We start from the raw sequence: 72,089 nt of genomic DNA, 5'->3' as shown, positions 1-72,089 counted from the left end.
GACTGTATGTCAGTTTTCTTCATTCCAACAATGGCATGGGTGCAGCAGAGATGAGATGGGGAAGACGGAAGTGAGTGGCAGGTCTAGCCACATGACAGTGTAAAATATGGCTATAAGTGATTCGGTCATGTTGATTATAGTCACCAAACAGGCATAGGTATTTGCCGGTGATAAGTGAGTTGAGGACCCTGCCAATGCTTACAGTGGGAGTGAGTGCACATGCCCCTATTGGCCAATGTGTGATCGTCATAAAACCCAGCATCCCTGGGTCAATAAGCTACTGGCCAGCCAGTGCCTATTTGCCCAGCTTGGGTTACCTGGGATAGCTCTGTTGTGTGAAAGCAGCATGTAAAACCAATTAACCTGACAAATATAAACTAAGAATTGCTACCATCAATGTAGGTTCACTGACTGGACAGAGTTCGGAAGTGGATGACATGATATTATGGAGGGGGCTGTGAATCCTTTGTATCCAGGAGACAAGATGGAAGGGCAATGCAGCAAAGACATTTTGCTTGGGGTCCAGAATCTACTACTCAGGAGGAGGACAAGCTAGAAATGGTGAGAGAATTGTGGTGAGGGTGAGGCTTCAAAAGAGAGTGAGGGACGTAATTAGAATTAGTGACAGACTCATGGCAACCAGACTCCAGTGACAGGGCAGTATTCATAACCTCAGATTATGTATGATGGTGAGGAAAAGAGTGCATTCAGACAGCAGTTGCAGGACCTACTAGATAAAGCAGGACAAATTAATTAGTATTAATAATGAGTGACCTGAATTTTGGGAAAGACAGAACAGGATATGAGGACTGTTTGGGACCACATGGGTGTGGCAACAGAAATAAAGAAGTATAGGCCATTGTAGACATCTGTCTGGCAAATGGCTTGATGGCAGGCACCACATGATTCAGCAAGAGAGAGACACTCACAAGATCATATACAACAGTGGCTAACATGCAGCTCAGGTTGACTTCCTCCAAGTAAGAAAAGGGCAGTGGAGTAGAATCAGCAATTGCAAAGTCACCCCAGCGAAGCAGTTGGCCCACAGCATAAACAACTGCTTGCCATAATCAGCTTCAAGAAGAGGTCAGAGAAGGCTCTAATGTCAACAGAGACTAGGCTGAAGACCTGAAAGGTGATTGGAAAGAAAGCAAGGAAGTACTCAGGGCTCCAACACCTCAAGAAGAAGAGGAAATTATTGGAAATGAAGAAGAATGGCAGCGCTTCCAAATGACATCTGTGAGGATTACAGAACAGACATGTGGTCAAGCCAGGTATGGAAATAAGGTACATAAGGAAAGCTGGTTGTGGAATGCAGAAGCCCAGGAAGTTATCAAAAGAAAGAAGGAGTACAGAAAAAGTGGAGATGGAAAAGATGGACCAGACATAGGAAGGAATACTGATTAACTAATGTAAAGATGGACCAGACATAGGAAAGAATACTGGTTAGTTAAAGAAGAGGCTAAGAGAAGAGTTGCAATAGTAAAAAACAAGGAATTAAGGGCACTGTAGCAGTTTCTGGAAAGTCACTGTGACTCTGTAGATGGCATAGAGAAACTATATCAGGTTGCAAGGCAAATAAAGAAAGATAAAGGAGACAGTCCGACACTCTTCATAAAGGATGAGAGCAACAACCTGTTCACCAGTCCACAGGACATCAAAGGCAGATGGAAGGACTATTTTCAGCAGATTCTAAATGAAGAAAACCCCACAGAAGCTGTAGGGGGAGTCCCCTATAGGAGAAGTAAGAACAGCACTAAGGAAAATAAAGTCAGAGAAAGCAGCAGGCTTAGATGAGGTCGCAGCAGATATGATAAACATGCTGGGTGAGATAGAGGAGTAATGGCTCCTGAGGGTACTCAAAGCAGTATAGAGAAAAAAACATATCCCAGATGACTGGAGAATAAGCATACCAGGACCAGTGTTCAAGAATAAAGAGGACATTCACAACTGTGGGCAGTATAGAGGTATCAAACTCCTGTCACACTGCATGAAGGTTCTGGAGAGGTGATTGATAAATTAATACATGGGGTAGTAGAAAGTAAGATGGGAGATGAGCAGTCCAGATTCCACTCAGGATGAAGCACGACCGACCTGATATTTGTTGTGAAACAGATAGCTGAGAAGAAGCTAGAGATGAAGAAAGAGTCCGATTGGGCATTTCTAAACTTGGAGAAAGCATTTGATAAGGCCCTAAGAAAGCTGATTCAGCAGTCCTGCAGTAGTTCAGTGCTAGAAACATTAGTGCAGGCTATGTACAAGGATGAATGACTCAAGTATAAACACTGTCTCATCTGACAGAGGGTTTCCCAGTTGGACTGAGTGTGCATCAGAGTTCAGCTCTAAGACAACTGCTGCTCATACTGATGATGGACTACATTAGCAGACAAGTTGGAGAGGGCTGAGCAACAAATTTGGTGAATGCAGACAATATGGCATTACAGGCAGCATCTGAGCAAGAACTTCAGCAATAAAAAGGGGGAGTAGAATGCAAAACTGAAGGCACATGGGATGAAACTGAATACAGAAAAGATAGTTGTAATGGCAGCAAACAGAGTAATCAGAAGAAGCTGAGATCTGAGATAGAAGGGAAATAGTGGAACAGGTTAACAGCTTTATGTATCTGGGAGAGTTGGTTGAAAACAAAAGAAGTCTGAATGATGAGGTCAAAGCTAGAAGCTGAGGGGGCTGCAGACAACTGACACAGAATGTCAGGGGTAGTGTATGACAGAAGAATGCCCAAGAAACTGAAAAGTAATGTGTGCAAAGCAATTGTGTGACTAGACTACTTTATGGTACAGAAATGTGAGCAGTAAAGGTAGAACAACCGAGGAAGCTAGAGATGATGGAGATGAAGTGCCTAAACTAGCTGTTAGGATGCAGACTGTGGAACAGATGAAGAAATGACGACATAAGATCAGAAGACAAAATAGCTCCAATTTCAGAAAAGGTCAAAGAGAACAGGTTACAGTAGTTTGGGCACATGTGCCAAAAAGCAGAAGGCAATCTGTTGAAGAAGATTTGGGACAGACAGATGGTGACAGTTGACATGACACCACAACCACATGTAGAAAATGGGAAGAAGTGGGTTGGTGATGATGATAACGATGATGATGATGATAATTAGTACTGCCAGAGTAGCGAATGGATGACCACTGTGCTTTTTTAGCAGTCACGTTCCCCCCCCCAATAGTAAAATGTTACACTGCTATGTGATTTTCAGAATCACTCAGCAGTGCAAGCCAGGAGCCAATGACATTACTGTGGGAGATCACATGGCTAATTATCATTATGCCCTCCCCTGGACTATCGCTTTATCATGCAGCTCTGCCTGCGAACAGCCCTCCACATTGAGATCCCTACAACTGGAAAACCTTAGAAGTAGGATGGTCCATAGGTTCATAGGTAGGTACTAGGCTATCTGCTCGAAGGCATTTATAAGCCTAGCCAGAATGTGTTGGCTTTCACCACCCCCTTAGATTAGTTCCCTGTGCCTCTATCCAGCAGACCCACTGAAGTGATCCCCGGGGTGAACTTTCTGTTTCCCATCCACTCGTCAAGGTTTCTCTTGAAGAGTGTTAGCGAGGAAGACTCCAAAAAGCTTACCACAATGGGAAAAATGGCAATGTTAAGGCTTCCTCCTTGTAGTAAGCATTTCTGAATCTCAATAAGTTTTTTATATAACCAAAACATTGCAAATATTTATCAGAACAAACAATTTTAAAATAGCATACTATGTATTTTAAAGTATGTAATTCACATTTTTTGTACATGGCACTTTTAGGATTAGATTGAATGAAGGAAAAGCACTTTGAGATGAGTAAAACTTGAAATTTTGGAAACATTGTTTTTCAACAACGTGATATATTTGGTTGTTAAACCAGGCTTTAAGACAAGTCAAGCTGAGTGCAGTAAATTATAAAAAGGCTAGATGTAAGCTTTTCTATGAGCATATAACTTTCTTTTGTTCCATTTATTGAACAACTTCAGTCATGGAGGGATTGCTAAGGCATTATTGATACTTATGGGAAATAAAGGCTTGAGACTATATATCGTGTATTGTCGTTTTGCTGATCTATATATGTACTATCAAATATGCATACATTGATGACTGATTCATACATGATGTGGCAACCTTGATATAGCCAGATCGATATATGTCAGTTTTTGTCAGGCTGTTCTCTGATGGATTTAGAACTAACCTTACTATTACTGAATAAGACCTCTCCTCTTAAAGCTCCACTCTTTGCTCTAAAAGTTTGACACTAAAAAAAATAAAATTATTTAGAGAAACTTTTACAAGATTCTTGAAAGTCTTGATTCTCTGTTTTATTTATTTAGCTCATGAAGGTTTCCTGAAATATGTTTAAACAGGCTGCAAAGTTCTGATCCAGGTAAGCTGCTAAGAGTCACAAAGTACAGCTGCTGTCTGTTGTTCATCTTATTTGTTTTTGCAATACAGCTGTTGGGTAAATCACCTAATTATAACCAGTACTTTTCCAAAAAAGAAGTAATCAGATTGTTTTGTTCATATCCTTATATTCTGACTTTTGACTTTTGTTTCCCCCTCTTTAACAACCTTGGCCATTATATACTAAAACGTGACAAATGAAGAGCAGTACAATTAACAATTCCATATTTTTGACTTTAGACATTAACTATTTTCCTTCACATGAAATGCAAACTCAGCTTTCTTTTCAGCTAATAAAAATAGCCCAAAAATGACAGTTGCTATCACTCCTCTCTCAAGATTAGACTTGCATTCTGATCTGCAATGAGATAGACAATATTATGCATATTTTTAACATTTTTTTTGCCAATAGATATGGCCAGGGAGTAAAAGCTTACTACATTTGGAATTTTGCTTCTATGTTACATCCTCTTATCTTATAAAACTGTGGTCTTATGTAAGAAGGGACCAAAGCTGAAGTTCGATACCAGATGTTCACACTGAAAGGTGTAAGTCTCTAGTATCTTGCGTAATTTCCATTACTCCAAGGCAGAGTGATATCAGAGTTCATATATAAGTCACAGGCATAGCTGACTACACTGGGGGCTGCACACTTTAATCTTTATATCAGTTAGTGAGTGTGTGGACTTTCCGGTTTTAAGCAACTGTGTGTGTCATGCTTTAGTCATGCAGCTATGAAGGAAACTGCTTTACAAATGGAAAAAGTGGTTAAGATAGTTCATGTGGCATTCTGTGAACCTATCTTGGGCTATTCAGCACATTAATAGGTGTTACCTGTGTCAAATAAGTATAACTACAAAAGTGCATGAGGTGCAAAGTCCCCACATCATGGAAAACATCATATATAATTCCACTGCACAAAGGATGCAACTCCTTAGAGCTCACCAACTATCACCCAATAGCAATCCTATCACCTTTATCCAAAATATTAGAAAGAGTTGTTCATACTCAACTAATACAGTACCTCCAGAATAACAACCTACTCTCCATATCCCAGCATGGCTTTAGACCTTCCCATAGCACCACAACAGCACTATCATTCACCAACATAGTTAACCACCACAGAAACCCTATCCACCCTAAATATAAGTCCCCCCTCTATATCATGGTCCAACAGCTACTTATCTGCCCATCAGCAAGTAGCCCTATGGCAGGACCAATTGTCCCCCCTGTTACCAGTAACCATAGGAGTTCCTCAAGGATCCATCCTTGGCCCATTGCTGTTCTCTCTATTTACTAATCAGATCTCTTCATCCTCTCCCACTGACTCAATAGTACAATATGCAGATGACACTACCCTCATATGTGCTGCCCCTACCCTTAGTGAACTGTAAACCCTTACCCAAAATAACTTCACCCTAGCCGAAACTTGATTCACTAACATCAAACTTCTTCTTAATCCCAAAAAAAAAAAAAAAAATTCTTTGCAGCCCTGGCAGAGCTCCTCCCCTAAATAATAATTTCAAAATTAGCTCCAAACAAAACATTCAAATCAGTCCAACCACACACACTAAACTGCTAGGCGCAGAAATAGACAATAACCTGAGGTTCAACATCCACATAGCACAAACCATTAAGAAAGTTAATAAAAAACTTGATCTCCTCTACAGGAACAAACAGTTTATGACAAAACGCACCAAAGTAACCATTGCAAGGACTCATCTTCTATCCACCCTCCTCTACGCCTCTCCCATCTTGACCAATCTCTGCCAAACTGATCTAAATAAAATGGAATCTTGTTACAACAAGATTGCCAAGTTTGCTACTGAAGCCTCATATAGGTCCCACCACTGTCTATCCCTTAAGCAACTCAACTGGCTTGAGTTGCCTCATATACTTTTATTCAATCGACTCTTTATAGCTCACAAACTCTACTACCTTCCTGAGATAACTCCAGCACTTCAGCACCTAATTCAGCCCCACATTCCCTCTAGAGCCTTAAGATCTAGTAACCAGAACCTTAGAACTGTCATCAAATATAAAAACAAAGCTGGTAAGTCCCTCTTTGCCAGCACTATTGCCAAAATCTGGAACACACTACCAAGCCAAATAACTTCTACCACCTCCTTTAGTCAATTCAAAAAAACTCCTGAAAACCCACTATCTAAGTAACTGGCTATGCTCATGCCACTCACCAGGCTAATCCATACCTAGCGAATTTGTCAGGGTACAGCTATGTATAAACAGTTTCTCCCCTGAAAGCTTCCAAACCCGTGTACATTTGCCTTACAAAACTTATAACTGCAAAAGAAAAAAAAAAATTAGCTCTGATTGTCTACTGTAAGAAATGTTAATCACTAACATGATGTCCTGTTGTGTGTGTGTATATATATGCTATATGTATGTTAATCACCAGCATGTTGTCCTGATGTGTATATATGCCATATGTATGTATATTCTACTTCTTTTTACTCTCACGTAATGTATTGTAATGTGGAGCTTTTCTCCCCGGGCCTCCGCTGAAAATGGACCTGTGTCCAGTCTGACTTTCCCGGTAAACAAATGTAAAATAAAAATAAAAATAAATAAAAAATAAACTGAAGATGCTCCTACCTAATTTAGATATGACTGCAAACACTAAGAGTTCATAGGTTTATAGGTTCATAGGTTCATACTAGGCTATCTGCCCTAGGGCATTTATAAGCCTAGCCAGAGTGTGTTTGGCTTTCGCCACCCATTTTAAATTAATTTTGCTATGCCTATTTTTGAGGTTAGTATACTGTGCCTCTGTCTAACAGTGACACAAAAGTGATAGCCGGGGTAAACCTACGATCTCCCATCCACTTATCAAGATTCCTCTTGAAGAGAGTCAATGTGGAACTCTGCCTAACCTGGACTGGGATTTTATTCCAGAGTGAAGGGAGCCTCTGGGTTATGAATCTGTCCCTCCAGCATGTCCTATTTATTTCAGTGCTGAGGTTCAAGTCTCTCGAGCGCGTAGCTCGATGGGATTTGGATTTTCTGAGGTGCAGCATGTCCATTAATTCTGGGTTGGACATGGCTTTATACGTCAGGCACAGATCGCCTCTGAGCAGGCGGTATGCCACTGAGTAGAGCTGGAGTTTTTTTAACCGGGCAGCATATGGCATCTGTTTGAGCCCTTTGATCCTCTTGGTGAGGTACTTTTGGGGTCTTTCCAGTTGCTGCAGGTGTCTGGTAAGGTACATCCCAAAAGGGGCATTGTACTCAATTATGGGCCTGATGAGGGATGAGTAAAGAGGTATGATGACCTCCCCTGATCTAGATGTGAATCCCTTCATGATTAGGTGGGCTATATAAAATTTTTTCTAACCACTTTGGCCACGTGGTTGTCAAATGAGAGATTGCTATCAACTTGGGTCCCCAGGTCCCTAATTACTTCTTCTGTACTTAATGGATTACCACCTATGTGGTAATTTGTGGGCACTTTGTTTTTGCCAAAGGGGATGACTATACACTTTTTGGCATTTAGCTTGAGGCCATGGCTCTGGCACCAGTTGTGTGTTTCTATGAGGCCCTTTTGGAGGATGCTTGTGTTGGCTGGAGAGTTGATTATGGCGCCCAGTTTGCAGTCATCTGCGAACTTGGTCAGCCACAGTCCTTCCGTGTTGGCCTGTACTGCCGAGAAATATATACCAAACAAGAGAGGTCCCAGGACTGAGCCTTGTGGGCGCCACTTGTAACTGGTTTGGAGTCTGACATGGCTCCAGCAATTCTAACCATGTGGGTTCTGTCCTTGAGCCAGTTTGCAACCCATCTAGTGACATAGGGGTTTATATTTAAGCTGGTGAGCTTATCTATAATGCCCGAGTGGGGTATTGTATCGAAGGCTTTTGCAAGGTCCAGGTAGGCTGTGTGGACCACCTTCCCCTCGTCAATGGCCTTGGTGACTGTTTCAAAGAAATCGACCAGGTTTAAGAGGCAGGATCTGCCCTTAACAAAGCCAAACTGGGTAGGAACCAGTGTCTGTAGGTCCCCAATATCTTTATTTATGAGGTCCACGATGATCCTTTCCATAGCGTTGCAGACCAAGCTAGTCAGGCTTATGGGGCGATAGTTTCCAGGATCCGTTGAGGCACCACCTTTGTGGAGAGGGACCACTGTTGCTGTACGCCACTCTTTGGGTACATATCCTGTAGTAAGGCTAAGATTGAACAGTAGTTTTATGTTTGGGTTTAGCTCTTCTTGGAGTTCATGTAGGACACAGCCCGGGACACCATCTGGTCCCATTGATGCTGTGTTTTGTGCTTTGGAGAGGGTGGCTCTTACCTGAGCATCTGAGATGTCAGGGGGGTAGCACTCTGTTGGGATAGATATTTGCCCTTTTGGTGGGGAGAGGGGGGAGAAGTTTGCACTGAACCTGTCAGCTAGGATGTTGGCAATGTCTGTGGGCTCTGTGTATTTTTTGTCATTTTGGACTAATTCTGAGCATATCTGGGAATTCCCACCCAGGTTCCTAACATAACTAAAGAAAGCCTTGTGACTATCCTTAGTGTCCTGTGCAATTTTTCTTTCAAAGCTGGCCTTAGACGATTTTATGAGTGCCCGTAGTTTTTTGCTAATACTGATCAGAGATGCCTTCTCTTTTTGGGATTTTGCTCTATCATGTAGTAGCTTCCTCCTTCTATTGTATAGTTTGTTTATGGCTGGGGTCCACCAGACAGGACGTCTGCCTTTGGAGGATTGGGTCTTGGTTTTATTTGGGATTGCATGATCCATGCATTCCTGAAGGTGTTCATAGAATGCGTTTATAAAGGATTCTGCGGTCTGGGCCGTATTTTCCACAGGCCCGGGGGCTTTGAAGGATTTCGCCTCGGTTTTGAGGCATGTGAAATTTGCTTTAGAGAAGTTTTTCACTGTGGTTTTCTGGGCAGGGGTGGGGTCGGGATGTGAATATCCAGTGAGATTAGTTTATGGTCTGATCTTACCAGTGAGGGATATACTTCTGGTCTGAAGCATAGTGTCCCCATGTTGGTGATGATCAGGTCCAGTATGTTTTCCCCTCTTGTGGGAGTGGTAACAAGTTGTTCCATAGCATTTGAGTTTATAAATTCTAGGAACCTTTGGGCTAGGGTGTTGGAGCTAGAGTAATGCTCCCAGTCTATGTTTGGGTAGTTGAAGTCACCCAATATAATGGTGTTTGGAGAGACCTTCATATTTTCCAGTATTCTCAGGAAGGCCAAGTGGGGTTCCTGTGTTTGGGAGGGTGGTCTGTAGCAGGCTATAAACTGGAAGGCAGTTTTACCCACAGTTAGTTGCACATGGATAGTCTCTGATGCTTCGTGCTGTGCCACCAACCTGGAGGTGTGGGTATCTTTGATGAATATTGATACCCCCCCTCCTTTTGTGGTTCGATCCAAGTTTTGGGGCCGAAAAGCATGGTATGAGGTATAACCTGGTAGTGCTGGGGTGCTCTCAGGAGCCTTGAACCAGGTTTCTGTTACTGCACAGATATCGATGTTCTCCATGCTAAGGAGAGTTTCGAGTGCGTGCATCTTGAGGTTTAGACTTCTGGCATTGAGTAGCATTACTCTTAGTTTCTTATCCCTTGTGATACCTATGGAGGTGAGTTTGTCTTTTGAGCCTTGCCTAAAAAAGGCACTATGGGGGTAGCAAGAGCCTTTGCCAATATCCGAAAGCCCAGGGGTGACAGGTGCAAGCCGTTCCTAGCGAAGCATTGTGGCTTGTCGAGCATGTCATCCCAGGCTGACAGGCATTGGATCCCCTTTGAATGACACCAACACTTAAGCCAATTGTTGAAATTGATCATCTTGTCTTCATATTGTGGCATCATTCTTGGTGAGGGTAAGATGCTACTCAAGGTCAGGGTCATACTGGCCTGGGCTACATGCTCAGAGAGCTCCTCTATGTCTCTTTTCATGTAGTCCAGGGAGGTATGTCTCAGGTCATTCACACCAGCATGGACAATGACTGAGTCATATTTGTACTTGCCTTGGAGTGACCTGAGTGCTTGTGTTATGTGGCGGATCCTAGCACCCAACAGGCAGCTCACCGTAACCTTCTCCTTGTTCAGCCTGGTGAGCGGGACGTCAGTGTGCCTGACGATAGAGTCACTTATTACAAGTGTATCAGGTGTGTTGTTTAGCCTTAAGGGCTGTGACTGTTCGGCACACTGGCTTTGTGAGTTATGTGTTGCATGTGTTTTGTTTTGGGGTAGCTGTTGCTTGGGTGTCTGCTTTGGAGGTCTCTGCTGCTTAGGCAGATTTTTATTTAGAGCCTCCAAGTATGTTTTTGTGTGTTTATGTGTTTGGTTTGTTGTCGTGGTAGGTCTATGTGAGACTGGAATTTTAGTGAGTGTGGTTTCCTTCTCCTCCTGACTGGTTATGCCAGTACTGAGTTGAGAGAGCTTAGCCTCCAGTTTGGCTATATGGTTGCATCTCTCACATGTGTTGGAATTTGTTGGGAGGAGGAGAGGGTTGTCTGTGTACATGAGGCAGTTGTAACATTGCCTCAAGATTCCCAGATTCACCTGCTGGACCGGAGAGGAGATTGACAACTGACCTTTGGACATGCTAGAATAGTATTGGGAATTCCTTTACAATTGAAAAAAAGGGCTCATGTAACCTTTTCAGGAGTCTTAGAAACATGGTGATAGTCTCTTTCTGATGTTACTGAAGGGAACTGATGCTGTTTTATACTTATACTAATGCATAAAATTTCCTTCCATTATGGAAGCATCCGCTCAACAGAATGTCACCTCATGTAACTTATCTAAATAATTTCCTATAGATGGGACTGTTATTCTATTTGAAAGTGCTTTTACAGCACATTTTGTAGGAAGCATCTTAAAATATTTTGGCCATCATTATTCAAGCTGTTTATCATTAATGCAAAAGAGTACTTAAACCATGAAACACAGTTACATTGCTTAGGCTTGGTGTCCTGACGCTAATAAAAACATTGTCAAAAATTACAAACATTGGTTAAAGAAACTGTGCAAGTATAATTTTAAGACCTAGCAGGCACTGTTCATTGTTGTGACATTTCTAAAACCGCAGAGTAGAAACTACATAGCAAGCACCATTTTTAAAACTACAATCCACTCTGCTACAGGCCCCATGAGGAGCTCAGTGTCTCTCCAGTAAGTGTTTTTCAACAATATATGCTTATTTATGTTGAACTGTGTTAGACATTTTACAACTGTATATGTTTGTTTATGTTGAATTGTGTTAGACATCTAATATGATTTATGCTTTTTTATTGAAAGTTACTATGGCATGCTAGCATTTTGTCTCCACTAAGTTGTTTTTAGTATAATAGTATGGTCTGTTTGCATAGCTGCACCTTGTTCACTAATGTTATTCATGTAAATGTATTGTGTGTAAACAGCTCATACTGGTGTCTAATTATTTCTATATAATTGTGCTGTTACTGGTGAATTGAATCACATTAGAGACCCAGGACAGAATGTTGCTCGCTATATTTTTATCTGTGACTGCATAACTGTCTGATAAGGTTTCTTCTAACAGAGGTTTTTCCAATTGACTCAGTATCTGCATATACTAGTAGTTGGTTCAAGTCATATATTTTCCTGCATACAGTAGCTATTTGCTCAGTTTGTTTTTTGTAATCTGTATAATATATCTTTACCATCTCAAAGTGCTTACTCCTCTCTGTACTCTTCTTTTCTAGACCTAACACCACTCAAGTATTCAACTGCGGTACCACCTTTATCATTCTTATAAGAAAGCGCAGTCCGGGTCTGAACTGTCTGCAAACAGCTACAGTTAACTTTGAGTATGTGTCTACCTGTTTAAGCCAATATTATTTTTTCCCCTGGAGACCACTCTGCTTTGGCTTGTAAGCACCCCCCCCCCACACACACACACACACACTCATCTTCCACTTTCTCTCTTATTCCCTTTTGTTAGCAAATAGTATCCATAACTGTGTTTGTTAATTTAAACTGAGACCACAGTAGCCTACTGATACAAGGTTATCCTGTTTTTCCACCTGAAAAATGGTTAAGAAATGATTTACAGTTTCAGAGCAGTCCTTGGTCAATTCTGATTGTTTCTTAAACACTAACTTGTCTTTGCTTTGGCTCATTAGCAGCAGTACAAAAGAACTGCCTGCTCACACCCTTGTTCTCCCCCTCCCCCTTCCCTGTTTATTACCTTAAGCCAATCCCAAAGTTAATAAATATTACCTGTGGCAGGCACCACTTTTAAAACTACAACCAACCTTTGTCACTATCATATGTTCATTAACAGTTTACTCTGTTACCTGATTGTTTCCAGCCCCTCATAAGAGCTACTAACAGGGTCTCTACCTGCTACGCACCCCACCCTGCCCCCTATTGCCTCCCGCCCCTGTGGTCCTACCTTTATTGCAGTCACAAACCCCTCCCATCTTTCCAATAGCCAACTACAGTACTAACCCAAAACTATTTCCTCCATCTTCCCACTGCTATCACACCTCCTCAACTAACATGTACAAGCATACCTTACCTGTGCTCACTGCATGCACTCTCCTTGCATATCTTACATCCTACCAAAGCTCCATCATTCCCCCACTCAACCACTACCATTGTACTACTACTCACACCACCACACATGTCTCACCCTCACTCAGCTCCCCTCCCACCAACTCAAGAACTATCTCTATGCACCCCTCACATATTCTACCAACTATATTACTCAAACATAAAGCATCCCTACAACTTAGCATAGTAACCCTCCCACCATACCTATCACCCACAGAGCACAATCATAAAGTTTCCCTAATAATCAAACACATTCAAAAACTGAGAAAACTAATAACCTCATATATAGCCGGCCTTAGGCATAGGCCAACTAGGCAGCCACCTAGGGCGCCGCTCTAATAGGGGCACTTTTCCAGTATTTATTTGGTGTAGGTAGACCAGGATGGGGGCACCAGGTGGTGTTGTGGGGGGCACCATGATGCCCTTTTGATTAGGGCACCAGCTAACCTAAGGCTGCTCCTGACCTCATGCATATCAAAACTAGCCCTAAGTGGAGACATCCACCCCAACCCTGGCCCTACCATCTCCAACCCCAGTCCTCATAATCAGACTAGAAACCACAACTTCTCCCATATCACAGCCAATAGAAAGCCAAGTGACTTCCTTCTACTAAGCCTAAATATTAGAAGTATATCCAAGAAAGTCCATGAACTCCATGCCACCATAGACTTGTACTCCCCAGATATAGTCATCCTGACAGAAACCTGGCTAAAACCTCACATTACCAGTGAGCAAATACTCCTTACCGGTTATTGCATACTAAGAGTAGACTGACTAAACAAGAAAGGAGGCGGTGTAGCTATAATATTTAAACAGCATCTAAACATCCAGATCTTAAAGTCATCAGCTCCACAAATAGGCAATGAAGAAATAATATATACCAACCTCAAAATAAACCAAAACAAAACCATCAACATAATTGGATGCTACTTCCCACCTGGCCAGAACATCCCTCCACTAGAAAACCTCCTCAGCTGGTCTACCCACCATCTCCCCCAAGAAACTATAATTTTACGTGATTTCAATATTGACTGGCAATCCTGTTCTGGCAACCGTCCAACCCATCATGTTAAACCTTCATGGCTTCACCCAACTAGTCCAGTCGCCAACCAAGATAAATAAAAACTCCAGTAAGCACACTACCCTGGATTGGATACTAGTCAGTAAGAGCCCCCAGTCATATATAACAGGCTGCTTATCAGATAGCCTCAGTGATCACTCCCCAACATTCCTATTCAAAAAATACCTATACCAAGCTAAACTTGTCATCTACCGTCAAACACGTATAAAACTAAACTTTAACCCACTCTCATTCATCTCATCCCTCAAAGAATGTAACTGGCATCCTCTAAAGTACCTCAGTCTTGATGACGCAGTTGAATATTTTAATACTACCTTCCTGAGCATCCTTAATTACCATGCCCCCATAAGACTTTCTAGAACCAAAGCACAACCCTCCCCATGGCTACAGAAAACCACTAAGTCAGAAATGAAAAACAGGGATAAAGCCTGGGAGCACTGGCGCAAAACCAAAACCCCCTCAACTAGACAAAAATTCCTAGAACTATGCAATACAGTCAAAAAGCTAATAAAACAGAACAAATTCCAATATTACCAGTCTGCCCTAGACTCCTCCTAACACAGCCCCAAACAATTCTGGTCCTCCATAAACTGCAGCCTCCACCCAGGTAAAGTCAGTACACCTCCTCCTAACATCCATCACTCCACCGAAAATATTGCTACCTCATTCAGCACTCACTTTACACAAACCATACTATCACTAGCTAAAAACAACCCCACTCCCCTCCAACCCACACCTTCAACTAGTAATCTCCCCACTGCCTTCTCTTTTTCTCCTGTACCTACCTCCAACATAAAAAAAACTCTTAACTAAACTTAAGCCCACCAAATTAGCAGCAGACAACCTCCCAAGTGAACACCTACAAATCGCAGCTGATGCTCTGGCCTACCCAGTATCCATCTTGATTAACCGATCTCTGTCAGAAAGTTACGTTCCCACACTGTGGAAAGTATCACATATAATTCCCCTCTACAAAGGCGGCCCCTCCACAGAACTAACCAATTACTGCCCCATAGCTATTCTCTCTCCACTCTCCAAAATACTAGAGAGATGCATACACTCACAGTCTCAGACTACCTCCTTACTAACAGCCTCCTTTCCAATACTCAGCATGGTTTCCGACCAAACCATAGCACCACCACTGCCTTACTCTCCTTTACTAACACTATCCTTCAGCATAAAAACAATGGCTATCTCTCCTCTGCTACTTTCCTAGACCTATCTAAAGCATTTGACATAGTCCCACACAAACAACTCATCTTTGTCCTCGGTAACCTATCCTTCTCTCAATCAGTCACCGACTGGTTTCAGAGTTACCTGTCTGACCGCCAACAATCTGTTGCATGGCAGAATGACATATCTCCCCAACTACCTGTCTCCATATGGGTTCCCCAAGGATCCATCCTTGGACCCCTACTCTTCTCTGTTTTCACCAATAATCTAGCCTCTGCCACCAAACATGGCACTCTCATACAATATGCAGATGACTCAACGATCATCTACTCAGCCCAGTCCCTACCCAAACTGCAAAAATTCACACAGGAAGCCTTTTCCTCTGTTGAAACTTGGTTATACGATGCCCAATTAATACTCAACCCAAACAAAACTAAACTACTCATCTTCCAACCCACCAAACATACTCAAAACAACTCTCACTTTAACATCACAGCAAAAGACAACACCACTATATACCCAACTGAACACACCAAATTGCTAGGAGTGGAAATAGACAATAAACTAAAATTTGACATTCGCATATCCATGACCATAAAAAAAGTCCACAAAAAACTATGAGCGTTATACAGAAATAAGCAACTTCTCACCAAAGCAGCAAAGATTTCAACAGCAAATTCCCACCTTATATCCACCCTACTTTATGCCTCTCCAATATATACCAACCTAAGGCAATGTGATCTAAACAAGCTAGAGACCTGCTACAACAAAATCACCAAATTTGCCACAGGGACATCCTACCGTAGTCACCACTGTCTCTCACTTGCTGAACTGGGCTGGCTTGAACTCCTTCACCTCCTTCAATGGTATCAACTCTCACTAACCCACAAACTAGTAAACCATCCACTAAATGTCTCATCCCTCCAGAATCTACTCCAACCCTATCGCACCACCAGACCACTAAGATCCAGCATGCACCCACTTCAAAACTTTAATAAAAGCACACCTAAAAACATTCTGGCTATTCCCTTGCAACTCCCACTATAATATCACCCACCCCATCCAACCACTACCTTTCTTTCCACCCCACTAACTACCTTGATTATAGCAAGCTCAGATGCTCATAAGCATAGTACTTATTATACAGCAGGAACTTCTTATTGTAACATTTGTTAATGTCTGTTATGTACTTCGCAGATAAAGATTCTAGTTGTCTACTGATGTACTATGTTCTTCATCTATAAATATGTTTGTAATTAATTGCTATGTAAATTGTTAATCACTATGTAATCCAATGTAACTACTGTCTGTTTATTTTAACTGTGGAGCTTTTCTCCCCGGGCCTCCGCTGAAAATGGACCTACGTCCAGTCAGACACTCCCGGTCAACAAATGTAAATAAATAAATAAATAAAATACATGCACATAAACTAAATCTCAACAGCCTAAAGCTAAACTAAACTAAATTAAACTAACTAAACTAAACTAAACTAAACTAAACTAAATTAAATTAAAACTAAATTCCAAGAAATGTCTTATTGTGTACATTGACAAAAATGAGCATCCATGCACTTACCATATACATGATACCTTTCTGAAATTTGACTTTGTCATTAGAGACCTGGACACTTTCATTGACAGTGAACTATCCTTTGATTGCCATGTATCCACCACTGGTAGGTCATCTTTTTATCTAGCTAGACTAATCACAGGGGTATTTCTCCCAGATCTAAGGAAGTTATCAAACTTCTGTACTCATCCCTCATCACGCTCATAATAGAGTATAATGGCCCCTTTAGAATGTAATTGTCAAATCATATGACCCAGCTACAGAGACTGCAGTATTTATTCACTAAGATAATTAAGGATATGTCTTCCTTGAGCTACCCAGATCATCCTAAAACACTCTTTTCTGTTTCCTACAGACTCTTGAGAGGTGACCTCAGTCTGCAGAGTGTCAAACGATCCAGTCCTTTGCAATCTCATGTACATCCCCAAAATTAAAAGCACCGTAAACATCCACTCAGAAGATCTTACTTCCCTTAAAACATGAATAGGACCTAGGATAAAGGTGATATATATATATATATATATATATATATATATATATATATATATATATATATATATATATATATATATATATATATATATATAGTTCCCTATCAGAAGCTTGAAACACTATAAGCCTGAAAATCAAAATCCTGAAAACTATAGACTGAAAGTTCAAAATCCCGAAACTCAAAATCCTGAAAACACAAATAATGCTAATATGTCACTATAAAGACACTAATTTCTACCAACTGACCCTGACCCTAACCCTAACCCTAAGGTCCGTCACTATCGCACACTCACCTGACCCGCGCCCTAACCCTAACTCACTTAAACCGCCCCTAACCCCAATATTTGTCACTATTGCATACATGACTAACCTGCGCCCTAACCCTAACTCACTTAAACCGCCCTAACCTAACATAAAACCAAGCGCACACTTACCTGAACCCAACGCATGACCCAACACCACAGGGCTAACAATAGCAAAGCCACAATGACGTCAGTATGTCCATTTTGTGTTTTCAGGATTTTGAGTTTCAGGATTTTGGTCTTTCAGGATTTTGAACTTTCAGTCTATAGTTTTCAGGATTTTGATTTTCAGGCTTATAGTGTTTCAGGCTTCTGATAGGGAACCATATATATATATATATATATATATATATATATATATATATATATATATATATATATATATATATATAAGAGTATCCTACTTTTATGGAATAGACATCCATTGGATATAAAGCAAAGTAGCTCCCTGACCCTCTTTAAAAGAAACTTTTGTAACTGGATAGACAAGTGTAAATACACCCCGGCTCTGACCCCTAAGGACCTCATTGAAAGGAGTTGAAACTAAGTATAAATTAGCCCTGTCAATGGGCACCTACAATTCAGATATTTGGCCTGGGCTTCTAATGTTCCACTGGCTCGATAGCCTAGTATTAACCTATGAATCTATGAACACATACATGAGCCATTTACTGTCACCTGTTGCCGCTGCCTGTAAAATAACAGTGATGTTAACACTGATGATGGTGAAATATGTGAAATGTTCAATAAATGCTTATTCACAGTCATATAGTTAATTGGTATGGTCATGGCCCACACATTTCCGGCAAGATGTACTTTTGTGCAAACAAAACCTTTAAATGTTTCAAAGACATCCATGCACAACAATATCCACATCTCTCTAATGTAATACTTGAAAACAAGATATTCTGTTATTCCCAAAATGATACTTAAAAACTGAAGTTTCACAGCATGCACTGAAGCTTGGTCACTGAAGAAAACACAGCTACATTACATTAGTGTTTTTTTGAGGGGCAGATGTCATCATAGTCTCCACAAAAGGAATTGTGTAATCTACAGCCCTATTTAATATAATCAGTTCAAAGGTCATTGCATCTTGTAACAAAATATATTCTATCATGGCAGCATTCTAAGAACAATAAAAGCCTCACCTTTACATACTGTCATGCACACAAATATCCATGTTACATCTTGATGTAATACAGTGGAAAGCAATTTTCTTGCGGTGGTTTACATTCAGAAAGACTGTTTTGATGGTGTGGTGTATTTGCCTAAGTTAACGTTGGTGAGAACCTCTTTGTTATAATGATATTTTGGACAGAACAGCCTTCATTAATGCTTTAAAACCAAGATTATGCATATAAGTAAAGAAAACAGGAAAAGATGGCCATATACTTTACTGAAAAGCATTTGTCCATTTTCTTTGTTAGAAATGACAAACAAACCAATTAACAATCATTTTATTATGCAGATGTGTGAATCCTTATAATCAATGACAGAAAAATATAAACTATCTACAATGTAGACTACAGTAGAAATTTCACTTCATGTATTCCTATCCTTACTTGTGACCACAAGAAAATACTGTTTATTGGTTTTGCTGCATTTTTTAATAACATACTTTTTATCAAGAAAACAACATATATTTAACCAAGTTCATATGAAGAGGGAAGTTACATGCACCACATCACTTCACACACTGTTTATATGTTAATAGCGAAGTGTGAAAAGCAAATAAACTTTTTCAGCTGGATGTGGTCAGTCAGCTTTATATCACACTATCAGCTCTGTAAAATTTATTAACAGGATGTGGTCAGTCTAATTAATATTACACAATCAGCTCCATATGAGAGCTTTGCTACTGCTTTCATTTCATGTTGCTTTCCTCTTAATAATGATTTTTCCAGGTATAGAACAGTAATGTTAACCTTTTTTTTTAGCACAGAAATATCTGTCAGTCCAGCTTCCCATGAGGCATTAGGTTTTCATTGTAATAATGTTCTGATTATCACCAATTAATTGTCAATCATCTCTTTCCAGAATTGCTATTGTTCAAAAGTCTGCTAATTCCTAGGTCCAAAGATGAAGGCAAAGCATTAGAATATAAGTATAAAGCATTAATTACATGCACGTTGTCCAGCTCAGCAGTCTTAACACAGCAATGTAGTTTGTAGCAACAGGGGATGATCTGAATCATTTGTTTATTGATGAAACTTGGCAAGAGCGAAAGGGCAGGACAGTGTAACAAGACACTGCTAAAGGCGTAGGTACTGTGGGGGATATAACTGCAATGCAATTAGTGAGGGAAAGTGGATGATTTAACTAACTTCCAGGTTTATCTAATCAGACTACCTACTTATATGCTTTGATTAACATACTTCTGTTCTGACTAGGAAGAAATGGATAGAAGAAAGAAGTAGGAAGAGAGTGAGAGTGATGAGGACATGATGCTAGCAACTGCAAGCAGAGTTTGGAAAGGACTCCCCGTTGTGGGAGTGCCAGGTGATTAGGATCATATGGGAAATTATGATGAACAGCACTTTCTTTGCACTTTAAATCCCCTTGTTATTGCTTTTTGATTATATACTATAAAATATTAACACTGTTATATGCTTTCAGTAGCAGTGTTAAACACTCTTCTAACAATTTAGACAGCTTTATGCTAAAACGTGTCTCAGACATGCCAAACATTATAGTTAATAAGTTATAGTATACCAATATCCAGTGTCTTTCCACAAACATGATTTTTTTTCAACATACGGCTGCACCAGGATCCACTGTCTTCTCAGAACCTTATGATTTTCAGCAGCATACACCCAGTGTCACGACCCACCATCTGCTGACAACCATATGATTTTCCAAAATATCCAGCCACTGCCAGGACCCACAGTTTTTGACAACTCTATGCTTTCTGCACCATCTAGCCTATGACAGGGTCCATTGTTTTCTGACATGCAAAATCCTACATACAGTGATAACCAGGATAACTCTCTTCTGATAACCCTACAATTTTCTGAAAAAGAAAAAAAAAATAATAACCAGATCCAGGATCCAGTGTCTTCTGACAACCCTATGATTTTCTGAAATATCAGGCCACCCAAATGAAATTCAGCTTTTTGTTTTGTCTGATTATTAAAATCTCACCTTAGAATTAGATCAGCATAAGCAAGCAGTAGATCTCCAATATGCTGCAGTTAATAAGTTGCTGTAACAGTCAAAGCAGATGATATCTGAGCTACAAGTGGTGACTGCAGAGTCAACCGGTCACGTTCATGGGGACTAAATAAAAATACAGCATATATTTGCACAGAATAGCTAGTAGCAAGAGGTTCTCTGGTTCGATCCCTGGCTGGGGTGCCTTCTGTGCGGAGTCTACATGTCCTCCCTGCAGTTGCGTGGGTTTCCTCCGGGCGCTACGGAATCCTCGCACATCCCAAAGACATGCTGTAGGGGGACTGGACACTCTAAATTGGCCCTAGGTGTGAGTGTGTGCATGTGTGTGCCTTCTGTGGAAGGTTGGGTGTCGGGCTAGAAACTCAACACCGTAAAACTCCACTGCCAATCATGAGCGGACAGGTGATCCGCTGTGGTGACCCCTAACTGGGAAAAGCCGAAAGAAGAAGAAGAAGCTAGTTCATGCATAAAGTTGATTATCGAGATAGCCATGGCAGGATGAAGAGCATATGAATTTCTAGTTACCTGAGGTCCATGAAAAGAAAAGTTAACGCTCTTTCTTTATAGGCTGTACAAGCCGCTGTGATCTGCTGCTGCTGCTGTCACCAGTCTAAACAGAAAAGCTGTTATAGGCATTGGTGCTATGTCTGCCTGTATACAATATCATGCATAGCTGCCAGGGATTGCAAAACATGACTGATCCCAGTTACGAGTGTGTAAACATTGACACTTGCCATGGTTTGGTGAAATTTATGCTGTATTTTTACTGAATGTATTTCATGCTACAGCCTGCATGATAAAAGTTGGCAAGGAATTAAAACGAAAACACTGAGAAACAATTGAATTCACTGAAATGTTTGGTCATGGTTACTGACCTCATGGTAGTAAAGATGAGGTCACAAAATCTGCAGATATGTGCTGCAAAGGGTATTGCTGGTGACCATTGTTCAGTTAGTACCAAAGAGAGAATGTTACTGGGCTTCAAGGAAGCAAAAAGAGAGGCTGTATAATTGTATAGCATTTTTCAATAAAGAGGATGACGACATGATAGAAGCCATGAACTCGCATACAGCTGCCACTAAGGAGTTTCAGTCATGGGTACTGTGATCTTTGGGATCTAAGAGACTACAACAGCTCTACTCAGCCTCAGCTTGAAAGGTTAAGATATAATGTGTCAGACCATGAAAACAGATTGATTGAAAAATATAAAAATAACCAGAATTCACAAGTTTATAAAGTCATTGTAGCCTTTATCAATACGTGTGGCTACATGTAGTTGTTGTATAATGCTTTCTTTATATTAGCTAAATGAGCAGCTGCATTATACAGCACTGGGCATGTTGACGTCTGATATATTATGTGTGTGGGTATTGTAAAGAAGTTTGACTCTTGTCTGTCAGCAGTGTGTGTGTTTTTGTGTGTGCATGTGCGTGTGTGTGTGTGTGTGTGTGTGTGTGTGTGTGTGTGTGTGTGTGCGCGTGTGTGTGTCTATGCCTCTTTTTAATGAGGGTAATTTATAGGGAAATATAGGAGTTTCTGTTGTCTGGAGTGATTTTGGAGGCTCATTGTAATTTTGTCTTCTTGCCACTCCATGTTTACACTGCAGTTTATATATTTTGTCCTATGGCTCCTGTGTGTTTCCTCTTGGCATACTCTATTATGTACTTCAAGGTTTGACAGTAGACCATATTTGATATAGGTTTCAAAGCTATATATTCACACAGACCTGTTTAGTTTTAGTGATGGCAGCACAAATGTACACAGGCTGTACAGGTATTGGATGTTGTAGTATATGTTAGACAGTTCATAAATACATACATGCATATAAATATTTCAAGCACAGACATTAATGCCCTTCTAGCCTGCCAATATACTAAAACAGTTGTTCCCTTAATAAACATCCAGGCTGTTCTTAAAAATATCTAAACTAGTATTTGCTTTAATGTAATTTGGTAGTCTGTTATGCATCAGCTACTCTCTCAGACAACCAAGTAGTACACTTTTCATTCCTATGAATCTTCTACATAGGTTGTCTGATGATTCTGTGTTACATTTGATAACTCCAAATATTCTCAGGGGAAGTTGTCACTAAATGCCCTATACATCTGAATAAGGTCTCCTATTAAATATCTATATGAGTCACTGTACAAGTTCCACTATTTTAGTGTTTCATAATAACTTAAATGTTCACATCCATGGATGGCCTTTCTGCTATATTCTTTCCAGTTTACTCGTACTTGTTTTCTTATAAGGTTTCCACATTGTTATTCCATACTCAAATTTGGGTCAAATGTAGCTAACAGAAAATGACTTTATCATTTCCAATTTTCTAGACTTCCTAAGTCTTTTTATACAACCTATAGTTCTATAACCACCATTAACCAATTGCCTGGTATGATTAGAAAAACTCAGTTGCCTTGTATGATTAGAAAAACTCAAAGCTGGATCTATCCGTATACCCAGGTTCTTAAATTAATCTACAGTTTCAATCACCATGTGCTCTGTTAAATATTCACCTTTCAATTTATGTCTTCCAAATCTCATACACTTAGTTTTTGACGTATTTATCAGCATGTTATTCTGCTGTGCCCAAATGCTTAATTTAGTCAAGCTCTTTTGCAGACATGCCCTATCTGTAACACATGTAATCAGTTTGCCCCATTTCAGGTCATCTGCATGCATAGTCAGATGAAAAAGCTAGATCTGAAAGATATAATCTAAACAAGTATGGACCTAGGACAGTGCCTTATGGGACAGCTTGACTATAACCAATAATTTCACCTGTCTATTTGCTGTATGATACTTTGCATGTCCTATCTGTAAGCCATGCAGCTGTCCATCTTATCAAGAGTACAGTGTTTTGTGTATAGCTCTCTCAAATTCAGTGGTGGCTCGTGATATCAGACTGCAGGACTGCAGCCCCCCCCCCCAGCTGTGAACCACGATGGTACAGTTCTACAAATCCTCCATACAAAGTGAATTCGGACTGCTGCCTTACCAGTCCGGATTCAGAAAGAAGGTAGCAGACTGCTGATTCCCCAGAAGTCTGTGTGGTGCTAACCACATAGACTGGAAGGGGATCAGACTGCAGAGTCAGCAGTCTTGGAATGAGCTGAGAAACCGGAAACCGGAAATGTGCATTCCGGCAGAACACAGGATTACCGTTTACAGGAGAAAGCTGAAGCTGTGGGTTTATTGCAGGAGAAGTCTGAAGCTGTTATGGGAAGAAGGAGAAAGCTATGGATTGCAGGTACGGAAGACTCAGCTGTGGGTTTGCTGAAGCTCTTACGGATGGATTGTCAGCTGTGGGTTTGCTGAAGCTGTTACGGATAGATTGCAGGTACGGGAGACTGTGTGTGTGGTATGTAAAATGCCTCAGTTGGTTTATACTGGTGGCCAGAGAGATTGCTGGTGATGGTTAGAGAATACCTCAAGCTTGGACCCTGTACCTTGGGTGCAGGTAACAAGAGCCTGAATTCCCAACCCAACACCATTTGTGAACGTTTTGCAGATTTTTGCCTTGTATTTTTTTCTGTTCTGCTCCTCGTAAAAATCTGTGGTTTCTGAGTTTTGAATTCCTTAAATAGTTGATGGTGCAGTGGTAGCATTGTTGCCTCACAGCTGGAGGTTCTCTGGTTTGATTCTTGGCTGGGGTGCCTTCTGTGTTGAGTCTGCATATCCTCCCTGTGTTTGTGTGGATTTGCTCTGGTGTCCTCCCATGTTACAAAGACATGTGTCTGCAGGATTTCTCCCTGGGCCACTGCTGACAATTGGCTTTTGTTCCAAGTCAGACTTTTCTGGTTAACAGATGTTAAATAAAATTGACAGGCATTTGAATTTCAGACTTCATATTCTCCAGAAAGTACATAGTAACACAAAACCTTTTATTCTAGCAATTTTCTAAGTTTATAAGATCAATATTTGAAAATTGTTCCTATTTTTGGGACTGTATTCCCTCATTATTGGATTCTCAGCTGGAGTGCCTTCTGTGTGGAGTCTGCATGTCCTCCCTGTGGTTGAGTGGCATTTGAAACACATGCGTGAATGGGTGTGCCTTTGTTGAAGGTTGGGCATCAGGCCAACACCTCGGCACCATAAAAATCTACTGCCAATCATTAACAGACCAGAGTTCCACTGTGGTGAACCCTAACCGGGAAAAGCCGAAAGAAGAAGAACAACATTCCCCCATTATTGGCTTCGTCCAGGTTTTTTGTGATAAGGTTGAGAGCTATGGTAAGAAATGAATTCACCAAATGTTTGAAGGCTGCATTCCCCCATTACTGGCTTTGTCCAGGTGTTTTGTGCTCAGAGGCTGACAGCTATGGTGAGAACTGAATTCACTAAATGATAGCCATTTAAGTTTCAGTCTTCCTCTCTTTCACAAAACAGCTGATTTGGCATAGTGGTATGTTGCCCTGTTTTTCACAGGGTCCTGGGTTCAAGACTTGGCAGTGAAATGCATGGTGGTAACACAGCATTTTATTCTAGCAACTTTCCAAGACTATACAAGCAATGTTTAAAATGTGTTCCTGACTTTTGCCCCTCCCCAATACATTTTGACTTTTTTCAGATTTCTTGTGCTACAAAGTTGAGAGATACAGCTGAGTGTCGAGTAGATTTTACAAGGAGCTGAGAGGTGCAGGGGAAGAGAAGTTAGTGCTGCTTATGTTGAGACTGCTTGCATTGTTAATAGCACAACAGGTAATGTACTTGCTTTTGATGCAGAAGGCTGTGGGTTCTACTCCCACAGTATGTAGATGTATTGCTGATATTGTACTGTGTTGTAAATGGGGTGGATGCTGCCGTCTTGAGAATGTCCTCTTAGGTGAAGATACCTAGTAACTATGAACCTGTCCGTTATTTGCCATCTATTCCCTATTGCAATATTACTAGCTTACATTTTTTAACGTAATATAGGCAATTTATTCCTCAAGGGCAATAGGTACTTTATTTGTAGATGAAACAATGAAATATAAAGTTGTTTGCTAGCAGCAACCTCCTCATTAGTTACAGATCTTTTTAATGTGGAATTATTTAGATGACTTTTACTTCTGCAGAGATTGTGCATATTTACTGATACTGGTGGATTGTAGAAGTGTGAGTAGACTTTTATGAAGGAAATGTTCTCAATTGGGCAGTATTGTCATTATTGGTGCATGCATTTTGTTTCATTGTTTACTGGAAAAATGTTCAAAAGTATACATTTAAAACACCCTCTAACAACTGTACTGTATTATACAAGGAATATAATTTAATGCAATCAGGAAGGTGCATCACAGAACACATGTATGTTTTGTGTGCAGGGGGCCTATCATTTGAAAATAGCCCAAAGTTAATCTTTATCAGCCACTAGCCAAATGTATTTTCTTTCAATGTGGGTTTCAGTGCTGTTTCAATGAATGTGAGTTTCAAGGGCAAAGAAGTTTTAATGCTAAATCTGTTTTCATTGTGAGACTGCACTTTGTTTAGCAGATGTCTTAGTGTTTGTGCAAAATGCAAAATAAAACTTTCAAATGAAGTCCAAATCATCATAGAAGTAAAGCAATGTGCACATTAGTGCTTAAGGTAAATGGGGTGAAATATCCAAGTAATGATTCATTAGAATGACTGCAGGGGGAGGTTCCATTGACCATGATTTTGTGAGGGCGAAGGGCGGCAAACTCAGACAGCCCCGGCTGAACTATACCTCTCAACTGTCCAGATTTTCACAGAATGAATAGATTTTTGCTTCTTATTTTTGGTTTGTTCCTCATAAAATGTGTGGTTTTCTGGCAAATCATTTAGGAGCTAAGTCACTAAATGACAGACGAATTTCAGACTTCATAACCTTCAGAAAAATGCATGCTAAAGCAAATTGTTGGCAAATCATTAAAGACTGAAGTTAGAAAATGACAGACATTTGAGTTTCAGATTTCATACCCTTCAGAAAATTCATACTAATGCAAGACCTACTATTCTATTATCTTTCTAAGTTTATAAGAGCAATATTTAAAAAATGTCCTTATTTTTGGGCCTTTGTCCCACTTCTATGTATGGCTTTGTCCAGATTTCTTGCTCTGAGGTTGAGAGGTATGATAAATGTGTCAGGGCCATCACTATCAGCCAGAGACATTTCAAATTGTGACATACTTGTTGCACCCCACTCCCCCATGTAGTGACTCTGGATGTGTTCAAGCAAGGCAAGTAGCAGTTATGCAGTGTAAATGTGCAGAATATCCCCCATCCAAGGTAGACACATGTACTACAGAGGCTTTTCATCTGTCCTTGATTTTACAGAATGTTCTGGTTTCTGTCATATTTTATACTGTTGATTTATGCTTATTCAGAAAGTGCCTGTTGCTCTGTTTAAGTAGCAATGCTTTAATGACCATCAGGTAAGCTTATCTGAGATTGTAAGATACAAGTAAGCTTTAATAAGCATACTGATAAAGAATTGCCAACACTGAAAGCCTTTCTGTTGCCATGCAGAGAATACTTAAATAACTAGATAACGTATAAGCCTTGGGTATTGAAATGCATATGACAGTATTTGTAATAAAGGACAGGATTACATTATTTTAAGAAGCTCATTACATTTGTTGGAGACTTGCAGTCATCTTTGCAGGTTTTACCTGTAAACTAAACAGAATGCCAATCTATCATGTGTGGTCCATAACCTGTGCAGTAATCCTTTGAGCAATGTATCTTGAGCTTGTTTCTTGTTTGCTTTTCATTTTTTACTTTGATCACATTTTCCCCATGAAACAAGTAGATAGTTGTCAGGCAACAGTTTTTTTTTGGATAAGAAACATTTTTACAAGTGGGGGTATAACAGAGATTGCTACTTTCAGCATGTTACTTGGTACCTTAATAAAGCTGAATATAAATTACAATTAGAACTGCAGTGCAAGGAGAAGTGGCTTGACTTGAGTGCTGCTTGTTTTTCTTATACTTGATTTTGACTGGCATTCCAGTAATGTATTTAAAAAGTAATTTTTTTTTTCATGCCTCACAACCTTTGTGTTTCCATCTAGATATTAAGTAAGCTGTCATGCAGCCAATGCATTGAAATATTTTTTTCTTCTACCCTTCATTTTGTCTTGATTGGACTCTCATAATGATGGTTTGGCACCCAGGGCAGCGTATTTAATTAAATTTAGTTTTTGTGGTTTTGAACATAGCTCCTCCCCTTTCTGGTTGGCCATACCCCTTCCCATTGACCCCACCCATTCATCTGTCTCCTGCAGCCCCCCTTTGATTTGAAGTCACCAGCTGCCACTGCTTAAAGGTTAAATTTAAGTCTATATAAATTACGTTACAGCACAATTTTGCATTCATAGCTATTGTATCATTTAGAACATCGTGTTACAGGTGGGAATAAATCTATTTTCAATGTATGCTTGCTGATATATGGCTTCATTTCTGACAACAACTTACCCAATATTACCTTCTCCATTATTTTTCTCAATATGAAAGTAGGCTTAAGGGTCAGTATGACTCTAGGTTTGTCCTGCTCCCCTTTCCATTAAAGACAGGTTTAATAAGTGCATATTTCAAATCTTGCTTAATCTCACCATATTTATATGACCTAGTAAATAATAGATATAATGGTGCTGTAAGTTTTTGCTGAAGTGCTCTCATGTCAATATTACTAATTACATCTCCACTATGTGCTTTGTTTGTATCTAGTTTGCATAGTTCTTTTTCAGTATAATCTAATTTGATTTCAGTATCTGAGGTTACCTAGATACCACTAGGGCAATTTATCCACTGTTTTGCATAATATTTTGTAAAAATATCTATAATCTGTCATGTGTGAGTATAACATTTAGAATCTGCACACTGTTTATCAGCTTGTACATATTAACTCCTTCTACATCTTATGTACCTACAAAATGGTTTCCTATTATGCTCAATATCTTTATATAAATTTTCTTCACTTTTTTCTTGATATTGTCTCACACTATATTTGTTTGTCCAGATTGTTTATTTCAGTTTTTAAAGTTGTAGTTCAACCTCTTTTCCATTTCTTATATTTTTGTCTCTCATCTTAATGAGGCATCTTGTTCTTATGAAACTATATCCTCCTGATGTTGTATGCCTAAATTCTGATGATGAATATTTTTTTTTTGCATTTAAACAATTTCTCTTTCAAACCTTACCACATTCCTTCTGCAGTTTTTCCACTGAACACATCACTCCAATTAGTTATGCATAGTGACTGTTTTGCTTCAACATAATCTGCTATTAATCTTTTCTGCACTGGTTTCGATTTCAGTTTGGCAGCATTATCTAGCAACAAATTCATCTTTATAACCCCATGATCACTGCATATAGGGTTGTCTTCAATGTCACAGTTACATCTATAGTATTGGTGTTATCACTGAACATGCAATAATTGCAGGTCTCATAACTATTTTTAATCCCTATCATAACACTCCCATCTCATTTTTTGTTAGAATATCTGTTATAGTAAAAACATTTATACCCTGACAGAACTTGATTTCAGTCATTGTTCTTTAACTATGTTTCACAAGCAATAACAACAACAATCTTGTAGGAATATAGTGCATTTTCTAGTAAAAAAAATATTAATGCTCCTAGTATTAACAACTATCAAAGCTCATTCAAATATTGCTGTCTGTAAACTGGTAAATATTCAATATGGCAAAAATCCTGCTGTCTGTTTGCCAAATATTGCAAAATATGTGCTGCAAAAATTATTTTCCCAGATCTTGACAAGGTCATGCCATCTCGTGTGAACAAGTATGCCCAAAATTAGGCTCAGATGCTCTACACATTTCCATTTTGTAAAATGGGGCATTTTCCTTTAGGTATTTACCCAAAACATCTTTTCTTTTACAGTGATCTGACTCTCCTTTCTATATGTTTGTTTGTGTCTTTTCCTGGTTAGGGGTCGCCACAGTGGAACTCCGGTCCGCTAATGATTGGTAGTTGATTTTTACGTGCCGAGTTACCAGCCCTGATGCACAACCTTCAATGAAGGTACGCCCATTCACACATGTCTCCACGCAGAAGACGCTCTAGCTGAGAATCGAACCGGACAGTGTCTTACTGTGAGGCGACAATGCTACCGCACCACCACATCGGGTTATACTCTCCTTTCTGAAAAATACACCCTAACACCTGTACAAGCTGTGCTGTCTAATGGCTGTAAGTTCCCTACTACCAGTCTGATAGTCCTTGCGGATGAGATGCTTTGTACTGATTTGAATAAAAACAGATCCATACTTTCTTACATTTCGGCATTCTAAGGCCTGCCTCACATCCTCTATGTTTGCTCCTGGCAAGCATATCATGATTTGATGTTCATTATCTTCTCTATAAAAGTCAGTATCAGTTCTTATAATAATTGAATCTCCAATTACAAGAATATCTTTTCTGATCAGATATAAAGAATCTTCAACAATTCAATAATGTCTGCTCTATCAGTTGCTACAAAGGAATAATCTTCATCACCATTAGTCTTATTAATCCCAGTGTTTACATTTGGAAGCATAGAGTTCTCATCCAGCTGGGTTTGGATATTCACAGCTTGAATCATGTTGTCAATGTATGTCTTTCTCCTCTTTTTTCTTATAGTGATGTTCTTTAATCCTTCTACATTCAGTTTTGATTACTTCCTTTTCATCTGCCCCTTGCTTCTTTTTTATACCTTCTCTTTTGAAAACACAATGCCTTTTTTCTGTAGACTGAATGTTTTCTGACAGAAAAATGTTATCATTCCCTGAAATCTGTGTGTTGCATAACAAAGCAGTGTCATTTTTAAAATGTATTACCTTTGCTTTACAAATATTTATCAGTTGCTTTTTCTTCCTTATTTGTTGTGAACTTCTTCCTTTTTTTCTTTTTTTATTTCCTTCTATACAGTCTGAATCCTGCGATTGCTGGATACTTGTATCCAGAATTCCAAAGTTATCAGTGGTATAATCTTGTTCAATAGGGGCTGAATGATCTTTATAGACAATAGACACTTCCTTTCCTAAATGTGTTCTATTTGCTGTTTGCCTAACATTATTAATGTCTTCAGTCCAGTCAGTAATATATGTAACAACATTTCTCCAAGCTGTACCAATTGCACAATCAATGTTTTCCTGATCTTGTGTCACTCTGTTTATCTACCTGGTTTGTTTATTTCAGTTCTGAAAGTCATAGTTAAACCTCACTTTTATTTCTTATATTTTCTATGTCTCATATTCATTATCTTGCTCTTATGTGTGCCTAGATCCTGATACTAATCATATTTGTATTACTTTTTCCTTTCAATTTCCCTTTCAAAACTTGCTGCTATCCTTCTCCCATCTTTCATGTAAATACATCATTCCGTTTAATTTTGCATAGTGACTGGCTTCCATCTGTATAGATAAATATCCAGCAGTAGTTTAACCTTTACAATCTCATGATCACCACACATCACAGGAAATAATTATCTCCTTAGGGACAAAAACAATATTAAGCATGTTCTGTTTCTGTTCCCACATAGGTTTGTTTACAGTCTGCAAAAACTGCTGTTCTTGGACATTCAGTGTAAATAATTTTGTTACTAATGTTGTTGAATCAATATTATTCTAGTCTGGTTGTGGTCATTTTAAGTTCCAGCTTTTATTATTTGTTTCTACTATGTTTCACGCAAGAAAGGAATAAATTCCTTTAGGTCATCAGCACTTGACCTTGATGGTCTATAGTTTCTAGCAACTGTAATCTATTGCAGAGTTGCCATTTTTGTCACAGTTATACAATCTATAATATTTGTGTTATCATGAAAGCTGTAATAATCATAGTTTTCATAACTATCTTTAATGCCTATCACAATAGCTTCAACTGATTTTCTTTTGTTAAAATGTCTTTGATAGGAAAACATTTATACATAGAACAGAAGCTGTTTCCAGTCACTGCTCTTTAATGATCTTTCACCAACAATAATAACACTAGGCTTATGTGAGCACAGGAAATGTTCTAATAAAATGCTTATTGCATTAACAACCAGCACAGATAAATCAAATTTGTCCATGAGTCCATGAGTTGTTAAATTTCTTACCATGGAAAAATCATATGTTAATTAAATATAATAATTTATCTACTACAAAAATTCTGTCACCTTGTCTTGACAAGTGGCCTCCATCCGGTCTGAATACGTATGATCAAAATTGGTCTTGGAGGGTCTGTACATTTCCACCTTAAAAGTGAGCCATTTTTTCATGTATGTATTTAACAAAAAAAAAATCTTTTCATTCACACTGGCCCGACTCTCCTTTCTATATATAATTTGTGAAAAAATATTCTGTGATACCTATACATGCTATGTTATCTATTGATAGTGAGTCCTTAAATAGGAAATCATTTAAACCAACATGATACTTCCTTACATGAAGGTATTCTAAGACTTTACTCACATACTGTATTTTTTATTTTGGCAAGTATAACAATATTTTATGTTCATTATCCTCATTGCAAATGTGAGTACCGGTTCCTTTACTAATTGAATCCTGAATTACTAAAATAATTTCTGAAGAATCTCCCACCTCTAATTCAATAATATCTGCATTTTCTATTGCTACAAAAGAATATTCTTCATCGCAATTTTTTTTAATCTGATTGTTGTCACCACCAGCCTCAGTTGCTAGCATACAATTCTCATTTAGCTGTCTATGTACTTCTACAGTTGGAACAGTTAAACACCTTGCACAAAGTGCAAAGCTCAAATAAAATATTGTGTATTTGGAAGCCTACTGCAAAAAAAATTCATTGAAGTTAATGAAAGCAAGATAATATACTTAGAGTCAATACCTCATTGCAAATGCAGATGTTTAAAAGTGGTAAAAAAGTGACAGTGACATTCTGCAAAGTGGTGCCATTTTTATGGTATAAAAAGTTGTCATCAGAAGCAGTTTCTCTGATTCATGCTTCATGCCAAGTACTCCGTACACTTACAGGTAAAATTGTTACTAGAGCTAAGACGTATGTTATCAGCAGGAATACAAGTCAACAGTATGGCGACTATAGTTAAGTAGGACAATATGAGAATTTATATTTGTCCATGAGACATGTGGATTAAGAGGGAACATTATGCTTTATGGATAATGGCAGAAGTAGTTGCCATGATGCCAAATACCCAAGTCTTTTCACTGTTTGCTGCAAGCAAGGGACTTTGGCAAATGCATAACATATCATAAGTAAATACAGATTTTTAAGACTGCATTTTGGGGTATCCTAATGTGCTAATGCAAACATGATTGAGGGGCTGGCAGGTGTCAATAACATTACTTATGATATTCTAATCTCTGGTATTCTAAGGCAGGAACATGATAAACCATTATAGGTTCATAGGTAGGTACTAGGCTATCGGCCCAAGGGCCTAAGTAAACCTAGCCAACAAGGTTCCCTGGCTTATGCCACCCAAGAAAGTTATTTTCCTGTGCCCCTGTCGAGCAGATCCACAGAAGTGATCTCTGGGGTGTACTTCCTATTTCCCATCCACTTATCAAGATTTTTGTTGAAGAGTGCTAATGAGAAACTTTGCTTAACATAGATGGGTCGCTTGTTCCAGAGTATGGGAAGTCTCTGGGACAGGAATCTATCCCTCCAGCATGTCCTGTTTATTCTGGTGACAAGGTTTAGGTCCCTAGAGTGTGTAGCTTGGAGAGATTGGGATTTCTTTAGGTGCAGCATGTCCAACAGCTCTGGGTTTGACATAGCTTTATATGTTAGGCAGAGATCATCTCGGAGTAGGCAATATGCTATGGAGTAAAGCTGGAATTTTTTGAGACGGTCAGTGTAGGGCATCTGTTTGAAACCAGTAATCCTCTTTGTGAGGTACTTCTGTGGACTTTCCAGCTGCTCCAGATGTCTTGTGAGGTACATTCCAAAAGGGGCATTGTACTCTATAATGGGTCTGAGCGTCGAGTAGAATAGAACAATGACCTCTTTTTTCCTATATGAGAACTCTTTTGCGATGAGGTGTGCCACGTAGAAGATTTCCTGACTACTGTGGCAATGTGATTATCACAGGAGAGACTACTGTGCACCAGGGTCCCCTGGTCTCTTATCACACATTTGGCATTAAGTAGAGTGCTGCTTGTGTGGCAGTTCATGGGTACAGATTTTTTACCAAAGAGGATGACAATGCACTTTCTGGCATTGAGCTTGAGGCCATGGCTCTGAAACCAGGCATCTATCTCAGTGAGGCCCTTCTGTAGGATGTCCACTTCATTTGGGGACTCAGCTATGGCTCCTAGTTTGCAGTCATCTGTGAACTTCATTAGCCAAAGGCCTTCTGTGTTAGCCTGTACTTTACAGAAATAGATACCAAACAGGAGAGGTCCCAGGACTGAACCCTGGGGTACTCCACTTGTCACTGGTTTGAAGTCAGATTTGGAGTCTGCAACTTTTACAGTGTGGGTTCTGTCAGTGAGCCAATTGGCAACCCATGTTGTGATGTAGGGATTTATACCTAGTTTAGTGAGTTTAGCTATAATTCCAGAATGGGGGATGGTGTCGAAAGCCTTGGCGAGGTCAAGATAGGCTGTGTGAACCACCTTACCCTTGTCTACAGCTTTGGTGACTGCCTCAAAGAAGTCGATCAGGATCAGGAGGCATGATCTGCCTTTCATAAACCTGAACTGGTTGGGGTCCAGAGTTTGGAGGTTACCAATGTCTTTGTTTATGAGTTCCATGATGATACGTTTCATGACCTTACACACCAAGCTCATCAGGCTAATAGGGTGATAGTTCCCGGAATCAGTGGTGGCTCCCCCTTTGTGGAGTGGGATAACTGTTGCTGTGCGCCATTCAGTGGGCACAAAGCCTGATGTGAGACTATGATTGAACATGGTGCTTAGTTGGGGAGCCAGTTCATTCTGAAGTTCGTGTAAAATGTAGCCTGGGATGTTGTCCGGTCCCATGGATGCTGTGTTTTTGGCTTTAGAGAGTGCAGCTTTTACCTGCATAGTTGTGTTTACAGGGACTCTGCATTCTTCCTGTATATTTATGGGCCCTTTAGGGGGTGAGGGGAGGTAAAGTTAGCACTGAACCTATCTGCCAGGACATTGGCAATATCAGTTGGTTCTGTAATTTTCATGCCATTGTGCTGTAACTCAGAGCAGATCTGGGTGTTGCCATTGAGATTCTTGACATAGCTATAGAATGCTTTGTGGTTGTCCCTAGAATCAGTGGCAATTTTGTTTTTGTAGCTAGCTTTGGAGGATCTTATAAGGGATTTCTGCTTCTTACTGAGGCTGACCAGGGAACTCCTCCACTCGTGGGATTTTGCTCCCTTTTACAACAGTTTCTTCCTTCTGTTGTAGAGTTTGTTTATGGCAGAGGGCCACCAGATAGGCTTCCTTTTTTTGGAGGATAGCATCTTGGTTCTGTTTGGGATAGCATGATCTATGCACTCATGTGAGTGCTTATAGAGTGCATCTGTGTTGGATACAGCAGTTGTAACTGTATTGTCTATCTGCATGGGTGTCATGAAGTTCACCACTTCTGTCTTAAGAAGAATGAAGTTGCCTTTGGAGAATTTGTTTACTGTGATTTCCTTAATGGGGGGCGGGATGTGGATATCTAGGGTGATTAACTTATGGTTGGATTTGACCAATGAGGAGTTGACTTCAGGTTTGGAACACTGGTCACTCATGTTGGTAATGACTAGGTCTAGGATATTGTCGCCCCTGGTGGGGATGTGGATAAGGTGATCTAGGGCATTGTAATTTATGAATTCCAGAAAGCATTGAGCAAAAGAGTTGGTACATGAGTAGTTAATGGTGGGGTAATTGAAATCACCCATTATTAGGGTGTTTGGTTGAACCCTAATATTTTACAGAATATCAAGAAAAGAGGAGTGGGAATCCTGGGGCATGGTGGGGGATATGTAGCAAGCTACAATTTGGATTGCAATTTTGCCCACAGATAGTTGCACTTGGATAACCTCGGATGCATTATGCTGAGCAACAAGCCTGGAGGTGTGGATATCCTTAATGAATATGGACACACCTCCACCTTTGGTGTTCCAGTTCAAGTGAGGTGGCCAAAAAGTGTGGTATGAGTTATAGCCTGGTAATGCAGGGCTGCTCTCTGGAGCCTTGATCCAGGTCTCAGTCACTGCACAGATATCAATGTTCTCTATTTTAAGGAGTGCCTCGAGGAAGTGCATTTTGAGATTTAGACTTTTAGCATTGAGTAGCATTACCCTCAGTTTTTGCTTGCCTGTTCCTGTTACGGTGGTGAATTTGTCATTTGAACCTTGCCTAAAAAAGGCACTAAAGGGGCAGCAAGAGCCTTAGCCAGTATCCAGAATCCTAGGGGAGATAGTTGCAGGCCATCTCTGGCAAAGCATTGTGGTCTGTCGACCATGTCGTCCCAGCCAGACAGATACTGGATCCCCTTAGAATGACACCAGAAGCTTAGCCAATTGTTGATCAGTTATTTTGTACTTGTACTGCGGTATCATTCTTGGCAATGGCAGGATGCTACTCAGGGCTAGGGTCATACCTGCCTGGGCTACAAGATGGGAGAGCTCTTCCATGTCTCTTTTCATGTAGTCCAGGGAGGTACGTCTCAAGTCATTCACAACAACATGGACAATGACAGCATCATATTTGTACTTGTGGAGTGACCTGAGTTATGTGATGGATCCTGGCACCCATCAGGCAGTTGACAGCAACCTTCTCCTTGTTTAGCCTGGTGAGTGGGATATCAGTGTGCCTGACTATAGAGTTACCTATGACTAGTGTGTTGGGTACATTGTTTTGCCTTATGGGCTGTGTTTGAGTGGAACACTGAGTCTGTGGGATATGTGTTATTTGGGTTGTGTTGGGTGGGGGTGGAGGTTGTTTGCATTTCTGCTTTGGAGGTCTCTGTTGCTTGAGCAGATTATTATTGAGAGCCTCCGTGAATGTTTTTGTGCTTCTATGTGTGGATTTTGGTGGTGTAAGTTTAGTGGGACTATGTGATGAGTGTGGTGTGGTGCAAGTGTTTACCTTCTCCTCTTGACTGTCAAGTTCAGTCTTGGTTGGAAAGAGCTTTACCTGCAGTTGGGCTAGATAAGTTTATCTCTCACAGGTGTTGGTGTTGGGTGATAGGAGGAGAGGGTTCTCTGTGTACATGATGCAATGACTACATTGCCCCAAGATGCCCAGATTCATCAGATAGACAGGAGAGAACACTGTGACCCATGGACATGCATGAATAAAAAACTTCTTCCTCTAAACAAGTGAGGAAAGTGAGTATAAGAGCTGTTTTTCTCTAAGCAAGTGAGGAAAGTAAGTACACGAACTGTTTTCCTCTAGGTAAAGAGGAAGGTTGAGTGCTGTAGTAATGTGTAGCTTATTTAGTGCTAACAACAAGTTCTGAACAGCTGCTGAGCACAAATAAGCAAATTCAAGTGCTAAAAGTAAGAATCTGTACCTGGATATTGTGGTAGATAGGTTACCTAGTGCTTATCACTCCCACTGACAAGCTAGAATGCGTCCCTCCAACACAGAAAGGCTTGGGGGCTCAGAAGCTTACAAACAGTCCTAGATACAGCAAATCTGTATCTGGACTACACTAGTTACCGGAAAGGTGGGAAACAAGCACAAACATGGGATTTTAAACCAGAAAGCTGAAAGAGATGGAAAAACTGCTCAGATGGCCAATAAACTACAATTTCTGGGCCAGAAACCGCTCTTGTGGTAGATAGGCTACCTAGTACTTACCATTCCCACTGATAAGCTAGAAGGCTTCCCTCCAACACAGAAAGGCTTGGGGGGGGTGAGAAGCTTACAAGCAGTCCTGGATACAGCAAATCTGTATCTGGACTAGACTAGTTACAGGAAAGGTGGGAAACAAGCGCAAATGCACGCTTTTAAACCAGAAGGCTGAAAGAGATGGAAAAACTGCCCAAATGGCTAATAAACTACAATTTCTGGGCCAGAAACCACTCTTGTGGTAGATAGGCTACCTAGTGCTTGCCACTGTCACTGATAAGCTAGAAGGCTTCCATGCAACTCAGAAAGGCTTGTGGGGCTCAGAAGCTTACAAACAGTCTTGGATATATCAAATCTCTATCTGGACTAGATTAGTTACAGGAAAAATGGGAAACAAGTGCAAACACAAACTGCTATATCATTTCTTTGAAATACATGGCTTAGTTGTTGAATGAAAACTGTTTATAGTTAGCTGGTGATGAAGTGCATGCAATTGTGAAAAGGCAGATACTCACTGCTAATTCTAATCTTATGCAGTTTTTGGGAATGGTGCAATATCTGCCAAAGTGCATGTCACATTACTAAGCAATAATTCTCTCAATAACAAAGATGTCGTAGCATGATGCAGTATGGAGTTTGCCAGAAGATCAAGACAAGAATTTTCAAAGATGTCAGTGACCATTACATCATTTCTAAAATACTATGATGTTACTTTACCCGCAACTCTGCAAGTTGATATTCTAGTCAGCTAGTGATTAGAGTAATCCTACTGCAGGAGGGTAGACCAGTTGCTACTGCATCTAGAGCAATAACAGAAGTACTAACCTGATAAGCTTAAATAAAAAAAAATGCTTGCAATAGTGCTTGCGTATCAAGCATTATGTGATTATGTTTATGAGAAACATGTAACTGTAGCATTTGAGAACAAATTACTACAAAGCACAGTTAAAAAATCCTTCCAAAAGACACCTGCTACACTAAACGAATGTTACTGCGTTGCCGAACTATTATCTTCAAGTGCGATATAGACAAAAAAGTCATACATATCGTATTCTAATTAGCAGAGTGTATCACAGGAATGTTAGTATTTTCTTCAGAAAGATAAGGGAGTGTTTTGGGTGGTAACTCATTTAAAAAATAACTGTTGAGAAGTTTCAAAAATTGAAAGGAACTGTCAGGAATGATCGAGAAATACAGTTTAATCATGATTTTATTATGACAAGATGGACATATGCTGTGAAACACACATTCATTAAGTCATATTTTTCAGTGAAAGATGAGCTGGAAAGCATAAAACGGCTTATGATTAAAAGTGCAAGGCCATCACATCCACTCAACTATGTTAATAAATTGTCACGAGTTTGAACCAAGTGTGTCTTAATGCAAGAAAACAGAAACATTGTGTGTTAGCCTAATGTAGGGTTGCCACCTTATCAAATGCCTAAAGTGTAACATTTTTTGCAGAAATGTGAGATAGATTTTGCAGGACAAAAAATACCCATGGCCACTGCAAAAGCCAGAACTTCACTTTCTTGCCAAAATAAAAACCCATTCCTGTATCATTTGAGTTCCTTATGTCATTTCATATAACATTTAGGTGGTTCAGATACAAAATAACTGCTTTATTATTTTTTTTCTTAGGACACAACTGCCCAAAGAGGGACACTCACTTACAAAGAGGGACAGCTGGTTACCCTAGCCTAATATGGATGTGTATATTGACCAAATGGTGCAAGACTATGTAGCATATCCAGGAATCTGAACCAAAAAGAGGAATTCATTTCACATAAAATTCCTTTCCTAGCTTGGTTGAATGTTTAATTTTGTATTGAATACTACTGGAAATATCCAGAACTGGTGATTGGAGCAGATTTCAATGGGCATGTTGGTGAAGGGAACAGAGGGGATGAGGAAGTGATGGGTAGGTATGGTATTAAACAAAGGAATGCAGAAGGTCAGATGGTAGTGGATTTTGCGAAAAGGATGGACATGGCTGTGGTGAATATGTATTTTAACAAGAGGGAGGAGCATAGGGTGACATACAAGAGTGGAGGAAGATGCACACAGGTGGATTATATCTTATGTAGGAGGGCCAGTTTGAAGGAGATTGGAGACTGTAAAGTGGTAACCGGAGAAAGTGTAGTTAGGCAGCATAGGATGGTGGTTTGTAGGATGACGGTGATCAAGAAGAGGAGGAGGCATGTGAGGGCAGCACCAAGGATCAAATGGTGGAAATTGAAAAAGGGTAATTGTGAGGTGGAGTTCAGGGATGAGTTAAGACAGGCACTGGGTGGCAGTGAAGAGTTACCAAATAGCTGGGTAACTACAGCAGAGCTAGTAAGGGAGACGGCTAGAAAGGTGCTTGGTATCACATCGGGACAGAGGAAGGACGACAAGCAGACATGGTGGTGGAATGAGGAAGTACAGAAGAGTATACAGGCAAAGAGGTTGGCAAAGAAGAAGTGGGATTGTCAGAGATATGAAGAAAGCAGACAGGAGTATAAGGAGATGAGGTGCATGGCAAAGAGGGAGTGGCAAAGGCTAAGGATAAGGCATATGAAGAGTTGTATGAAAGGTTGGACACTAAGGAGGGAGAAAAGGACCTGTACCGATTGGTTAGACAGAGGGACCAAGCTAGGAAAGATGTGCAGCAGGTAAAGGTGATAAAGGATAATGAGGGAAACCTACTCACAAGCGAGGAGAGTGTGTTGAGGAGATGGAAAGAGTACTTTGAGGGGTTGATGAATGAAGAGAATGAGAGGGAGAGAAGGTTGGATGATGTAGGGATTGTGAATCATGACGTGCAATGGATTAGCAAGGAGGAAGTAAGGATAGCTGTGAAGAGAATGAAGAATGGAAAGGCTGTTGGCCCAGATGACATATCTGTGGAAGCATGGAGGTGTTTAGGTGAAATGGCAGTGGAGTTTTTAACCAGATTGTTTAAGGAAATCTTAGAAAGTGAGAGAATGCCTGAGGAATGGAGAAAAAGTGTTTTGGTACCAATTTTTAAGAATAAGGGTGATGTGCAGAGCTGTAGTAACTACAGAGGGATTGAATTGATCAGTCACAGCATGAAGTTATGGGAAAGAGTAGTGGAAGCTAGGTTAAGAAGGGATGTGATGATTAGTGATCAGCAGTATGGTTTCATGCCAGGAAAGAGCACTACAGATGCAATGTTTGCTCTGAGAGTGTTGATGGAAAAGTACAGAGAATGTCAGAAGGAGTTGCATTGTGTTTTTGTAGACTTAGAGAAAGCATATGACAGGGTGCATAGAGAGGAGTTGTGGTATTGTATGAGGAAGTCAGGAGTGTCAGAGAAGTATGTAAGAGTGGTACAGGATATGTATGAGGGTAGTGTGACAGCAGTGAGGTCTGCAGTGGGAGTGATGGATGCATTTAAGGTGGAGGTGGGGTTACATCAAGGATCAGCTCTGAGCCCTTTCTTATTTGCAATGGTGATGGACAGGTTGACAGAAGAGATCAGACAGGAGTCCCCATGGACTATGATGTTTGCAGATGACATTGTGATCTGTAGTGAGAGTTGGGAACAGGTGGAGAAGACCCTGGAGAGATGGAGATATGCTCTAGAGAGAAGAGGAATGAAGGTCAGCAGGACTAAGACAGAATATATGTGTGTGAATGAGAGGGAGGATAGAAGAATGGTGAGGATGCAAGGAGTAGAGGTGGTGAAGGTGGATGAGTTTAAATACTTGGGGTCAATAGTTCAGAGTAACGGTGAGTGTGGAAGAGAGGTGAAGAAGAGAGTACAGGCAGGATGGAGTGGGTGTAGAAGAGTGTCAGGAGTGATTTGTGACAGACGAGTACCTGTAAGAGTGAAAGGGAAGGTCTACAAGAGGGTAGTGAGACCAGCTATGTTATATGGGTTGGAGACAGTGGCATTGACAAAAAGGCAGGAGTTTGAGCTGGATGTGGTAGAGTTAAAGATGTTAAGATTTGCACTGGGTGTGATGAGGGTGGACAGGATTAGGAACAAGTATATTATAGGGTCAGCCCAGGTTGGAAGGTTTGGAGACAAAGCCAGAGAGACAAGATTACGTTGGTTTGGACATGTGCTGAGGAGGGATGCTGAGTATATTGGGAAAAAGATGCTAAGGATGAAGCTGCCAGGTATCAGGAAAAGAGGAAGGCCTAAGATAAGGTTTATGGATGTTATGAGAGAGGACATGCAGGTGGTTGGTGTGACAGAGCAAGATGCAGATGACAGGAAGAAATGGAAACAGGTGATCCGCTGTGGCGACCCCTAACAGGAACAGCCGGAAGAAGATGATGGGTCAACAAAAGTATATTTCAGCAAATTCTATAATCAATGTGTATTTAAATTAGACTTTGCTAGACATGGTAATACCAAAACTTGTTACTTCTGAGTATGATCCAGAAATTATGTTTCAAGGATATTAATAATTTGCCTGCACATGAAAATTTGTGCATAGCACATCTTGTAGTATTCACAGTCAAATGGCCAAGTTTAAAGAATGATCCAAAGAATCAAAAACATCTTGAAGAAATATGAACTTTAAAATGTTTAAAACAATTCCACAAGTGATAAAAAATGGAAAAAAAACTATTTAAAAAAATAATAATAATATAAAAAAGAATTCAGAGTTTTAACTAAAACTCAGATGTTTAACCTAACAAGAACTAAAATAAATTTAGCTGTCAACAACGTATTAAGTGTAAGCACAAAATGAATAAATGGAAGATTTAAAAAAAATCTCCCGTTCACTTAAATATATTTCAAAAGATATATCTTATAGGGTATCCTTCCAGGTTTCCTCTCTCCCCTACCCCCATACTTAATTTAACTATATCCACTACAAGGGGAGGAGGAGCACCTGTATATTAAAGTGCCAGCTCACATATGCCCATATATGCCCACTATGAGGTAACTAGGGGGAGTATACCACAAACTGCCCTGGCCTTAATGAACAGGTTTCGATACAAACCACACTGAGAACAAGACCCCTAAAAAAGAGGCTGACAAAGAGGAGATAGGGGGGATGGAATGTTTTTAAATCAACATGCAATAGTTGAGCAGTTCTGCATATTTAATATGTACATTTTCTTATTTGTTGAGTTTATGAAATAGATTAAATGTCTTTATGAATTATTACATAATAGGTGATATGAGTAATTTAATTGCATATGCATTTTATAGTCATTATAACATTTAGTTGTTTTTAGTAATATGAATGTAAGCAGACAATTGGTTTATTTAATTGGCATATTCAATGCAATCATGTTGCTTAGCAACTTTTAATGCTTTTTCAGTTGATTGGATGAAACTGTTACAAGGTGTTTAAAAGCTGGTTAGAGTTTTTACTTTGAAAATAGGTCTGAAGAAGCTACATGCGAAAGCGCTTACCTGTTCTTTATTTTTACTATTTTATTAAAGTTTTGGAACCACCTCTACCGGGAACAATTGGTGTGTTTTTGACTTTTCTACATATAGCTACTGTTTATCTGTCTAACAAGGTATTTTTATTTTTTGTTTATATTCTCTGCAAGTTTCATAGCTTTGGAATTTTTACTTTTATGCAAAGGCTTAAAAGGAAACAGTCTTTTCTGCCAGCTAAGTATTCATATGTATACGTAATGCCTCTGTATGTAATTTTTTATATATAAATGTAACACCTTTATATGGAATGCTTTGGATAACCTACATGCTAGAAATCTATCTGGCACTTTGTCTGACCTCCATACAATCACCATGCTTCTCACAATGTACCAATAGTGATCTTAGGGCCCCCATGTATTAGCTGTAACACCACTTTAAAACCTTATTATTTCTTCAGCATCCATTTAGTTTCTCACCAATTACGGAAGATTACAGTTTTTGTACATTATCCATATGAGGAATAAGCCTACCCTATGTAAACAAGAATTATTGAGAAAGTATCAGTGAGAGAATAAGCCACCTTCTTAATACGTCTACCTCTCGGCCATATAGTGCAATCCTGTCCAGTAATAAATAATCCCTCACACACTCACAAGCATGCCCCACCAAACTTGCGTGAACCAACATTTATAATCTATTTGCCACTACTAATAAGATTCTGGTATGGTACAGACTTGATACTTAGCTCAATTCCATTCACCCTAATAAAAACAGGTTACCCCATGATGTTTTCTTTTCTTCACTGAATCTTGTTCCAGCATATTGGAGATGTAAAATGGAGATTCATTTTAAAGATGAATTATGGAGACTCACTTTGGAGACTTAATTCGAAACACTGTTTATCACTGTTCACACAAATAGTGCCACTCAAGTGCATCAAACAAATAAGTTCCACTCCTCATCCCTCCAATGCTTGGAAAAGTGAATCCAAGCTAAACTGGGAGAATTCAGGCAAAAACCATCTCCCAAGCTTTTAATTCACTGCAGCATGCCTCAAACAGCATGGCGATTCTACTCGAATGGTGCAGCACAGAATGCTCTATCATTTGAAATCAAGCACTAAAAAAGTACAAAATTCACATCTTTCGAAATAGGACCTTTTAATAGTACCATAAGTGAACCCCACAAATCCCCCAAGGACAAGGCACAACCACCTGTTTAATTTCTGCTTTAAATACCCACAATTTTGTCCTCACAGCAAAAACAGCTGCTCTTACTAAAAACATTGCCCCAATATGGAGATTGCACTCAAGCTACATAAAGAAGGCACATGAGGCTTTTTGGTTTCATAGGTTCACAGGTTTCTAGATAGGTACTAGGGCCTATATAAGCCTAGTCAGAAAGGTACCTTGTCTTTTACCACCCAGGAAAATTATTTTCCTGTTCCACTGTCGAGTAGAGCCACAGAAGTGATCCCTGGGGTGAATTTCCTATTTCCCATCCAATCATCAAGATTTTTCTTGAAGAGTGCTAATGTGGAGCTTTGCTTGATATAGATAAGTAGTTTGTTCCAGAGTATGGGAAGTCTCTGGGACAGGAATCTATCCTTCCAGCATGTTCTGTTTATTGTGGTGACAAGGTTTAGGTCCCTAGAGCATGTAGCTAGGAGGGATTGGGATTTCTTTACGTGGAGCATGTCCAACAGCTCTGGGTTTGACATAGCTTTGTACATTAGGCAGAGATCGCCTCTGAGTAGGCAATATGTGACAGAGCAAAGCTGGAGATTTTTGAGATGGTCTGCATAGGGCATCTGTTTGAGGCCAGTAATCCTCTTTGTGAGGTATTTCTGTGGCCTTTCCAGTTGTTGTAGATGTATTGTGAGGTACATACCAAAAGGGGTGTTGTACTCTATAATGGGTCTAATGAGTGATGAGCAGAGGGGAACAATGACCTCTTTTTTTCTGGATGAGAAATCTTTTGTGATGAGGTGTGCCATGTAGAAGGATTTCCTGACTATTGTGGCAATGGGATTATCAAAGGAGAGACTACTGTCCACCTGTGTCCCAAGGTCTCTTATCACACTTACAGTGTCAAGTTTACTACCGGCTATGTGGGTAGTTCATGGGTACAGAGTTTTTACCAAAGGGGATGACAATGCACTTTTTGGCATTGAGCTTGAGACCATGGCTTTGACGCCAGGCATCTGTCTCACTGAGGCCCTTTTGTAGGATGTCCACATTGTTAGGAGTTTCGATTACAGCTCCTAGTTTGCAGTCATTTGCAAATTTCATTAGCCAAAGACCTTCTGTGTTAGCCTGTACTTCAGAGAAGTAGATACCAAACAGAAGAGGACCCAGGACTGAACCTTGTGGTACTCCACTTGTCACTGGTCTGAAGTCAGATTTGGAGTCTGCTATTTTTACAGAGTGGGTTCTGTCAGTGAGCCAACTGGCAACCCATCTTGTGCCATAGGGATTTATACCTAGTTTAGTGAGTTTATCTATAATTCCAGAGTGGAGGATGGTGTTGAAAGCCTTGGCGAGATCTAGATAGGCTGTGTGAACCATCTTACCCTCGTCTATGGCTTTGGTGACTGCTTCAATGAAGTCTATCAGGTTTTGGAGACATGATCTGCCTTTTACAAACCCAAACTGGGTGGGGTCCAAAGTTTGGAGATTACCAGTTTTGTTGTTTATAAGTTCCATGATGATACGTTCCGTGGCCTTACAGACCAGGCTCGTCAGGCTAATGGGGATGTAGTTTCCAGGGTCTGTGGTGGATCCCCCTTTGTGGAGTGGGATAACCATTGCTGTGTGCCATTCAGCAAGCACAAAGCCTGAGGTGAGGCTGTGATTGAACATGGTACTTAGGTTGGGTGCCAGTTCATTCTGTAGTCCATGTAGAATGCAGCCTGGGATGTTGTCAGGTCCCATGGATGCTGTTTTCTTGGCTTTGGAGAGTGTGTTTTTTTACCTGTGCAGCTGTGATTACAGGAGCATTGCATTCTTCCAATATAGAGATGGGCCCTTTAGGGGGTGAGACAGTGGTAAAGTTAGCACTGAATCTATCTGTCAGGATGTTGGTAATATCATTTGGTTCTGTATATTTAGTGCCATTGTGCTGTAACTCAGAGCAGATCTGAGTGTTGCCATTGAGATTCTTGACATAGCTGTAGAATGCTTTGTGGTTGTCTTTAGAATCAGTGGCAATTTTGTTTTCGTAACTAGCTGCAATTGTGTAGAATTCAGCAGTCATACCTCTATTGTCCGTCTGCATGGGTGTCATAAAGTTTTCCACTTCTGTCTTAAGAAGTGTGAAGTTAGCTTTGGAGAATTTTTTACAGTAGTTTCCCTAATTGGGGCGGGATGTGGATGTCTAGGGTGATTAGCTTGTGGTTGGATCTGACCAATGAGGAATTGACCTTTGGTGTGGAACATCGGTCACCCATGTTGGTAATGACCAGGTCTAGGATATTGCTGCCCCTGGTGGGGGTGTGGATAAGTTGATCCAAAGCATTGGAAGTTATGAATTCCAGAAAACACTGAGCAAAAGAGTTGGTACATGAGCAGTTTTCCCAGTTAATGGTGGGGTAGTTGAAATCACCCATTATTAGGGTGTTGAGTTGTACCCTTATATTTTCCAGTGTATCAAGAAATGAGGAGTGGGAATCCTGTGGCATGGTGGGTAATCTGTAGCAAGCTACAATTTGGATTGTGGTCTTGCCCAGAGTTAGCTGCACTTGGATAATCGCGGATGCATTATGCTGAGCAACTAGCCTGGAGGTGTGGATATCCTTAATGAATATGGACGCGACTCCGCCTTTTGTGTTTCGGTCCAGGATAGTTGGCCAAAAGGTGTGGTATGAATTATAGCCTGGTAATGCAGGGGTGCTCTCTGGAGCCTTGAACCAGGTCTCTACACTGCACAGATGTCGATGTTCTCCATTTTAAGGAGTGCCTCAAGTGAGTGCATTTTGAGGTTTAGACTTCTAGCATTAAGTAGCATTACCCTCAGATTTTGCTTGCTTGTACCTGTTACGGTGGTAAATTTGTCATTTGAACCTTGCCTATAAGAGGGTGGCAAGAGACTTAGCCAATATCCGGAATACCAAGGGTGATGGGTGCAGGCCATCTCTGGCAAAACATTGTGGTCTGTCGATCATGTCATCCCAGGCAGACAGATACTGGATCCTCTTAGAATAACACCAGAAGCTTAGTCAATTGTTGAAGTCAATCATTTTGTCCTTGTACTGTGGTATCATTCTGGGCGATGGCAGGATGCTAGAAAGGCTAGGGTCATACCTGTCTGGGCTACAAGATCAGAGAGCTCTTCCATGTCTCTTTTCATGTAGTCCAGGGAGGTATGTCTCAGGTTGTTCACACCAACATGGACAATGACAGAGTCATATTTGTAATTGTTGTGGAGTGACCTGAGTGCGTGGGTTATGTGAAGGATCCTGGCACCTGACAGGCAGCTGACAGTAACCTTCTCCTTGTTTAGCCTGGTGAGTGGGACATCAGTGTGCCTGACTATAGCGTCACCTATTATTAGTGTGTTGTGTACATTGTTTTGCCTTATGGGCTGTGGTTGATTGGCACACTGAGTCTGTGGGCTATGTGTCATTTGGGTTGTGTTGGGGGGTGGAGGCTGCTTACATTTCTGCTTTGGAGGTCTCTGTTGCTTTAGCAAAGTAATACTGAGAGCCTCCACAAACGTTTTTGTGTTTCTGTGTGTGGATTTTGGTGGTGTAGGTTTTGAGGGACTATGTAATGAGTGCGGTGTGGTGCAAGTGTCTACCTTCTCCTCTTAACGTCTAGTCCAGTCTTGGCTGAAGAGAGCTTTGCTTCCAGTTTGGCTATATAAGTGCATCTCTCACAGGTTGTAGTGTTGGGTGGTAGGAGGAGAGGGTTGTCTGTGTACATGAGGCAATTGCTGCATTGCCCCAAGATGCCCAGATTCATCAGGTAGACAGGTGAAAACACCGGGAGCTGACCCATAGACATGCCTGGATAGGTGGTTATTTATTAAGTACTAAAAATTGTTTTCCTCTAGATAAGTGAGGAAAGTTGAGTGCTGTAGGAATTAGTAGCTTATTTAGTGCTTACAACGAGTTCTGAACAAGCTCTGAGCTCAAAGAAACAGATTTGAGTGCTAAAACTAAACAAACTGACTAGTTCTAAGAGAAAATTTGAAGATCAGATTTTATGGCACCAGGAATATTTTAACCCTAACTAAGCGGTGATGCATAAAGTGCATTTTTTTTTTGACAGTAGTAAATGAGCAAACGGATTTAAACAAATTAACCAATTGACCAATAAGAGCTAAAGACTGAGCCTCATTCCAGCAGACTTTGATCATACAAGTTCTAACTGCACACTCCTGCCACTAGGGTGCAGGGGAACATTCTCCCAAAAAAGATGGCCTGGATTAGAGCTTAAGTTATACAAACAAAGCTAGATTCAGCAGGTCTGAATCTAGTCTATGCTATAGCAAACAAGGCATACCAATTTCAGAAATAAACAGTTCAAATAAGCAGGAGCAATAAGCCTCTAACCAGAAACACCCAGCTCAGAAGGGCAGAATCTACCCTCTCCTTCCACAAGAGTGCAGACCACAAACCTTCTTAATGTAAAACAACTGGTCTGAGGCCCAAGTGCGTAAACCAAAGGCTTAGAATAACAGTTACAATTTAATCAGGCTAGTAACAAGCAGTAATGAATGCACCAGAATAAATGCAATTAAGTACTTTTAAGAACAGGCAGCAAAAGCAAAATAAAGTACTATAGTAGGAAGAAACACAAATACAGTAAAAGCCAATGAATAAAGTCAATTTTTTATATAACAATAGAAAACGAGCAAACTGATTTAAACAAATTACCCACTTAAACAGTAAAAAGCTCAAAACTGAGCTCTGTTCCAGCAGTCTTTAATCAGACACGTTCTAACTGCACACTCCTGCCACTAGGGTGCAGGGGAACCTTCTCCTAAAAAGATGGCCTGGATCAGTGCTAGCCACTAGCTTCTGGCTCCTTGCAGCTCAATTGATATGGACGAATCAAAACCCGGGCATCTTTTGCCTCAGTCACCCTCCATGCACATGCTGTACATTATTATAACTATGTAAAGTGGTTTTGACAATGTTAATAAATAGGATTATGTGTTTTTTTTATCTTACTTAAAGTGAATGTGATGTCTCATTATATGCAACCACATGGCGTCTGCACTCTGGTGTAATTACTGACTCCATTTGTCCCAAAATCCCAACCTCTTGGAAGACCCAGATTAATGATAACAGAGGGACCATCCTCAGTCCATTCCCATTATCACCACATGGCCTCACCTACTACAATGCCAATCTAACTACAGCCAATCTTATCGAATGGAATGTTTCTTAACAAATATTTACAAATAAAAGTTTAAAATATAAACGTGGTAGGATGTATGGGATATCAGCATCATCCCCATCTCCTTGACACAGTACTAAAATGATGGCTCCAAACAAGGCAAATAAATCAATAACACTTAAAGTTAATATGGTTATTGTTTAAAAAATGGAAAATTTGACTGAATGTTCGAAACACAACAGCTACTCTTACAATCCATTCAAAAGTAGAAATACAAGGATTTATATTCTAACATAAGTTTTAATCACAGACAATGCCAAGCAGATTTGAAAAAGGATCCTGAAAGTGACACAGAATTTCAATGACTTAAAAACACCAACTAACCCTACTCACTGCTCTCGTTAAAAAATGTTTAAAACAATTCTCAAATGATAAACATTGGAAAAACAATTTTAGAAATAATAATAATAAGATAAAAAAGAATAAAGAGCCTTAACTAAAACTAAGATGTTTAACCTAACAAGAACTAAAATATATTTTGCTTTCAACAATGTATTAAGTGTAAACATAAAATTTATAAATGGAAGGTTTTAAAAAAAATCTCCCTTCACTTAAATAATATATTTTAAAAGATATATCATACAGGATATCCTTTCAGGTTTCCTGTCTCCCCCACTCCCATACTTAATTTAGCTATACCCACCACAAGGGAAAGAGGAGGACCTGTATATTAAAGTACCCACCCACATACACCCATATATGCTTACTATGAGGTAACTAGGGGGAATATACCACAAAGCTCCACCCACCCTGTTCCATATCTGATCCTTCTTCCAGCCACAAAAAAGTGAAAGTTAAGCAAATAGCCTTTGCTACCACAACAGGCTAGCAATTTGCCTCAGTCACAGGTCAGTGACTCTGCTTTGGCCATTTGTTCTCCCTTAGACCACTAATCTTTGACCCTGGATCCCTCTGATGTAGTTCCCACAGCCACTATTATCTGGGGCTTAGCCAGATCCTCTGTGGCTGTTAGGGTCTTCTCAGTGGACAAGGAAGAGCCACTCTTGGGAGATGGAACAGGAAAAGTTTCCATGTTGTGTCAGAATGCCGAGCCCATCCCTGGGAAAGCAGCTGCTGCTATTAGGAATATTGTTGGCCCCATTTTTCAGTCAAAAAGGAATAAAAAAACAAGTATGTATCTACTCTTCAAATATCTTTGCGTAGGATAAGTTTACAGGGTCTAGCTCAGGGTTTAATTCAGGTTATTAATCCTTCTTGTAAAGGATTCCTCTGGTAAATGAAAGATGGATTCCTCTTTTCCTGAAGAGATTTAAGATTCTGACTCTGAACAGGAAGATGCAAGGATGTATACATATTTTTCCCCCCGGGATTTCTGATTCAGACTCAAATGATAGGTCAGTATCTGATTCTCCCTGGGGGTGGGGTCCTTCTCTGAGAATATCACAAGAATGTGTCAGTGTTTTCGGTGGGAGAACACCGAGGTTTCTCATTCACTCAGAAAATACTATGAGTTGTTAGAGAAGGATCTTCCAGAGCCTACACCAATTCATCCTGCTCTATCTGCTTTAGAAGAAGGATGTGTTATTGCCTGCAGTTTTATTTTTAGTCTAACAGCTGTCCCTAAAAAGACAGCTAGGATGTATAAAGTTCTTCAGTCTTTTAAATTTTTATACACTATTCCCAAACCTGTCTTAGCAGCTATAGCTTTAGTTGATCCCACTGCTGCTAAGCACTTAGTTAATTCCAATCCTATTTTTTCTGATAAGGATTTGAAAATTATAGATAGGTACGAAAAAAAAGTGTATACTTTTTTAACTTTGATTTTCAGAATTTTGACTTGTCAGGTACATATATTAAAGTTTGTTCTGATAAATTGTGAAAGTATGAGGAAGGTTTTATTTGCAGTTTGTTTTTAAGAGAAAAAACTGCTTTAAATAACTTAGGTTCTTCTATTACACAGGTCACTACTCATTGCTTGCAGTGTGTGCATGACTCTGTTGACACTTCTCCCAGGGCTATGGCCACTGCTACTGTTTTAAGGAGGTTTGCTTAGCTGCATTCTCAGAACCTCCCAGATGATGTTAAAAATGAGATTTTAAATTCTCCCTTGGATAGCGATTTAGTGCTTGGCCCTTGCTCTGCAGAGGTGATCAAAAAGTGTGATGAAAGGAGCAATCTGATTCTGGGGAATCTCTAAATTTTTTCAGCCCACCTTTTCTAAATTGTCCAAGGGATTTTCTATTTCAGGAGACCATGTGACTTCCTCACACCCTAGCCTCCTTTTTCTTTCACAAAGTCTGAATTTCAGTTTTTATCTTTGTCAATAAATTGTTTCAGACAAATGAGTTCTGAAAATCATTCATCTTGGTTACAGATGGCAGTGGGAAGAAATTCTTCCTTTCCAGGGAGTCATTCCTCATCCTCCAGATCAGACTCTTTAGTTTTCCCCTGTTCTTCATCACACGCTGTCTCAAGGAGTGATAGAACCAGTTCCTCCTTCCCAGATGGGTCAAGGTTTTCATTTGAGTATCATGGGATCTTAGGATCATATAAGGTTACTAGGCTAATGGCCCCAGGGCCCTTATAAGCTTAGCCAAGTTCAACCCATGTTCCCAAGGGTATCTGGTTCAAGCAGACACTAAAAGCAGCACCTATTACCCTGTCCAAGAGGAATGCAGGTGGAACCACCAGGGTGACTTTCCAGTTACCCATCCAATCATCCAAATTAAACTTAAATAGGGTCAATGAGGGGTATTGTTTAACATGAATAGGAAGCTTGTTTCAAAGGTGAAAAGAAAACATTCAACACCCTGACAACAATATATGAAATATAGGAATAGACAATGCTTAGAGACCAGCTCTGGATCTTTATTTCCTAAACATGTTTGTGATAGTGCTCAAATTCAGAATTATACCACTTCACAACCTGTTACATCTTCTAGTTCTTCTTTCAGGTTTCCTGGTAACACTAGACTTAAAAGATGCTTATCATCACATCTGTACTCATTCAGATTTCTGATTTTTTTTTTAGGGTTTTGTGTGTCTGGATAACATTAACTGTTCTGTGGCTTACCCTTTGGACTATCTGCTGCACCAAGAGTGTTCACATAGTGTCTAGCTCCAGTTATAGCTAATTGTAGGCTACAGGGTATCTATTTTTCCACATCTAGATGACTTGCTTATCTTTTACAAATTGTCAGAGATTTCCCTGTTGGGTGAGAGATCTCTTACACAAGCTGGGATTCCAAGAGAAAATGCAAAAGTCTTTTTTGACTCCCTCACACAAGATTGTGTTTCTGGGATTTCAACTAGACACATTAGTTCAAAGAACTTTTCTTCCACAGGACAAAAATAGATATTCATTTAGATCTATTTCTAAGGTTTTCCACTCAGACTTTGGCCAGTCTGAAGGAATACCCCAGGAATTTGGGTCTCATGGCATCCATGATTCTCATGATAGCCCCAGCAAATCTTCACACGAAAAAGGTACAGTGATATCTGAAATCTCTTTGGTCCCAGCATCAACAACCTTTACCTTTTTAAATCTCAGTGCTAGGGTTTGTCAGAAGAGAAATCTTTTAGTAGAGACAACAGATATCCTGAAATCTAGGTCTTCCCTTCTCCTGCCCTACTCCAAAGCTGTCAGTCATCACAGATGCTTTGGACTTTGCTTGAGGAGCAGTTGCAGGAGTGATAAAAAGACAGGGGGGTGTGAGAAACCAAGGACAGATGCAAGCACATACATATCAAGGGGATGCTTGCTCTGATCAAGGCATTCAACTGTCTGAATCATCTTTGGTCCCCTTTCCAAGCGATTACAGGCAATATCACAGTCATGTGGTGCATCAACAAAAAGGGGGAATTAGGTGGCAATGTTAGCTTGGGATATAGTTTTGCAGCACAATCTCACTCTACAGGCATCCTACATTCTGTGCAAACTGTGTGACAAACAAGCTTGGCAGGACCAGGGCAGACCCTCATCAATGGAAACTAGATCAGGGGTTCATCCAAGATTTGATACAACTGCGGAGAGTTCCTCAAGTAGAACTCTGCCTCCAGGGCCGGCCATAGCTGAAATGGCACCCTAGATAAAGTAGTGATCTGGTGCCCTGTAAGCCCCACCCACATATTCATGAAAGACCCCTATTTGAGCCACACCCACCCTAAAGGGTACAGGTCATATTAAAAGATTTTGCAGTGATACTATGTGGTGGAGCTAAACAAGGAATATACCTCTCTATAAAAGAGCATAAGGCTCTGCAATAGAGTAGAAGTACAAGATGAAAACAGAGTGGTGACACAGAGTTTGGCAAGTCTGGCAGAATGGTTATATGCACAACACATATTCAATGCAAAATTGGAAGTAGTGCATCTTAGAGAACAAACCCAGAACTACATAACACTGGAAAAAGTTTCTAACATCATGAAGCAAAAAAGACTGGAAAGGCTTTTGTCACACTACTTAAAAGAAGACAAATAACATGACAATGGCAGTAAAAAAAGAAGAAACTTATTATATTTATTTATTAATACTTCAGTCAAATGGTCCTTCATAGCCAATACCCTGTTTAGGGAAGATACATCCTTGGAGCATAATGTTTCATGACATATCAGTTATGAAGGTTAATAAACCATGTAATAAAAGGCACCACCGGCTAGCTGAAATACTATATCCAGTTTTGAGATCCAACTTCCTCTAAGAGAGACAAAAATTCAAACAATTTTCACAATAATTAGCAAAAGGAAACAGTATATCTAATATTCTAAGTTATTTAGGACCAAATCTTATAATACATGTAACACCATGGGGGTAGTATATGTGGGCAAGTGTCTTACATGTCCACAGTTTTATATTGGAAAGACTAAAAGGAAATTTAGAGAGAGGTTATATGAGCATGGTTTGGATATTAGGAAGGGGAATTTGAAAAATGCCCTTGCTAGGCATATTGCTGATTATCCGGACCATGCTTTTGGATTTTTTGTTCTGGAGAGAGTACCTAGAGACTACTGGGGTGGGGGGGTCCATGGGCAGATATATTTGAAGCAAAGGAGTTGTTTTGGCAATAAAATTAGATGCCACAGTCCCACACAGTCTTAATGATAGTTTATCTATTTCTAGCATACTAGATTAAAATCTTATATTGTGTAAATTTGATTTATAAAGGTTTTAATTTTGAAAATATGCGATTGGTATGTGGAATGTAATGTATTTATGTAATTTTATAGAATGGTTGTATCCATGGCTATTAATTGGTTAGGAAATTTTAGTGGATAAGGTTATGTGGAAGGGGTATTTATATATGGTGCTAGTCTGAATGGTTCAAGATTCTGATGAAGTGTTTTACGAAAGCGTGTGCTAAATCTGTATATTTGTGGAGTTTTGTGGATTAAATTACAAGTACACTATTTCCCAGTTTTGGTCGCATTTTGGTCCATACTGCTGCTCTTTGCTGTTTGGTGTTTCTTGTTGGTGTTCATTTTGTGATATCCTTATAGTTAATGTCCTGGTATGCAAAACTTGAGAGATACATTTGGATCTCATCAGCATTCAAACACTATGTGACACAGTGTCAATCCCTTAATTTCTTTGTGTGAGGGAGTAGCCCTCATAAATGGGAATTGTTAGTCAGACTACCAAAATGAAAGAAAAAAATGTAGAGTCTGTACAGGAAACCCATAACACAATAGACTAAATAAGCTAGACATATCAACTTTAGAGAAAATTAAAAGAAAAAAGTTTCAGGTGAATAGAAAAGGAAGACTAAATTGTGTAATAAGAGAGGAACAAATCAGCACCATCATGGGCACTGTTTCCCATAATAATAATTGGATGCAACAGATACAAATAAAATACTCTGCACAGGGCAGCCATAAAGATTTTTTTCAAGGGAATGTAGCCTACAAGTTCAAATGGACTGACAGTGGATCCAACAGTATAACAAAAAGTCCCAATAAGACAAGCATCACACTTCTAAATCCTCCTCCTTTTGTTTCTTTATCTTTTTTGTACCCTAAACAGTGCGTTACTGAACTATATTACTACCATGTACAATATCCTTTCCTCTACATTTGGTACCACTGGGGTATTTACTCTGGGATGTGCCAATTCTCAAGGAAAATACTGATCAGATCTTTTCTGACAAACACAACTAAACCTAAAGTAACCAATTTAAAAAGGACTAGCATAGTATTGTTATGAGAATAATTCTCTTTTTGGTTATTCTATTAATTTAAATGTATTCTTCAACTTGTTTTACAACTAAATGTTTAAGGAAACTATAAGTTATGTTGATTGCAGTGGTGTAGGCCTACAAACTGCTGGTTCCATGTGTTTGATGAGTTGTCCGTTGTTGACTTTTTTCAGCTGCTTGACGATACTCATCACAAATATATATATAACAAGAGATTCTAGTTAGATTATTATCTGCTTTCACCCTCTTCTGTTCTGTAGTATATATCTTCCAAATTCATTAGTTTGATCAATGATGCAGTTTCATCATTCCAATATTAAACCTCTGTGCTACTTCCTCTACATTCCCAGGTGAAAACTTCAGAGTTGCTGGTCATGACCGGTGCCTATCCAGGTTGTGATATGTAATGACAAAACATAATCTTTGTCTGAGTGTTAATAACCACCTTCTTCTCTAAAGCAACAAATATTTGATAAAAAAGTTTATACAAAGTAATATTGTAAGAATGGACATCCTGACACTTCACGGAGGATTCCTAAACAGCTACGTGTGGTGTGCAACAAATTTTTCCTCCTTTTTCATTTTGCACGAAATTGTCTTGTGTTTTTTGTCCATGTAATGTGTTAAGGGAGCTGGGGTCCCTGGCAAGACATAATCTGGCTTCCAAATACAGAAAAAACAAACAGCAAAAATCTATGTTAAGTGTTTGCCAAAAAGGTCAGCGCTGACACAGTACCTTGATTCCTCATCCCTACGTTACTTTCCACCAAAGGCCGACTATTTACAGATTACAGATCCTTTCCTATCAGATTAGAAAGGGAGGACTATGGAAGTGGGGGGAGGGTGCAAACACCACATTACAGTTCAGATGGACTTGAAGGCAGAGTGCAGAGAAGAACACAAAATAATTACGGACTGGAAAAAAATAAATTAATTAAAATAAATAAATAAAAATTCTGCCCTTTATTAGGTTGGCCTGTATGGCCCCCTAGGCGGTCGCCTAGTTTGCCTATGCCTAAGGCCGGCCATGTCTGCCTCCTCTCTAAACAATCAACTGACAAGATTCTGTTCCAAGACTCAATGCAAGAAGGCCTAAAAGACAGATACCTTTTCTTTCTTTCTTTTTTTTAGGCAAGAATGCTCCTGTATGCTTTTCCACCCTTTCCACTAATATCTAGACTACTTCTGAATATTCAAAAGGAATCCACCAAGATCATTTTTGTAACTCCCTTCTGGCCCAGGCAGCTGTGGTTCTCCCTTCTTTTAGAAATGGTCAAGGGTAATTGCCATAAACTTCCTCACAGACTGGATCTACTCACACTAGACTAGGGCTGTTTGATACATCCTTACACCAATCATCTTCAGTTGACTGCCCAGATGATAGGCTCTTAATTCCTTTCAGGCACCTGTTTACTGAGGATGTGCAGCAGGTATCCAAGCCTGGATAAATGGGGAGGGTTGCGTCAGGAAGGGCATCCAGAGTAAAATTTTGCCAGATCATACATGCAGACAACAGTACAGAAATACATACCAGATCGGTCGAGGCCAGGGTTAACAACGACCGCCACCAGTACTGTTGGCCAACAGGGTGCTGGCAGAAATTGGGCTACTGTTGGCCAAAGGAGGAGAAGAGGGGGAAGGCATGCCTGAAGGCAGGTAAATGCTAGGACTGTGTTAGTGAGGGTCGGAACTTTGAATGTTGGCAGTATGACTGGTATAGGGATAGAGCTAGCTGATATGATGGACTGAAGGAAGGTTGGTATATTGTGTGTTCAAGAGACCAGATGGAAGGGAAGCAAGGCTAGGTGTATCTGAGGTGGTTTAAATTGTTTTATCATGGTGTGGATGGGAGGAGAAATAGTGTAGGGGTTATCCTGAAGGAACAGTATGTTAAGAGTGTTTTGGAGGTGAAAAGAGTGTCAGATAGAGTTATGTTTATGAAGCTGGAAATTGATGGTGTAATGATGACTGTTGTTAGTGAATATGCTCCACAAGTTGGGTGTGCGATGGATGAGACAGAAATATTTTGGAGTGAGTTGGATGAAGTGGTGATGACTGTACCCAAGGGTGAGAGACTGGTGATTGGAGCAGATTTCAATGGGCATGTTGGTGAAGGGAACAGAGGGGATGAGGAAGTGATGGGTAGGTATGGTGTTAAGCAAAGGAATACAGAAGGTCAGATGGTAGTGGATTTTGCGAAAAGGATGAACATGGCTGTGATGAATAGGTATTTTAACAAGAGGGAGGAGCATAAGGTGGAGGAAGATGCACACAGGTGGATTATATCTTATGTAGAAGGGCCAGTCTGAAGGAGATTGGGGACTGTAAACTGGTTGTAGGGGAAAGTGTAGTTAGGCAGTATAGGATGGTGGTTTGTTGGATGACATTGGTGATCAAGAAGAGGAGGATGATAGTGAGGGCAGCACCAAGGATCAAATGGTGGAAATTGAAAAAGGGTAATTGTGAGGTGATGTTCAGGGAAGAGTTAAAACAGGCACTGGGTGGCAGTGAAGAGTTACCGAATAGCTGGGTAACTACACCAGAGCTAGTAAGAGAGATGGCTAGAAAGGTGCTTGGTGTGACATCTGGAAAGAGGAAGGAGGACAAGGAGACCTGGTGGTGGAATGAAGAAGTACAGGAGAGTATACAGAGAAAGAGGTTGGCGAAGAAGATGTGGGATTGTCAAAGAGATGAAGAAAGTAGACAAGAGTATAAGGAGATGAGGTGCATGGCAAAGAGAGAGGTGGCAAAGGCTAAGGATAAGGCGTATGAAAAGCTGTATAAAAGGTTGGACACTAAGGATGGAGAAAAGGACCTGTACCGATTGGCTAGACAGAGGGACCGAGCTAGTAAAGATGTGCAGCAGGTAAGGGTGATAAAGGATAATGAGGGAAACGTACTCACAAGTGAGGAGAGTGTGTTGAGCAGATGGAAAGAGTACTTTGAGGGGTTGATGAATGAAGAGAATGAGAGGGAGAGAAGGTTGGATGATGTGCAGATAGTGAATCATGAAGTACAGTGGATTAGCAAGGAGGAAGTAAGGATAGCTATGAAGAGGATGAAGAACAGAAAGGCTGTCGGTCCAGATGACATACATGTGGAAGCATGGAGGTATTTAGGTGAAATGGCAGTGGAGTTTTTAACTAGATTGTTTAATGAAATCTTGGAAAGTGAGAGGATGCCTGAGGAATGGAGAAAAAGTGTTTTGGTACCGATTTTTAAGAATAAGGGTGATGTGCAGAGCTGTAGTACCTACAGAGGGATTAAACTGATCAGTCACAGCATGAAGTCTTTGTGGATTTAGAGAAAGCATATGACAGGGTGCCTAGAGAGGAGTTGTGGTATTGTATGAGGAAGTCAGGAGTGTCAGAGAAGTATGTAAGAGTGGTACAGAATATGTACGAGGGTAGTGTGACAGCAGTGAGGTCTGCGGTGGGAGTGATGGAGGCATTTAAGTTGGAGGTGGGATTACATCAAGAATCAGCTCTGAGCCCTTTCTTATTTCCAATGATGATGGACAGGTTGACAGATGAGATCAGACAGGAGTCCCCGTGGACTATGATGTTTGCAGATGACATTGTGATCTGTAGTGAGAGTAGGGAACAGGTGGAGGAGACCCTGGAGAGGAGGAGATATGCTCTACAGAGAAGAGAAATGAAGGACAGCAGGACTAAGACAGACTATATGTGTGTGAATGAGAGGAAGGATAGAGGAATGGTGAGGATGCAGGGAGCAGAGGGGGTGAAGGTGGATGAGTTTAAGTACTTGGGATCAACAGTTCAGAGTAATGGTGAGTGTGGAAGAGAGGTGACGAAGAGAGTACAGGCAGGATGGAGTGGGTGGAGAAGAGTGTCAGGAGTGATTTGTGACAGACGAGTACCAGTAAGAGTAAAAGGAAAGGTCTACAAGAGGGTAGTGAGACCAGCTATGTTATATGGGTTGGAAACAGTGGCATTGACAAAAAGGCTGGAGTATGAGCTGGATGTGGCAAAGTTAAAGATGTTAAGATTTGCACTGGGTGTGACGAGGGTGGACAGGATTAGGAATAAGTATATTAGAGGGTCAGCCCAGGTTGGAAGGTTTGGAGACAAAGCCAGAGAGGCAAGATTACGTTGGTTTGGACATGTGCTGAGGAGGGATGCAGAGTATATTGGGAAAAAGATGCTAAGGATGAAGCTACCAGGTAACAGGAAAAGAGGAAGGCCTACAATAATGCTTATGGATGTGGTGAGAGAGGACATTCGGGTGGTTGGTGTGACAGAGCAAGATGCAGAGGACAGGAAGAAATGGAAACAGATGATCCACTGTGGTGACCCCTAATGGGAGCAGCCGAAAGAAGAAGAAGAAGAAGCAGTTTGACAGTGTTTACTTAAGACTTTTCCATTCACAAAACATTTGTAATCATAAATAGAGTGGAAGATTTAATGGACATTACATAATTTCTGAAGAGGTTTAAAGTAGTTTGTTACACTGGCATGGTTCATCTCATTAATTGTCCTAAGAAAAATATTTTATCTAGTTGCATTTTCACTGAAGGTATTTGGTATGTTATGTACCAATAACCTAAATTAAACTCCTAGTACACATCCTGGCATTTATACTAAAAGCAACTCAAATATCTGTACCCAAGATAAACTAGGCATACTTCAGAAATATTATGCATTACTCAGTATTGTTCACACAGAACCCAGTCTGTACGGAGACTTTGTAACTTTCTATTGAATCAGAAAGGTTTTCTGGACATGGGGCTAAGAATAACATGTTGCATTGTTAAGCACAATAAAAATGTAAAGATTTAGATTAGTTGCTCTGGTCGCCTGTTAAACTGTTGTGCAAGTACAAAAAAAGAAATATGTTCATTCTGATAGGGTCTTGGAACAAGTGCTGGAGGACTAAAAAGTATATTTTTCCTCCGGTATCTCCTACTCATGCTGCAGTTATGTTTTCTGTTAAAAGTCCCAGTACTTCAGCTAGCAGCCTAACTATAGTAATGCAACCATAGATTGCAGGTATCTCTATGCCCTTCTTCTTAGGCACACTGTCACAGGTAAATAGTAAGTGATGACAGTCAAAGTGGCATTATATCCTAATTATATTATCATCACATTCATGTTGTTTTACACACACACACACACACACACACACACACACACACACACACACACACACACACACACACACACACACATACACAAACACACACACATACACAAGCACACACATACACAGACACACACACACACACACACACAAACACGCACACGCACACACACACACACACACACACACACACACACACACACACACACACACACACACACACACACACACACACACACAAGCACACACACACACACACACACACGTACACACACACACACACACACACACACACACACACACACACACACACACACACACACACACACACACACAGAGGCATACACATGTATGAATGTGTTATAGAAAAGATGTAAAAGCTGTATTAGGCTTATAGTACAGTATGAAGCAGTGACCATAAAGTGGAAGATACGCATTTGATTTTTCTGCTCTTTGACCGTAGTTGATCTTTGAATCACTGTCTTTTGAATATGATGAATTTATAAAGAACCACCTAAAGGAATGATATAAAATGTACTGAAACAAAAAATTTTGGACCATTTCTCTTCAAAAGAAAAAGAGGTTTATCCATTTCACAGGACAATAGTGGATTGATAATTTCTTTTGTTTAACAACTGCTTACAAGAAAAATGTTCATTTAATTGCAAAATCAGCAGGGTACCTGGAATACTGCAAAAAAAAAAAAAAAAAAAAAAGAAAGATGTGACTAAAGTGCCTAATTATTTTTACCTCACAACAATCTTCTGCTATGCACTAGCAGATATGCATTCCGACAGTGACATTATTTAACACACTGTGACAATGAGCTTCAGCCTGTAGCTCAGGGTTTGATTCCCTCTGTCTCCTTCATAATGTGTGATTCTCAGCAGGTCACCTTATTAGACAGTGTCCCAAGTTTGCCCTCTAGAAAAGTAATGATGCTTGGCATGTTTATCTTTTTAACAAATTAAATAAATAATCAACAAATTCCAGAATTAAAACTGCACAAGTACAGCTTCTATGCCAAGCACATTTCTGAGACATCAGTAAAATGATGTTTAATTATTATGGCACCCAATGCATTCACTACTGCAGCAACACTATATCCACCAATAGCTACGTCCTGTTACCACTTTGTAATGTTAACTGGGCAGAAATGCCCACATATCTCATTTATAACATGGAGGTAATAGGTATATCAACATCAGAGAAAGAAATAACAGAAAACAAAAGGATTAAAATGATTTTAAGAAAACCTTCTGCTATAGTGGGCTGCCCTGATTTCATATATACCATAATACAGAACATCTGTTAAAAACATTAAAAGTCATAAAGAAAAAGGGGAGGGTGTTTAGCTGTAAAACATATTTATTTGTATTATATGCATGACGATCCTGCTGCAAGGCGCATATAACTACAGTCTTGAGTTAGACACTAAAAAACATTCTTGAAAAGCCACATTAGTGTGAAACAAGTCGTCAAAAAATTGGAAAAGGTCCGATGGAGAGTGGGTGATTATGGCAGGGTTACTGGGAATGAAATGTAGGGGTGGGGAAGGGAGGGCAGTGAAGATCTAAGACTGTGAAGTAAGGATAGGAGTAATGCTGAATTTTCTATTAACTGAACAAGGTATAGGAGTACGGTCTATCTTATGGGAGATGGGGAAGGAGTCCAACGAAGTAAAACAGTTTTGTTTTCTATAATGGCTAGTAAATTGTCTTTTATTAGATACCTCCCTGACTAGTGTAGTGCTGAGCAATAATGTTGCAGTCATCCTATACTAAAATGTAGCAGCATACTGGTCTGACTGTCTGACTGACTTTTATACAATTTACAAAGTTTTAGAAGTCAGTTTGATGCACAAAACCATACATTTCTTTCTGAGGTGGTATCTTGAGTACTTTTTTATTGGTATACTATCATATTCAGTTAATTACCAAAGCACACCATTTTGAAATAAAATTGAATTTTTAATGCAAATGTATATACCATTATATGGTAGAATTATTTTCTTACAATAAGAATGCTAGAAAATTTGCATTGGTTTTGCTAATTTTTCATCAGTCATTATGCAATGATTTTCTAGAAATAATCTCTTTAAGAGATTTCTGTGCTCTACTTGTTTAGTATAGCTATAAAAGGAGGTTTCAGCTAGTATAAAACTGTATGGGTTAAAGAACTTATTTTTTCATCTACCCACCCATCACTCATTTATATAGCCTTTGACTTTTCCTTTCAGTTTCCACATTCACCCAGTCCCAGACTCACCCGTTTGCTTCTTTCCTGAAACCCACCAGGCATGACCTTTTCCAGGATGGCTCCTGGTATTCCTTGCTGTTTTCCTTATTTTCACCTAGGGAGCAAAGGAACCAATGGGAAGATTCATTTACAGAACTGGGAGCTGTCTTATATGCATTGTTAGTCAAAGTTTTTAGTTTGTAGGGGCAGCTAATGCACTGGTGTTGGGCACTGACATTATCTCCTGCTTCTAAGAAGGATGAGTTGCATAGTCAGGAGGTTCCTTCAAACCATCCATTCAGGATATGAGCAACTGTCAGTCAGCCTCTTTTTTAAATAACTTTATTATCACTTAAGACATATGTGTGTGTGTGTGTGTGTGTGTGTGTGTGTGTGTGTGTGTGTGTGTGTGTGTGTGTGTGGTGTGTGCATTTGTGTTTGTGTGCATGTGACTGGGTATCTGCCTGGGTGGTTTCAGAAATGGGGGTTGGTTGGGTGGTTAGGTAGCATAGGTGTGAGTGTGTGTGTGTGTGTGTGTGTGTGTGTGTGTGTGTGTGTGTGTGTGTGTGTGTGTGTGTGTGTGTATGTGACTGGGTGAGTATGTCTGTCTATGCAGTCAGGTGAGGGGAACTGTGTGTGTATGTGTGTGTGTGTGTGTGTGTGTGTGTGTGTGTGTGTGTGTGTGTGTGTGTGTGTGTGTTTGTGTGTGTGTGTGTCTCTATTTTTAATTTCTCCAAATCTTTTTGGTTTCTAATGCCATGATGGGAATGGACCCCATTCCTAAGTCAAAGTACGATTAAAGGTCATGAAATCAGTATTGTTTCACTCTTTGATGTCAGCCAAAAGTGCTCTTCGCAGCACCTACAATGTGCCCAGTAATGACTCCTTCTGCAGTTCATACAGAGTTACATGTATTGGTAGCATATCTAAATATGCTTGTAGACACCTTTTTATAAGAACCATTGCTCCTACTACTATTGGAACTATCTGGGTATCCTTCTTCCACATTGCTCTCGTTTTTGCTTGCAGATCCTGATATTTTATAACTTTGTGTCTCTCTGTACACAGGACACTGTAGTCACTGGGTATGGCAATTTCAATGATCAATGCTACTCTTGTCTTCTTTTCTTGGACTACTATATCTATTTTTCTAGCATCTATCTTTTGAATTGCTGGTAACGGATGATCCCATGTAATGTAAACTTCATCATTTTCTATGATGCTTTGCGGATCATGTTTCCAGTGTTTTTCAGTTACTTCAATACCATAATGTTTGCACAATCCCCAGTGCAACAGTGTCACCACATTATTATGGTGTGCTTGTGTTGTGTGTATGTTTGTCGGAACAGCAAATTGTTTCCCTGGGAAAAAATTCGCTATTCTGAGTGTTCAATGTTATAGTCTTTATATCGCAATGGTTCAATATTATAACATTCAAAGTTTTAAGACTTCGATGTCATAATATAGACCCGATTTATTCTCCTCATGTTTCAAAACTTTCACTACATTTGGATCTTGTGAGGTCAGCAGATATGTATGGAGCCCCATGATTGCAGATCTGTACATGTAATCAATTTCAAGGAGACCCATCCCTCCTACGGAATAGGGAATATATAATCATGGTTTGCACTGATTTTTATAGATCATTTGGTGAGCATGAAGCATCCTTCTTGTTTTAATATCTAATTTATCACCAATCAATCACTCCAAAACTGTAAGTTAGGACAGGAAGAGCAAATTGGTTTAGAGCTTGGATTTTGTTCTTAGACGCCAGTGCTGTTTTCAGGATTAATTTAAGTCTTATGAAGTATTCCTTATTAAATTTTATTCACATTTGTCCATGTTTTATTGCTGATCCTTCATCAGTTCCCAAATATTTATACATTCCCTCTTGCTCAAGTTCTTTTATATCACATTCTTGTCCCAAACTGGTTACATACTGGTGTCTCTGTATGAATGTGGGAATGTTTCCTCTAAAGTCCCCCAGACTAATGAGCAAATCCTGCAGTATTGAGGTCTAATACTAAACAACAGAGGTATTATAAATTAAAAAGTTAATTGAACAACAATTTGGCAGCATGAAAGATGTATGGATGGGGGTGAGGATGAACACTAGTCACCATGGATACTCTTGGAATATTACTATAAAATCACTTAAAAAGTTAATAAAACAACAGTTGTGCAGCAAGTAAGACATATAGGTGGGAGCACTAGACACACGGGATATTCTTTAACTCCTACCCTAAAGTCTCTTAAAAATTAATAAACCAGCAGGTTTTGTAACACAAAAGAAGTCTGAGTGGGGAGGAACACTAGTCACCAAGGATTTAAATGAACAGGGAAAAAAGCTTTGAAAGCTGCTCCTTTTGTAAACTAAGCAAATTGTTACCATAGGTTCATAGGTTCATAGGTGTGTACTAGGCTAATGGCCCTTGGGCCTTTACAAGTCTAGCCATAGGATTACCCTGGCATAGTGCCACCTGACCTTAGTTCCCAGTGGCTCTGTCGAGTAGAGCCACAGGAGTTATCCCCAGGGTGAATTTTCTGTTTCCCATCCACTCATCAAGATTTCTCTTGAAGAGGGTCAGCGAGGTGCTCTGCTTGACATGTCTGGGAAGTCTATTCCATAGCATGGGCAGTCTCTGGGTTATGAACTTGTCCCTCCACCATGTTCTGTTAATTGTGGTAATGAGGATGAGGTCTCTGGAGTGTGTGGTGCGGAGGGATTGGGATTTCTTTAGATGTAGCATTTCAAACAGAGCTGGGTCGGACATGGCTTTGTAAGTCAAGCAGAGATCTCCTCTAAGTAGGTGATATGAGACAGAACAGTTGTAGTTTTTTGAGTCTGTCCATATAGGACAAGTGTTTAAGGCCTAGGATCCTCTTTGTGAGGTACTTTTGTGGCATCTTCAGTTGTTGCAGGTGTCTAGTGAGGTACATGCCAAATGGGGCATTGTACTCGATGATTGGCCTAATGAGGGAAAAGTAGAGGGAGACAATGACCTCTTTCTTCCTTGGAGTCAGCTACTTTCACACTGTGGGTTCTATCTGTAAGACAGTTTGCAACCCACCTAGTGATATAGGGGTTGAAGCCACACTTAGTGAGTTTTTCTATGATTTCTGAATGGAAAATGGTATCAAAAGCCTTGGCCAGATCAACGTAGGCTGTATGAACCACCTTGCCTTCATCCACAACTCTGCTGACTGACTCAAAGAAGTTGACCAAGTTGAGCAGGCATGCTCTACCCTTCACAAAACCAAACTGTGTGGGATCCAGAGTTTAGAGATTCCCTATATCCTTGTTTATTAGGTCCATGGTGGGAGGATGGTATAATGGTTAAGGTGTTTGCCTTACAAACAGAAGGTACAGGGTTTGATTCTCATTTGGGGTAAGTGGCAAGGCTTAAAATGGCCTGCAAAGGCAGTTAGCCTAGTACCAGCCTATGATGATGTGTTCCATAGCTTTGCATATCAGACTCGTCAGGCTAATGGGTCATAGTTCCCAGGGTCTGTAGTCACTCCTCCTTTGTGGAGAGGGATGACTGCAGCAGCGCGCCATTCAGTAGGGACAAAGCCTGAGGTGAGGCTGTGATTGAAAAGGGCACACAGGTAATGTGCCAGTTCAGTCTGCAGTGCATGTAGAACACAACCAGGGATATTGTCAGGTCCCATAGAAGCTGTATTCCTGGCCTTGGACAGTGCTATTTTAACCTGTGCAGCAGTAATACTGGGTGCCTGGCAATCTACTGGTATTGTGATTGGTCCTTTGGGGGGGGGGAGTTGGCACTGAATCTGTTGGCCAGTATACTGGCAATATCTGTTGGCTCTGTATAGCTTTAGTAATCTGTGTTACCACAACACACTAAGTGCACTCTTAATTTTACCTTAAGTTACAAATGAGGCAAAAAAACTTCAAACCCTGTACTTCTGGCATGGAAGGCAGCTCATTAGCAACCAAGCCTTAGTCCGCTATGCTAACTAAGGGGGCAGGAACTGGGTTGTATTTTTGTATTATAAGAAGAATGAAACTCTTAAAGTCTGTCCTACTGACTGATTGTAATAGTCCATGAGTTAAGAAGAACATTTCAGGGGCAAAATCAGGGACAGTTGTGAGGGAAGGGGAGGTGTCCGTTGGGGAGTGGGCATATCTCTAAATGGTTATGTTGAAGACTTCCAGACAAAGCTGAGAAGAGCACTTGATGACACCAAGGAAATTTTATTTAAATATTATTTTGAGTCACTTAAAAAGTTAACAGAGTTACAGGTGTAGCACTGTGATACATTTTCTAAAAAATAATAAAACTCTAATGTCTGCACTTACTGACTGACTGTAATAATTTGTGATACAAGAGGCAGAGCAAAAATTAGAGGATATATCAGAGGCATTTTGTCAACTCAGGAACAGGTAAGAGTATGTCAGTGTGTGTGTGTGTGTGTGTGTGTGTGTGTGTGTGTGTGTGTGTGTGTGTGTGTGTGTGTGTGTGTATGTGTGTGTGTGTATGTGTGTGTATGTGTATTTTGGTATTTTGTTTGAATGTATGAACATGAATTTGGAAGAATTACTGAGGAGATTGATTGTGTCAATGTGATGCATGGGCCAACAGAGGTAATTCCTACAAAAAAGTGCTGATTAGTAGGGTCTATATTAGATCACTGAATGCTTAAAAATGTGAACGGTGATTAATTGAACCTATGTAAGTGAAAGCTTACAATGTCGAACTGTTAGAACAGCAATTTTTTTCCAAGGGAAAAGAATCGCTGTTCCAACAAAAAATAAATAAAAAACAAAGCACTATAAACATTACATTAAGTGGGGGGCTTTGCCACCCACACTCCTCGATGTGGGGGACTGTGCCCCCCACACCCCCTGTACTTAAATATACCAACTCTAAGACCACACTACAGTGCTGAAAATGGTGAAGTAATGGAGCGGCCAAGCAAATTCTTTCCCAGGGAAAGAATTCGCTTAAAAGCCACTTCGATATTTTGCCGTTTCAGTCTTTTAAGTTTGACCAAGATGCATTCGAAAGAATGCGTCTGGTCTTCTAATAGGGACCCAATTAGTACTAGTGGTAACATCACACAATACAAAGTAGCCAATAATGAGGTATTTCCTCAATGCGTCTAATGTGTCCCTCAATTGCATTTTCTGTATTTGTGGAAACAGTGCTCTGCAGCTCTTAGCACCTGCAGTGGGATTCATTCTGAATCACAGGGGACATTCATAAACCTACACAAATAACCTAAAACTCTGTTCAGCAGAAACATTTAGCCATTTAGCAATGCCCATTGCTCTAAATTCAAAGGAATCACTGCTGTAACATTAAAGAAAGAGAAACAAAATATTGGGTAAATGGAATACACATATGGGGTCTGGTTTGTGTGACACATGTAATAACTTTTTTTGTAGGACTAAGGACTTGTTTAGTGACTCATGATTGTATTATTTATCAAATTTTCCCCCCTAATCCTACAGAGCAAGTTATTTCAAGTGTCACATGTGATCTCCACATATTCAATACTTATTTAATGCAGGTCTTTATATCCACCAAAAGAAACTGTTTTACAATAGGACAGTTGCCAGTCTGCCTCCCTGCTTGACTAAATCATTTCAGTTGTTTTATGCAAAGCATTTAATAATTTGGCAGTAAGTGCATGTGTGCCAAAGGTTTTGCATAAATTACAACAATGTTACTTAGCCCTTTATTATTATCAAATTCAGTATTATGAGTATCATTACATGGTCACTTTGGGTGTTTCATTTTATTTCAGGCTTCTATAGCAGTTTTCCTTGCACTAAAAACAAACAGCTTGCAGGTTTTCCGGAATATTTATTGACAAAGGACACACACCAAATCTGCATTCCATCTCACTTCTTTTTATTTTTGGTTCTAATTATTCTAGTCTTGATAGTTCCTTAGTTCAGGTCATCATTATGACCAGATGAGGTCACTGCAGGTCTTATGAATGTTAACATCAAACTTGTCACAAAGTTGTTGCTCTTTCTCTTAAAGGGTAAGCTGCAGCTTATGAAACAGGCGTATTTAAAGTTTAAATATACATATGGCTGAGGTTGGACTATATTTCTGTTTTTTTTTACTAATCAAAACAATGTATTTGAAAATAAGACATGTATTTATTCTGTCTGTTGACTGTATTCATCAATATTACTACTCTGTTGAACATAACATCAAACTCAATGTCCTAACTGATTTATTCAGGCCTTCTGTACTGACCAAAATGGAAGACCTGTAGGATACCTTATGCCTCATTTGAAGTGTTATCTAACAAGGCTTGTTTCATGAAGAAGTCTAAATATGTAGGTAACTCACTTAGTCAAACCTACTAAAAAGTGATTTACAAAAAGCTTAAAAATGTAAAGTAAGATAATGTGATGCTAAGTTTAAGAACGCTCAGGGCAAAGAAATGTACACATAAAAGGCAAAGATAAACTCTGGTATTTACTAAAGCAATTACAATTGTTTAAATAGTTATAATGATAGGTTAATATGAACACAATGTACCCAAATTAATTCCACATAATTAAGCAATAACCCACGCCTGGGTGTGGGTAATGCTGGATTTACCCACAGTTGGTGTGGTTTGGTCACGAGGGCGAAGCCTGAGTGGCCAAACAAAGACAACCATGGGTAAATCCAGCATTACCCACACCTGGAAGTGGGTTATTGCTATTATACAATGACATTATTTAAGAAAAAAAACACTTACTTTTCTTAAATAATGGCATTGTCCGGTATTCTGTGGCAGTTCTGATGTACTGCGCATGCGTATGCTTATGCAGTACATCAGAGCTGTGTGTGTGGAAGCAATGGAGAAAGGAAGATTTCCGTTGCTTTTTAAAAGATGTCTCGCTATGTTAAAAGAGTTTAACGTAGCGAGATAGCTTTAAAAAAAGCAACGGAGAAATGAAGATCTCCGGTCCCTTTTTTAAAGCTGTCTCACTATGCTAAATGAGTTTAACATAGCGAGATATCTCTAAAAAAAGCAATGGAGAAAGGAAGATCTTTGTTGCTTTTTCTTTAAGATACCTCACTATGTTAAACTCATTTACATAGCGAGATTACAGCAACGGAGCTCTTCCGTTCTCCATTGCTAACAAGAACATAAAAAAATGAAGACTTAGACTAATGGAAAAAGTCCGGGCAACTGGACCTTTTTCCATTAGTATAAGTCGGATTTACAACGGGCACGCTGACCAATTAGCGTGCACAGTTTGGAATATTAATGGGGGGTCATTGTATAATGAATAATAACTAATAGGAAACTGAAAGTTTTTAGAGGAATTTTTTATCAAATGGTTGACTGTAGTGAAGGAAACAAAACTGACAAGGTTACAGAAATATGACAGCTTATTTTAGATAGACAGTGTATAATGGTTGATTTCAGCCTTTTGGGATTGCATTCAAAATGTACAGATTATATATTGTAACAATCAGGGAACAAAAAAAAAAAAAAGGCAAGAGAGAGGAAGGCAGAGGAGAAACAGTATAGCCAAAGTGATCATTTGACATAATCATACTCCTTGAAGGAAAAAGAAGTATTTCAAATAAAAAAGTTGCTTAATTTGTTTCCTTTAAAATATTTTATTTAAAATTTGAGAACATAGTGGAATATATGTCCATGTATTATGTAATTGACAATAAGCTGACAGAAACAAGAGCTTTGGCAAGCCTTTTGTTTCTCTGATAGGCATAGTCTCAGAAAAGATACACAGTTATTCTTTTTTTCAGTTAATGAACTGGGCCCCCATTCCTAAGCAGGAATTCCCTTCATTAAACATAGTCCTCTTATGAAATGAACAGTAACAAGCCGGCATCATGCATATTACTACTGCCACAGTAGGCAGTTACCAGCTGACAATATACAACTCCTGTAGGGGACATGTGTTAGTGGATATTGACAGTGACAGAAGCAGACATTATGTAAGAGTCTGTCCTGATGGAACCACCTCTCTATCTCTGTAAGGGATGAACAAATTCCAAAATCAGTCTACTCATTAGAGCTCTATAATGTGATGTAAAAGTAATCATTCACATTTGAATAAAAGATAGTCAGCTACTTGTCAACTGTTCCAGACATACATGTAATGCACAGAGCTTATTTTCAGAATGAGTTATCCAATTTGGCATTTGTGGAAAAATAAAAGATACCATGTTAATAGCCATTGTATTGAAAAATAGAATTGTACCCTTGATTTTATTTGTGAAAAAAGCAAATCTGTACTTTCTTCACATAAAATTCATTAGAGCATAAGGATCTGAAGCTACTATATTCGAGTTTTAGAATACATACAACAGTCACTTTTTATGAGAGGCTAAGGTGTAGCAATACAATAGGGATGAAATTGCCTTAAACTTCGAGTGCCAGGAGTAAGTAAGGTACTTGTTACAATAACTGCTTGTCTATAAATCAAAACTTGTTGACTGTTTGTATTAATTTAGAATGTACTTTACTTTCTTTTTCTTCGATTGATGTACCTTACAAGTTCCTTATCTTGTATTTATTTTCATTTTTTGTAAAAGTTTTAAAACTAATAAAAATATTAAAAAAAAAACAAAAAACCTTCCAGTGCCTGCAGTGTAATCAGACTTCCTACAGAGCTGAGTGATACTGGGTTTAACAACATGAATATGTACATCAGAAACAGGTTTAATTTGATAGTAGAAGAGAGATGATTGAGGCTATCAGTTGTTACTTAGCATCCTTCTGTATTCCTGTGTTTGATTCATTCAGTCTCTACTTGTTAACTATCTGCATTGAACACATAACTTAACCAAACAATGGGACTAACGCACCTTGTGTGGGTAAAAAAAAATGTCTATTGGACCTACCTAGTTAACAAATGAATGAAGAGAAATCAGTGTCCGCAATCTTCACATAAACAGGGTACCCCCACAGTGTTTTGTGATCAGTCCTGAAAGAAGCATTTTCTCTGACAACTATTACTGAGGTACAAAATGACACAAAAACAACATTCTGGAGAAATGTCAAAAATGCAGGTTGGCCTAATGGGTTAATTATTCTTGGCAAACCATGAAGTGCTACCTATCATAGGAAAGAAAACAAAGAACTTCTATACTATATATCAAGACCTTAAAGTTATTACATTTGTGAGTTACTGTACTGAGTTTGTGCTGCAGTTTAGAAGTTTTTGCAAAACAGGAAGAATTTTCTAAATATAAATATCTGACACCCATTCTTCCTTATCTGATATTTTTTCAGCAAACTGTATACTGAGATGACTCATATCTGAAAATAAAAACAGGCAATCAGTCATCCAGAGCTGCAAGACACTCAGGAAAAGCATGTTTCACCTCAGAAGAGAACAGAGGATCGGAAATATTCTCTTAAAAATAACAGACTGTGCGTATTTGTAAAAATTTAAC

The sequence above is a fragment of the Protopterus annectens genome, chromosome 1.part0 (assembly GCF_019279795.1).
Source record: "Protopterus annectens isolate FY-2018-M chromosome 1.part0, PAN1.0, whole genome shotgun sequence".
In the NCBI taxonomy this organism is placed as follows: Eukaryota; Metazoa; Chordata; order Ceratodontiformes; family Protopteridae; genus Protopterus; species Protopterus annectens.
Note: the sequence above shows the minus strand (reverse complement) of the source record.